At 35.4% G+C, this 72,089-nt stretch overlaps 3 protein-coding genes across 5 annotated transcripts in view; 1 reads left to right on the forward strand and 2 right to left on the reverse strand.

The window, feature by feature from the left end:
• Positions 1-22,293: 22,293 nt before the first annotated feature.
• LOC120354299 (transcription factor HES-4-A-like) lies at positions 22,294-26,138 on the forward strand. The gene is made up of 4 exons (XM_039441211.1): positions 22,294-22,613; positions 23,809-23,901; positions 25,456-26,026; positions 26,131-26,138. The coding sequence occupies exons 1-4, from the start codon at positions 22,560-22,562 to the stop codon at positions 26,136-26,138; spliced, it is 726 nt and encodes a 241-aa protein (XP_039297145.1). The 5' UTR covers positions 22,294-22,559.
• A 7,384-nt stretch (positions 26,139-33,522) lies between these two features.
• On the reverse strand, positions 33,523-57,240 carry LOC120354233 (CTD nuclear envelope phosphatase 1 homolog). 2 transcript variants are annotated; one of them, XM_039441043.1, is made up of 5 exons: positions 56,990-57,240; positions 56,064-56,130; positions 51,370-51,578; positions 44,359-44,590; positions 33,523-36,807 (listed from the first exon to the last, which is right to left on the reverse strand). In XM_039441043.1, the coding sequence occupies exons 1-5, from the start codon at positions 57,077-57,079 to the stop codon at positions 36,662-36,664; spliced, it is 744 nt and encodes a 247-aa protein (XP_039296977.1). In that variant the 5' UTR covers positions 57,080-57,240; the 3' UTR covers positions 33,523-36,661. The 2 variants fall into 2 exon arrangements, with proteins under 2 accessions (XP_039296977.1, XP_039296976.1); XM_039441042.1 differs by having other exon boundaries at positions 56,981-57,231.
• A 1,693-nt stretch (positions 57,241-58,933) lies between these two features.
• Positions 58,934-72,089, reverse strand: part of LOC111052555 (26S proteasome non-ATPase regulatory subunit 1) — a 19,442-nt gene continuing 6,286 nt past the window's right edge. The window contains exons 4-8 of one of the 2 annotated variants that reach the window (XM_039441044.1): positions 69,320-69,485; positions 65,581-65,779; positions 63,594-63,816; positions 61,928-62,409; positions 58,934-59,662 (exon numbers count right to left, since the gene is read on the reverse strand). In XM_039441044.1, the coding sequence (XP_039296978.1) occupies positions 59,441-59,662; positions 61,928-62,409; positions 63,594-63,816; positions 65,581-65,779; positions 69,320-69,485 (1,292 nt within the window). In that variant the 3' untranslated portion in view covers positions 58,934-59,440. Of the gene's footprint in view, positions 59,663-61,927; positions 62,410-63,593; positions 63,817-65,580; positions 65,780-67,860; positions 68,027-69,319; positions 69,486-72,089 lie in introns of both variants that reach the window. The other variant, XM_039441045.1, reaches the window with a different exon arrangement.

Raw genomic sequence — 72,089 nt, forward strand, 5'->3', positions numbered from 1 at the left:
AACTCACTCCTCTTTAAATTATTCAAGAATATTAGCACCCTCATTAGGAACCCCTTAGAAAAGTAGGAAATTTAGATTTGATTTTGCAGTCAGCACACTTTTTAGATTAAGGATAGGGTTCCAGCACATCTTTAGATCTAGCTCAGGTCCCTCAACACACACGGTTTGTTTGAATGCACCAACAGACCTGAAATACATTTTCCAGGACCTTTTTGAGTGAAAGACAGCAATGACATCCACCAATGCAGCCAGACCCTGGGGTGGTTGTTAACTGTCGATCACTTGGAGCTAGGATCTCAATTCAGCAGGCTGAGAATACTGATTTGATGGTCGACTCCGACTCTTCCCAAAAACCAACCTTTTTCCCTATCCCGGTCTGTTGGAGGCATATTTTATTGTTTTTTCTATTGTTTTTTTGTGTACATGTCGAGGATCATCATGGATTCCCTGGCCCTGACCTCATCATTAGTTTGATCATTTAAAAACTAAAGATAAATTTTTAGTAACTCATAGTTTTTGCATGGAAGTCTGACATATTTGAAAAACTATATTCCTGTTAACGTAAAAATGAGTTACCAATTTTGTATTGATGTTTTTGTTATAGATATAGCGTCCCTTATTCTGTCCCTTTGTGATGAGGTATGAAAGACAGTATTGACTCACACTAATACAGCCAGACCCTGTTCTGAGTACCAATTGCTGTCAATCATTGAGCTGGAGGCCTATTTCAGTGGGCTCAGCATGCTGATTATGCATCCAGCTCAGTGAGACAAACTCACTCCTCTTTAAATTATTCAAAAATATTCGCCCCATCCTTAGGAATCCCTTAGAAGTATTAGGAGATTTAGATTTGATTTTGCAGTCAGCACACTTTTTAGATTAAGGATAGGGTTTCAGCACATCTATAGATTAGCTCAGGTCCCTCACCACACACGGTTTGTTTGAATGCACCAATATAGACCTGAAATACCTTTTTCAGGACCTTATTTGAGTGAAAGACAGCAATGACATCCACCAATGCAGCCAGACCCTGGGGTGGTTGTTAACTGTCGATCACTTGGAGCTAGGATCTCAATTCAGTGGGCTGAGCATACTGATTTGATGGTTCACTCTGTCTCTCTCCCCAAAAACCAATCCACCTTTTTCAGGACCTTATTTGAGTGAGAGACAGCAAAGACATCCACCAATGCAGCCAGACCCTGGGGTGGTTGTTAACTGTCGATCACTTGGAGCTAGGATCTCAATTCAGCGGGCTGAGCATACTGATTTGATGGTCCACTCTGTCTCTCTCTCCAAAAACCAATCCACCTTTTTCAGGACCTTATTTTAGTGAAAGACACCAATGACATCCACCAATGCAGCCAGACCCTGGGGTGGTTGTTAACTGTTGATCACTTGGAGCTAGGATCTCAATTCAGAGGGCTGAGCATACTGATTTGATGGTCCACTCTCTCTCTCAAAAAACCAACCTTTTCTTCCTGAAACTTTCCTATCCAGGTCTGTTGGAGGCATATTTTATTGTGTTTTTGTGTACATGTCATGTGAATTAAAGGCTAGGCTCGAGGCTCCAATTGAGCTGGGTAGACACATTTATAGTTTTAAGGATGTATTTTTGTCTTTAACCGTGTGTGGTTATTCTCTGTTAAATTTAAGTATACTAATAAATATTTTCTTCCATTTTTCTAGGTTGTCCCACTTTTTAACCCCAAGTACAAACATTTTCAATTGTAAACTTTGAATACGACGGTATATCCCCAGGTTATTCATCAATGAATTACAATATCATTTACAACAATTTATGATAATTTTACGTTCGGTATTAATGTCCCTATATGTGAATCCCCCAATTATCCCCCATAAAAATATTAGGTACCTACTTTGTGACTGTATTATCCCAGTGTTGATCATTCATATTTTGTAAACTATTCAAAACCAATACCGTATTGTGCATTCTTTTTCAGGAATTTTCTGTTCAACTCATTTTTCCAGGTTTTTAAAATAGTTTACATGTTTAGGTATTTTCCAATAATATATTATTATAGTTAATAGTTAATAGTTAAGTCTTGTAAAATTATGATATAGATGTCATCTAGTAGCCTAATATTGTTAGTATATCATATTGATATCTTGTACCGTTTGCACAAAAGCCTGTTAAATTATAATCGTGGTTAAATTCTACGAGAACCAATCAGAGAGACCTTCCTAGAAAGCCTTCTCTGATTGGTTCTTGTGAGATTTAATCATGATTAAAATTAAACAGACGTTTGTGCAACCGGACCATTATTGTTATAATAATTTTAAGTTATAAGGTATATAATATTATAAATTGTAGTTATTACAATGTATAATATTACCACAGCTCGTCAATTTGTTAGCTAAACCAGATGCTTCAAAATAAATGAAAGTAACGGTTGAAAGATTATGGAAATAATGACAAAATTGCATTAAGTCAAATGATAATTAGAATGAAATATTCAGTTGAATTTAGAGTTACCTTTTCTAGGTTTATCTTTCTCCCAGAATATAGATGAAAATATGAATCTTGGAGAGAAAAATAAAGGGCCTGGTTGTTTTTGAGTTAATGAATGAATAACTTGAATTATATCTGGATTTTTCTGAAATTTGATAGTTGGAAGCATCTGGTATATTTAGGTAGGGTGCACTAATTCCATGTCTAGTCTCAGTTGCAGAAACATCCATTAGCTCTCTCTCTTCAGTATCAATGGCGGAATAATAAGTCTAGTTACACACTCATCAATTTTTGGATTTACAATTTTTTGTCGTCCCTAAGCTGTGTACACATATACGCGCTTCCAAACCGCACCGAGCACGCTCCGCCCTCGTTCCTCCATCGAACCACAGTCGCTCCGCCCACGCACCCATCATGAACGTTACGGAAGATGTTAGATCTTCTCGCGTTCCCCGGTCGAACCACTGTTGCTCCCCGGTCGATCATCAATCGCTCTGCTGGAGTGACGTTCAGTTGCAGAGCAGAGCGAAAGTCTGTACGCACCTTTAGAATTCTACCAGATTAAACGGAGCTTGACAAACTTCTTACTCACCTACTCACCTACTTACTTACTTACTTGATACTTCAGGTCGTTCCCAAGGACTGGGGTTTCCAGATGGGCAGTGTCTGAGTTTTCTGATCACAGAGTAAAATAACCTACATGGGCATTCATGCTGTGGAGGTTCTTGACTCCCAAAAAGAGTTTCCACATAGAAATCCTGCAGTGAGTAGAGTGGCGTTTCTAGGAGTTTATTTTTGACTGTGATATAGAACCAAATTTGTCCAGGAAGGCTGTTGGAAAATCTTGTTGCCTGGGAAGGAAAGCTTTTGTAGGTCCCTGCCAGTTGGCTCCGGGGCACCTCCAATATTGCATATTTTGGCTGTATATATCACACCTTTTTTGTAACTGCTCCAGATTCCTCTTGATATACATCAGCGAGCATAACACATATTGTACACCGTGAGTATCCCAAGATCATTTAAAAGTAGCCTGCAGTGATCCCTGAAGCTGGAAAATGTCACTATCCTCAGAGCCTTCTTTGCAGTTTTCGTGGACAGATGGTGTGTGACCCCACAGGCAACTCCTGCAGCAGATTGTTTTTTGCCACACTAAAAAAGTAATATTGTTGAATTCATCTGGATTGAGAATTGATTCCATTTGAGGTTTCAGGGGGCAGTGGGTATTTATGATGTCCCAGGCTGCGTTGCAGTTGTTATCAGCAGACATGACAATCTCTGAGGTGAACTTTCTTTTCTCTGTTTTAGCTACTGGTTGAACCAGTGGTTTTTATCTTCAGGCATCACTGTTGTCTAGTGCTTATTTATTTATTCATTTATCATTCACAATCAAATTATGATGGAGCAGTAGTAACCACCAGGTTCTTTACCTGGGCTAGAGTTTCATCGAACCATGGTCTATTTGCAGCTTCATTTCTTCCACTGTTCCTTGAATACTTCCTAATTGTCCTTGGGAATACTGTGTTGAAGACATCAACATAACCAGCCAACAGCATATCCAGCATGTATTCTTACTTTGTGAGACCAAAGACCTTTACCAGTTGATGGCCTCAAGCTTCCTGCAAGAATTGGGAATCCTTTCTTCTCTCACTACTAAGGAGTAGCTGATGTAGTTGCCCTTCCACGGTTCCCGTGTTTGGTTTCACTTACTTACTCCTCAGCTCTACAGGTCTTTACAATCCTTGGCCTCCCTGTGTTTGGTCAGTCTTATGTAAACTGGCTTGAACAACAACTGCGATGTGATCAGATATGAAGGGATCGACCACTCTGGCAGTATACTCCCAGGAGTTCAAGTTGGTTATCACAGTGTCCAGACAAGCATCGCCCCTGGTGGGACAGTCCAGACAAGCATCACCCCTGGTGGGACAGTCCAGACAAGCATCACCCCTGGTGGGACAGTCCAGTCAAACATCACCCCTGGTCGGACAGTCCAGACAAGCATCACCCCTGGTGGGACAGTCCAGACAAGCATCACCCCTGGTGGGACAGTCCAGATAAGCATCCCCCTTGGTGGAACTTAAGTCTAAGACTTTCAACCCTTAATAGATTGATGAAGATATCTCTCTCCTTTGATGGAACTTCAAAGTGTACTTTTTGTGTAGTTGAGAAGTTGATATTGTGGTAATTATTCATATTGAATGAAAGAGACTAAGAAATTGTCAAAAACCACAGATTTATTGATACTTAGAAAGACCGGTTTCGGTTATTACACCATTGTCAATCTCTGAAAATCTCTGTTTATCAGAGATTGACAATGGTTTAATAACCAAAACCGGTCTTTCCAAGTATCAATAAATCGGTGGTTTTTGACAATTTCTTAGTCTCTTTCATTCAATTCAAGGTGTACATTGAAGTAGTTACCACCAATAATTTATTATCCTGTCTTGCTGCCGGCTCAAAATGATAATTTTGATAAAAATAGTCTAAATGAGATTATGAAAACATTTTATAAAGGTTTTTTGTCAATAGGTCTTCTTTGTTAGTTTCAACTGCAAATCCTTTCTTCTCTCACTACTAAGGAGTAGCTGATGTAGTTGCTCTTCCACAGATTCTGTGTTTGGTCTGGGATTGTCCCAATCAGTATATTTTTGTCAATAGGTCTTTAATGTTAGTTTTAACTGCATTGGCAAAGTTCAATTTATTTCCTTTATCATCAAGCTGAGTAGGCCTATTTGCTTTTTTCGTTACCATATTCCAGGTGGCTTCGTCAAGTTTGGTGAGTTTCTAAGGCTCAGTTGTTTGACATAATCCGTTTAATCTAATAGAATTCATGAGGACTGTAGAAAGTCGTAGGTCCAAAAATCGATGTGTGTGTAGCAGCTAGACTGAGTGCCGGTTGCACAAAAGCTGGGTTAAATTTTAATCGTGATTTATCCTATGAGAAACAATCAGAAAAGCCACCTACTCTGATTGGTTCTCGTGAAAGTTAATCACAATTAAAATTTAACCAACTGCTGTGCAACCGGGCCTGAGGTGTCAACGCATAGCAGTGGTGCAGACAACTTGCAACAGAAAACTTTGAAAGGTGAGGATAATCTATATACAGTTGTAAACGTTTAACACCTTTATACAATGAATTCAATAAATTCTGAACTAACTGATGTTTTCCGTAATTGATGTAGTTGTTTTAGTTTTTTGGGAAAATGAACATTTTTTTATTATTCATTTAATAAAAAACCTGTGTGTACTCCGGTTGTTAGGCAGGCTCGCTTCGCTCGCTGTGTTCATTGCCGTTTTTATTTGGGAAGGGTGAGGGAGAAGCGTACCAGACCTCCAAAATAGCCTTGATAAAAAATAAACCAAACCTGTATATTACATTATTGACTACATACTTTCAAAAATTCAAAAATTTAAGAATAATTTATTTATTATTTATCTATTCAAAAATTTACATATTTGAGGGCACCAGGAACTGAATCCCATTATTGCCCTCATAACGCACATTGAGCATACAATTTGAAAAACAATACATCAAAATGAAAATAAAATAACTTAACTAATATACTATTGAGTTTTAGAAAGAAACTGGAAACAAGATACAAACAAAATAGTAATATAATCTCTATTATACAGTAAAAGTACGCATCTTTATACAGTAGATAACCTGTGTGTACTCAGGTCGTTAGGCAGGCTCACTTCGCTCGGCCGTGTTCATTGTTTTCAATCATCATAATGGTGGGAGGTGTCTGTTAGTTCATTCGTTCGATTTTATAACGGAAAATGAAGATAAGGTGCAAGCGACAATGAAAACTAAAAAGGAGAAGAAGAAGTGGAAGAAGAAGAAGAAGAAGAAGAAGAAGAAGAAGAAGAAGAAGAAGAAGAAGAAGAAGAAGTGGAAGAAGAAGTGGAAGAAGAAGTAACATGAGAAGAAGTAGAGTGTGTTATATTATTATAAAGAACAGGAAACAAGGGATGTAGGTACCGGTGTGTCACACACTTGTCATTGCAGAAAGGATGATGGGAAAGGATGATCTCATTTTTTTCTTTGTTGAAAAACTTCGATTGAAAGATTCTAACCGTTTTCTTACTCAATCACATCCTTTTCCATCTCCTTCTCCTCGTCCTTTTTTTTTTTCTTCTTCATCTTCTTCTTCTTCGTCCCATTTTCTATTATAATCTGCTACTACTCCACCTCCTTTAGATTGAGAGCCGTGTTTGTTGAATTGTGTATTATATTATACCCTATTAGGTACCTGAGAAACCATAATATTTCGTAAGATGTGCTCTAACCGTTACTGAGAGGCACCTGATCTCCAAAATCTTTATTCATTCATACAACAAGTACATCATCAAAATGATAGGGAGAGGAAAAATAAGGTAAGCTTGTGCTATTCCTCTCCCAAATTTAGATAACACATAGTCCGAATATAGGTTAAAGCTCCGTTTACACCAAAGTTATCAACAAAATGTTTATTTTTTCGTCCTTATAGATTCTATCAGATTGAACGGAGCTTGACGAACTCTTAGGGCCGGTTTCCGAGCTCGGGATTATTTAGCTAAGTCCTAGACTTTAAACAGCTGGAGTCAGAGAATTGTTTTCCCAAAACGGGGCGTAGTCGCAGCTTTTATAACAGTAGTCGTAGTTTTTAATTTCTCATTTCTATAATTGGAAACGTTTTTCCTTGACGAGATTAGACATTCCTAAATAATTGAAAATAGCTGAAACTTTACACTATTTTCTCTTTATTTTATTTTATGTTCAATTTTCTAGTTTTTCGAAATTTAATTCAAACGTGACTATAACAATGACTGCGACTACGCCCCGTTTTGGGAATAGTTATTTGTGCAACTAGTGCGCAAAGTGACAGTTTGCTGCACCAAAAGAAACGTTTACGCCCGAGCCGTAGGCGAATGGCTTCTTGAGTGCAGCAGAGGAACTTTGCGCACGTATTTCACATTTAATTTTTCCTACAGTTACCATTGAATTTGAAAAGTGGGTAATTATGGGTGAAATTCCCTGAAATGCATCAAATGTTTTTCTGTGTAATTTTATTATTAATAAATAGAATTGAATAATATTGTAGTAGTGTTTTAAGAATGGCTGTCACTGATGTGGTGGCTGTCCTCCAACTCGGTGTCCTTCATATTATTATAACAACACTATACCACAGTCACAGTTACCAACTTAATTTTGTTTTCGTGCACTAATCCTCCATATAACCCACCAACTATTTTGCGTTGTCATGTTGCAAATCTGGAGTGCAGGAAAATTTTTTGCCGCACTAGAGCGGAAAAGTGATTCTTTGCGTTCTGTAATCAGTGCAGCAATGGCCACTTTCCAAGGTAACTGTAGGAAAAACAATTTTCTGACTCCAGCTGATTAAGGTCTAGGACTTAGCTAAATCCCGAGCTCGGAAACCGGCCCTTCCTTAATGCTCATCATGTGTAATAGCTTTGGTGTAAACGCAGCTCTAGTCTTGTAGTTCTTCAATTCACAAAATTTTCAGTCCTCAAGTATTTTCACAAAGTGGATTTTCAAATGTAGATGCTTCAAAACTAAACATAGAAGAAATATTTCACATTATTAAAACTAAAATAGGGAATATTCACATGAAAAATATCATTTTGAAGAATTACCGAAAAACAAACTTGATTCTAAAATAACAGCTGATCGTCCCACTAATTATAATATAGGGTGGCATTCATCTACAACTTTCAGTATTCCTAATATTACTAGTAGTTCTATGAACAGTAGACCTCGCGCTCAGTACGTTACACTGACCTGTTGTGTTATATTTCTCAAAAATTAATAAATAAATTTAAATTTATCAATTTAAAAGTCTAGAAAAATCCTAAATAAACATAGAGCTTTCTGTCTGTCCTATCGTACCGTGACGTGTCGTCCCGGAATGTGAGTGTGAGCGCTGTTATCAGGTCTGGCTGCAACTGTCTACAAAGTTGATGGAAAGATACATTTTCAAGATGGCGATGTTTTTGAACGGGTAGTATTATGTCAACTGTCTACTAACGTTAATGGAAAGATACATTTTCAAGATGTTCGATGTTTGTTGAACGGGTAGTATTATAGTCAACTGTCCACTAACGTTAATGGAAAGATACATTTTCAAGATGTTCGATGTTTTTGAACGGGTAGTATTATAGTCCACTAGACAGCTGATTTATGATGAATAATAATTCATTAGTTTGATTTTTACGGTAATATTGGCGTATGAAGGAGGCTCCTTTTTATTATCATTGAAATTCAAAATTTCCAAAAACCTGTATATACGTCGACGCGCAATTCAAAAAGGAACATACCTGTCAAATTTCATGAAAATCTATTCCCGCGTTCGCCGTAAATGCGCAACTATAAACATATAAACATTTAAACATTCAAACATTTAAACATAAGAGAAAGCCAAACCGTCGACTTGAATCTTAGACCTCACTTCGCTCGGTCAATAATAAATAAGATTCTTCCACTTCTTATTTTTCTATTTTTTTTTCTTTTCTTCTTCTTTTTCTGTTTTCATCTTCACCTGTCCTTTTAGTCCTCTTGCTGGCTTCATATTTTCCTATCATATATTTACTGTTTACAACAAAATTCTTTTCTTTTACGTCTTCTTCTTCTTCTTCTTCTTCTTTTCTTCTTCTTCTTCTTCTTCTTCTTCTTCATCCATCTGCTGATTCCTCTCTTTATCCTTCACTTTTCCTACTCCTTCATACGCTTTTTCTTCTTTCTATTTTCTTCTTCTTCATCCATCTGCTGATTCCTCTCTTTTCATCCCTTCTCATCCTCCTTCATACGCTTTCTCTTATCTTCTCTTTCTTTTTATTTCTTTTCTTCCCATCTCTTTATCCTTCTCTTCTCCTCCTCCTTCATACGCTTTTTCTTCTTTCTTCCTTCTATTTTTCTTCTTTTCTTCCCATCCTTCCTCTCATTCGCCTTTTGGTGTAAAATATTTTCCACCTCCCATCTCTTCAAAGATTTCTTCAGATAGATCAAAGATTATGTTTTTCGTCGCCGAAAGTAAGCGCCAAAGTATAAGCGGTGTTGAAGATGACACTCCTACTATAATAGAGTCTAACACTTCATTGAATTTCCACTAAAAAAACTTGCAAAAAACCCCCACTGTATACCAGCTTCTCCAGAATGCATCAGTAGCTACATCATTAACCACAGTTTAACACCCCTCCCCCCCCTCACACTGAATACCTGCACATAAACCACGGATTAAAGTTTAAACCCGGTTCAAAAACTAGTGAAGGATCGTTTGAATTAATATATACGCTTCAATCGTTTTGTGAGATAAGCTCACGCATCCTCTATATTTACTGTTTACAACACAAATCTTTTCTTTTACGTCTTCTTTTCTCCTCCTGTTTCTTCTTCTTCTTCTTCTTCTTCTCTTCTCTTCTCTTCTTCTTCTTCTTCTCCTTCTTCATCCATCTGCTGATCCTCTCTTTATCCTCCAACGCCTTTTCCACATCGGCTCGCGTTTCATCAAAATTTCTTTGTATAGTAACCGGTGGAGTATTTTAACCTCCACCACACTGACATCATTTCTGTAACCGGTGACATATTGTCTCTATTAGTTTAATCTTCCAAAATATTAATATATAAGAATACATGTGATTCGATAGTCATTCTTGCAGACTATACCCCGCTGGCCACCAATGTAAACGGAGGGGGGTTGTTTCTTCTTTCCTATAATATTGGCTAAATATTATGCTAAAGTTTACTGCTATCAAATCATCTACCGGTATTTGAATCCTTGATTGGTTGGGAGCTCTTAGTGGATTCGTTCATTCAAATGCACAGATTACCATCATTGTAACCTATTCTAGCAACTATAGTAACTACGAGCCAGGAACTTCAATGAAAAATACTTTTAAAATTTAACCTCAGGTTTATGGAAATCATAACGAATCAATAGAAATCCTGTCAAAATTTTCAACAGAGTTACTCAGTAACTGATTCAGAAAAAAGAAGGTATATTCAATTTATACATTTTGGGAACCTGCTAACTTGCTGCAACTAAATTCGGGCCTCGGTCATTCTATGTACTAAATTCCGAGCTAAATAAAAACAATAGTTGGCACTCACCATTTCAACAATATTTAAACTTTACTTTTGAGAACACTTAATCCAAAACTCAATAAACTCACTATACTTGAACCACACGCACAAATAATATCCTGATTCTACTCCTACTAACTCTATAAAATTTGGTTCCTATTCAACTAGATAAAAAATTACTGATAACTGAAAACATAACAATTTGTCCCTCTGAATGGGAAACGGGCCCATTCAGAGGACCGAGGCTCGCAACCGTTACATGTTTTCCAGTTACGTCTCAATTCGAACTGTGGCCTTTTCACTGAAAATTATTCCCTCCACGAGCGTTGAGATAACTTCCAGTGAAAAGCCAAAGCTGCAAAAAGGTCAAGCCTCGTACAATTTTCAAATACAGTGGCTTTTTCGACATGAAATTGAACTGCACTGGAAAATGCACGAAAATTGCTTAATTTTGACAACTGAGCAACAAGTTAGCAAATTCAAACAAGACAGAGTCAATTCTCACACTAAAAACGCAGGGTTCAACAAACGGTTAAAATCAAAGTTCATTCAGTTCAAAACCTGAAAAATAATATAAGATACACAAAAACAACTACAATACTACCCTCTCAATATTCACACTATTACATATAAATTTGTTAGAAGAAGAACACGATCTCTCCTCTTCTTCTTCTTCTTCTTCTTCTTCTTCTTCTCCTTTCCCATCTTCATCTTCTCTTATACGTGAACGCCTTTTCTACAACAATAACCTTGCCAGCCTCTAGATAATAGCAGTTTTGCTTACATGCACTTACTTTCACAATAATTATGATATTTGCTACCCTTCAATAACAATAGGACGGACTCCAAGAGAAAGAGACAGGGAAAGAGAGATTGGTTGATTGATTGAGTACTTTATTATGTAGATTCAATATTAACTGGCATACACTTATAACAATAGCTTACAATACAGCAACATTATAGATGAATTACATAATATAGGCTAAGAAAATAATTATTGACTGTATATGATATGGAAAAAGTAATTTGTAATAACTATAGATAATATTGTAATGCATCTACATAAATTGGCGGAGCTTTGGACATAATCAATGTCCATTCTTCGGAAGAATATTAAAAATATCCTCCCCACTAACTCTCTACAAAAACTATTGGAGAGAGAGATTGGTTGATTGATTGAGTACTTTATTTATGTAGATTACAATATATACTGGCTTATACACTATATACATATAGCTTACAATACAGCAACATTATAGATGAATTTACATAATATAGGCTAAGAAAATTATATATTAACTGTATATGATATGAAAAAGCAATTTGTAATAACTATAGATAATATTATAATGCATGTACATAAATTGGCGGAGCTTTGGACATATCATGTCCATTCTCGGAAAACAATATTTAAAATATCCTTCCCACTAACTCTCTACCAATAATAGGAGAGAGAGAGAGAAGAGAGAGAGAGAGAGAGAAGGAGAGAGAGAGAGAGACGAGAGGAGAGAGAGAGAGAGGGGGGGGGAGAGAAAGAAAGAGAGAGAGGAAGAGAAGAGAAAGAGAGAGATTGGATACCAAAGAGTGTGAGAGAAAGAAAGTAAGAGATACTGTGGTGATCCACAGAAAAGAGAAAGGAAAGACTCCAGGCAGTCTAGTGAAGATCTACTGTTTTGAATGGATGTATAGAAATAGAGAAAGACAGGAATAAGAAAGGATGGAAGATACAATGGAGTATTCAAGTATTTTGTAGAATTCCTAGATTTTGTAGTAAAATATAAACCCGCCATTCATAGGCTGTTGGGTTCATGAATGAACAGTGGGACCCAGTCCATTCATTCTTCATTCACAATTCATTCTGAGAGTCATTCATCCATTTACAACACTCAATTCATTCTGTGAGTCATCCATTCATTCTTCAAGAGAGCTACACACTTGTGTAGAATGTGGAACTGATCGGCCTCCCTGATGCGAAGCTCTAATAGGGGATATCCAATAGTTTGTAGAATTCATTCAGTTTGGAAGTTAGTATTGTATCATATGAGGATGATACACAATAATTTGATTCAAAACTATGATGAAACACAAATAATTGATACTAAATGATGATGATAAACAGATAATTTGATACCAAACTGTGATGATACACACTAATTTGATACGAAACTGTGATGATAAACAAATAATTTGATACAAAACTATGATGAAACACAAATAATTTGATACTAAACAATGATGAAACACAAATATTTGATACTAAACGATGATGAAACACAAATAATTTGATACTAAACGATGATGTAACACAAATAATTGATACTAAACAATGATGAAACACAAATAATTTGATACTAAATGATGATGATAAACAGATAATTGATACTAAACGATGATGAAACACAAATAATTTGATACTAAATGATGATGAAACACAAATAATTTGATATTAAACGATGATGAAACAAAAATAATTTGATACTAACGATGATGAAAGACAAATAATTTGATACTAAACTATTATGAAACACAAATAATTTGATACAAAACTATGATGATAATCAATAATTTGATACAAAACGATGATGAAACACAAATAATTGATACAAAACTGTGATGATACACACTAATTTGATACGAAACTGTGATGATAAACAAATAATTTGATACAAAACTATGATGAAACACAAATAATTTGATACTAAACAATGATGAAACACAAATAATTTGATACTAAACGATGATGAAACACAAATAATTTGATACTAAACGATGATGTAACACAAATAATTTGATACTAAACAATGATGAAACACAAATAATTTGATACTAAATGATGATGATAAACAGATAATTGATACTAAACGATGATGAAACACAAATAATTTGATACTAAATGATGATGAAACACAAATAATTTGATATTAAACGATGATGAAACAAAAATAATTTGATACTAAACGATGATGAAAGACAAATAATTTGATACTAAACTATTATGAAACACAAATAATTTGATACAAAACTATGATGATAATCAATAATTTGATACAAAACGATGATGAAACACAAATAATTTGATACAAAACTGTGATGAAACACAAATAATTGATACTAAACGATGTTGAAACACAAATAATTGATACAAAACGATGATGAAACACAAATAATTTGATACTAAACGATGATGAAACACAAATAATTTGATACTAAACAATGATGAAACACAAATAATTTGATACTAAACAATGATAAAACACAAATAATTTGATACAAGACGATAATGAAACACAAATAATAGATAAAAATATGATTATAAACAACTAATTTGATACAAAACTATGATGATAAACAGATAATTTGATACCAAACTGTGATGATAATCAATATTTTGATACAAAGCTATGAAGATAAAAAACGCTAATTTGATACAAAACGATGATGACACAAATAATTTGATACAAAGCTATGATGACACAAATAATTTGATACGAAGCTATGAAGATAAACAACTAATTTGATACAAAAATGTGATGATAATCAATCATTTGATACGAAACTTTGATGATAAACAATGCTAATTTGATACAAAACGATGATGATACAAAGCTATGATGAACAAATAATGTGATACAAAACGATAATGAAACACAATTAATTTGATACAATACCATGATGATAAACAACTAATTTGATACCAAACTGTGATGATACACAAATAATTTGTCTTTTTTCTTTAGGTCTAGATTTGAATATAAATAAAAATATAAATCTGATTACTACCCTTTTTCAAATTATTTAGTCAGGACATGGTTCGGCTATATAATGCCATTATCAAGTCTTGACTTGGCATTCTTTATTCAGATTTATATTTACAAATTTGATTCGAAATGATGATGGTACACAAATAATTAAATACAAAACTGTGATGATACACAACTAATTTGATACGAAACTATGATGAAACACAAATAATTTGATACAATACTATGATGACACAAATAATTTGATACAAAACAATGATGACACAAAAATATTTATACAAAACTATGAAGATAAACAACTAATTGATACAAAACGATGATGATACACAAATAATTTGTCTTTTTCAAAGAGTACTACTACCCTTTTTAAAATTATTTAGTCACAATATGTTTCGGCTATATAATGCCAATATCAAGTCTTGACTTGACATTCTTTTCTCAGATTTATGATTTTATTTATATTTACAAATAATTTGTTACAAAACTATGATGATAAACAACTAATTTGATACAAAACTATGATGTTAAACAACTAAGTTGATACAAAACTATGATGTTAAACAACTAATTTGATACAAAACTGTGATGATATATAAATAATATTGATACCAAACTATGATGTTAAACAACTAATTTGATACAAAACTATGATGTTAAACAACTAATTGATACAAAACTATGATGTTAAACAACTAATTTGATACAAAACTGTGATGATATATAAATAATATTGATACAAAACTATGAGTTAAACAACTAATTTGATACAAAACTATGATGTTAAACAACTAATTTGATACAAAACTATGATGTAAACAACTAATTTGATACAAAACTGTGATGATATATAAATAATATTGATACCAAACTATGATGTTAAACAACTAATTTTATACAAAACTATGATGTTAAACAACTAATTTGATACAAAACTATGATGTTAAACAACTAATTTGATACCAAACTGTGATGATAATCAATAATTGATACAAAACAATGATGACACAAAAATATTTATACAAAACTATGAAGATAAACAACTAATTTGATACAAAACGATGATGATACACAAATAATTTGTCTTTTTCAAAGAGTACTACTACCCTTTTTAAAATTATTTAGTCACAATATGTTTCGGCTATATAATGCCAATATCAAGTCTGACTTGACATTCTTTTCTCAGATTTATGATTTTATTTATATTTACAAATAATTTGTTACAAAACTATGATGATAAACAACTAATTTGATACAAAACTATGATGTTAAACAACTAAGTTGATACAAAACTATGATGTTAAACAACTAATTTGATACAAAACTGTGATGATATATAATAATATTGATACCAAACTATGATGTTAAACAACTAATTTGATACAAAATGATGATGATACACAAATCATTTGTTCCAAAACTATGATGATAAACAAATAATTTTATACAAAACTATGATGATAAACAAATAATTTTATACAAAACTATGATGTTAAACAACTAATTGATACAAAACTATGATGTTAAACAACTAATTTGATACAAAACTATGATGTTAAACAACTAATTTGATACAAAACTGTGATGATATATAAATAATATTGATACCAAACTATGATGTTAAACAACTAATTTTATACAAAACTATGATGTTAAACAACTAATTGATACAAAACTATGAGTTAAACAACTAATTGATACAAAACTGTGATGATACATAAATAATATTGATACAAAACTATGATGATAAACAACTAATTTGATACAAAACGATGATGACACAAAAATTTGATACAAAGCTATGATGACACAAATAATTTGATACAAAGCTATAAAGTAAAGTGAATTCGTATGGCTTTTGTGGTGGGGAGTCCCTTGAGGGAAGGTCCCACCGCCTGAATATATCATTTAAGCCTCAATGGGCCTTACAACTGTCATACTTCAGCCGGGACCGACAGCTACAAAGCTATGAAGATAAACAACCAATTTGATACAAAATGATGATGATACACAAATCATTTGTTCAAAACTATGATGATAAACAAATAATTTTATACAAAACTAAGATGATAAACAGCTAATTTGATACAAAACGATGATGATACACAAATAATTTGTCTTTTTCAAAGAGTACTACCCTTTTTAAAATTATTTAGTCACGACATGTTTCAGCTATATATGATGCCATTATCAAGTCTTGACTTGGCATTCTTTTCTCAGATTTATGATTTTATTTATATTTACAAATAATTTGATACCAATCTATGATTATAAACAACTAATTGATACAGAACCATGATGTTAAACAACTAATTTGATACAAAACCATGATGATTAACAAATAATTTGATACAAAATTATGACAATGAAATACACAATTAACCTGATACCAAACTATGATGATAAACAACTAATTTGATACAAAACTGTGATGATACATAAATAATATTGATACAAAACTATGACGATGAACAACTAATTTGATACAAAACTATATGTTGATACACAACTAATGATACAGAGCTATATTTTTCTAACGTTCTGATAAATGATTCGTTTACCCTTCTTTACACTATGAAAGGATAGCACTATCTGCTTTGTGGAATGATAGACAAGGATATCAACACACATTGTTAATCAAAAACTGCCATTATAACGTGGACCTCACTATAGAACAAGAACAACCACAATATGATACAGTATCAACACAATATGATACAGTATCATCTCAACTTGATACACAACACTATGATTTGATACATTCGCTATCTGCTTTGTGGAATGATAGACAAGGATAGCAACACCAATGTCAATCAAATACTGCCATTATAACGTGGACCTCACTATAGAACAAGAACAACCACAATATGATACAGTATCAACACAATATGATACAGTATCATCTCAACTTTATACACAACACTATGATTTGATACATTCGCTATCTGCTTTGTGGAATGATAGACAAGGATAGCAACACCAATGTCAATCAAATACTGCCATTATAACGTAGACCTCACTATAGAACAAGAACAACCACAACATGATACAGTATCAACACAATATGATACAGTATCATCTCAACTTGTTACACTACACTATGATTTGATACATTCGCTATCTACTTTGTGGAATGATAGACAAGGATAGCAACACCAATGTCAATCAAATACTGCCATTATAACGTGGACCTCACTATAGAACAAGAACAACTACAATATGATACAGTATCAACACAATATGATACAGTATCATCTCAACTTTATACACAACACTATGATTTGATACATTCGCTATCTGCTTTGTGGAATGATAGACAAGGATAGCAACACTAATGTTAATCAAATACTGTCATAACGTGGACCTCACTGTAGAACAAGAACAACCACAACATGATACAGTATCAACGCAATATGATACAGTATCATCTCAACTTTATACACAACACTATGATTTGATACATTCGCTATCTACTTTGTGGAATGATAGACAAGGATAGCAACACTAATGTCAATCAAATACTGCCATTATAACGTGGACCTCACTATAGAACAAGAACAACTACAATATGATACAGTATCATCTCAACTTTATACACCACACTATGATTTGATACATTCGCTATCTGCTTTGTGGAATGATAGACAAGGATAGCAACACCATGTTAATCAGATACTGCCATTATAACGTGGAAATCACTGAAGAGGTAAAGAGACTATTTCAGCCACTTCTGCAGAATGCTCGGTCATGTGCGAAATTCATGGCAGATACTTTAGAGACACAATAAAAGTCAGTCGGTCAGAAAACGATTGGGGGAAGAAGAAGAAGAAATGAAGAAGAAGAAGAAGAAGAAGAAGAGAAGAAGAAGAAGAAGAAGAAGAAGAAGAAGAAGACAGGAGGAAGAAGAAGAAGAAGAAGAAGAAGACAGAAGAAGAAGAAGAAGAAGAAGAAGAAGAAGAAGAAGAAGAAGAAGAAGAAGGAAGAAGAAGAAGAAGAAGAAGAAGAAGAATGAGGAGGGGAAGAAAAAGTTGGAGAGAAGAAAGAAATTACAGTCACACAGTTAATTCGTTGCTATTCTATTCTACTATTTGTCAATGTGTTTGACTCTTTTCAAATTTGATTTTGAGTGTGTGCCCTTTGAAGTTAAACTGAGACCAGGTGTTCTATTATTCTCTTTTTCTCCATCTTCTTCTTCTTCTTCTTCTCCATCTTCCCTTCTTCTCCATATATTATCCTCCTTTTTCGGAGAAGTGCTTGTAAAGAGAAGCGTGTCAGTGTGAAGAATTTGTTGCAATTAAATGAGTAGTAGGTCCTTCTTCTCTTTTTCAAATATCAACTTCTACTTCTTTTTCTTCTTCACACTTGACAGATGATTCTACTCTTTTCATTCCCTGACTTTTATCACCGTCGATCTGCACTTCTTCTCTTTCTTCTTTTCTTCTTCTTATTCTTCTTCTCCTTCTTCTTCTTCTTCTTTTCTGTATCTTCTTCTTCTACTTCCACCATTCAGATTTCGGGTGCTTTGAAATAGATTTGCTGTGTAGCCTGTTCACTTATACTGAACAGAATACAATAATATAGAAGAGAATATATTATTTCTTTGGAATCAGCCAAGCGTGTCTATTTTCTGGCACTAAATCTCGTCGATAATAATAGAAAATAGTATAATAGAGTGCCCCAAACTGAATAATAGTATAGTGTGTCGTTTATCGCGTATTTTGTGCCTGTTATATACTAGACTAATCGAACATTTCGAGACACTTTATCGACTCTAATAGGTAATCGAACAACAGTTCGAGACACTTTATCGACTCTAATAGGTTTGCCATAAATTTTGAAGAAAAGATGGTGAAGAATTGTTGATATTTGAATTGGGATAATTATTATAATACTGTGATGTAATTTCATGAATTGGTGATGTTTCAACAGATATTGAATGAAAAAAGACTAAGAAATTGTCAAAAACCACTGATTTATTGATAATTAGAAAGAAATTCTAACGTCTTTCTAATTAGGCTATCAATAAATAAGTGGTTTTTTGACAATTTCTTAGTCTTTTTTCATTCAATATGAATAATTACCACAATATCAACTTCTCAACTACACAAAAAGTTTCAACAGATAGTTGTCGACTCTCTGAAAAGGATAGAAAATAATTGACCGAACGTAGTGAGGTCTATGTTTCAACTCGATTTGCTTTTGTCTGTCTGTATGTAACGCGATTACGGCCAAACACGTTGATAGAATTCTATGAGATTCGGCAGGAATATTTCTTTTTCAACTGCGCGTCGATGTATACACAAGGTTTTTTGAAACTTTGCATTTTAAGGATAATATGAGAATAAAAGGAATTCCTCCATACTCTGATTTCACTCTATATATATAATCTACTTTGAAGATAGGATCAATCTGACTACAGATCTATATTCATAATCAATCAGCTGACAATGGATTATTCGTCATCGCATGCATTACACAAATATCTATTTCTAATATCGGGGACCGAGCTTCGCTCTGGAGTACAAAAACATAAAATCTGGTGTGGCGCACTCACACAACTTTCCTTGCCGTTATGAAAATTGATCACCTGACGCTAGTGTTCCCGCGCATCTCAAGTCTTCTATTCAAAGATTTAAGCCAGCTGGTGACAGGGCAATAACGCTGGAGACACACATGAGGTCTGCTATCTCTTCATAGTGAATGATTTAATAGAATCAACAATAATTTGCAATTGAATAATCACATTTCCTCGAATTTAAAGCTTATTTTCAATTTTAGGTGAAAATGTTACTGAACATTAATTGTAGAGATTTTCATGCTCAATCTACTCCACTTGATTTTCTTTGTTTCAATTGTATCTGAAGCCTGATAATTGGGAATCTATCTGCATTGCTGGGGCGGAGCTCCTGAAATTTTTACAGATATGGGACTTGTGGCAGTTGATAGAGCTTACCGATTACTATTCCAGGTATGAATTTGATCAAAATCGTTGGAGCCGTTTCCGAGAAAATCACGAAAAACCCTGTTTTTGACAACATTTTCGCCATTTTAGCCGCCATCTTGAATTGCATTTGATCGAAATTGTTCGTGTCGGATCCTTATAGTGAAAAGACCTTAAGTTCCAAATTTCAAGTCATTCCGTTAAATGAGAGATGAGATATCGTGTACACACACACACACACACACACATACAGACCAATACCCAAAAACCACTTTCTTGGACTCAGGGGACCTTGAAACGTATAGAAATTTAGAAATTGGGGTACCTTAATGTTTTTCGGAAAGCAATACTTTCCTTACCTATGGTAATAGGGCAAGGAAAGTAAAAAATGTATTACGAAAGAAGAAATTATAATAACATTCATACAGAAATGTTCCATCTAATAACAGTAAATTGAGATTAATTCCCAGAGAAATGCAAAAATTTCCCTCACAAAGGCCCGGTTGCACAAAAGCCGGTTAAATTTTAATCTTGATTAACTTTACATGAACCAAATCAGAGAAGACCATTTCAAAAAGATGGATCTACTGGAATTAATCAGGATTAAAAATAACCCTGCTTTATTGCAACCGGCACTAAGTACCTGATTGAATGATTACAAAAGTTCAACAGCTGAGTCATAATTTTGACACAGTCCCACACACATGAACTCGCTCACTCACTTCCATCACAACAGACGACGAAATAATTATTATCAGCTGTTTTTCCAAGGATGAATAATAATTGTACTTTTAATGTCCTTCAGCGAGTTTTCTCAGGGATGAGACCTAGTGCAATCGAATCTTTATAAAACCTACTATGTCCTGGATTTCGTGAGAATCGTTAGAGCCGTTTTCGAGATCCGGCGAAATACAAACATACAAACATATAAACAGAAGTTGCTCGTTTGATAGTATAGGATAGGTCTATTCAAGATGATGAGATGAGATGTCCGTAAAACGGTATGGTGAAGGAATAGGTGTAGAAGAAGAATGAGAAGAAGAAGTAGTAGTAGAAGAAGAAGAAGAAGAATCGTGTATCTGCACCGGTCCCATGAATGAAGAGATGTTGAATGGAGTGCGAAAAACGACATTGTATGGGCCTAGTTTATCTGTAGAAGAGAGAGAGATACCATTCTCTATACATAGCTATAAAGAGAGAGAATCATCCTATAGATTTCTAATTCTACCCTCACCACTAACCACCCTTGAACCTTCCCTAAAACCCTCGAAGGGCACACTTGCCACGCGACCTTAGGGCTGGTCACATGTCATCTCTGGGGGCTTCGAAATTTTGGATTTTATATGGTTTTCTATTTATTGTACTCTGTATTCTGAAATTTTACTAATAGTGGAAAACAGTGATTAAATTATCAAGTGTGCCACAGCTATTTTCTTATAGAAACCAAATTTTAGTTACTATTTCAAGTAACAATTTACTAGTGAATTATACTTTATTAAACTATAGTTGATACAGTTTCTGGTAAACTATAGTGACTATCTGTTAAAAGACTGTATTCTCTAAAGTGAGACTGTAAAAGACTTCAGTTAGACTGTTAAAGACTCCAGTTAGACTGTTAAAGACTTCAGTTAGACTGTTAAAGACTTCAGTTAGACTGTAAAAGACTTCAGTTAGACTGTAAAAGACTTCAGTTAGACTGTAAAAGACTTCAGTTAGACTGTTAAAGACTTCAGTTAGACTGTAAAAGACTTCAGTTAGACTGTAATAGACTTCAGTTAGACTGTTAAAGACTTTAGTTAGACTCCAGTTAGACTGTAAAAGACTTCAGCTAGACTGTAATAGACTTCAGTTAGACTGTTAAAGACTTCAGTTAGACTGTAAAACACTACAGCTACACTGTAATACACCACAGTTAAAAGACTGTAATCTAAGAAATAATTATCAAATCTCAATTGGAATAGATTAGTATTACTTCTTGAGTATACTAAGCTCAGTTTAATTACAGTGGCAATTAAATTTCAGTGGTTTATTATCACAGTGGGGTAAACCATCATTTGAAACCAGTTATTTTATTGGAATTCAGTTGTAAATTTGTTGGTAACAGAAATAGTTTTGAAGGGATTTTCTTGTGAATGAAGTATTAGTTGATTGGTTATTAATTTATTAGTTTGATGAGTGTTAACCCTGAAGTGCTACGGATATTTTCTGTGATGAGGAGATGAATCTGTGACGAAAACTTGGGAAGTTTCAAATATTTTTGTGCGGATGATTTTGTAAAAACTTTTGTCAAGTTTGGAGAAGTTCTTCGGGAATATGTCGTCCAGTATGGAGGTGACGTCATCATCTAGCAGCCGAGAAATTCGAAAAGTAAGTAGAATTTTTGTGAGAAATTAATTTAAAATTGATTAAATTACTTAACTAGTTGGAAATTGAATTATTTTTTGACGAGTATTATAGTCAGAAACTTTTAGTTTAGACTACCAGGTAACCTGTGCTCCACTAGGGTCTGACCTACTGGGATCTTGAAGAGTTTGAAATAGTCCTATAACCATCCTCGGTTAATCAAGAATCTATATACAAAATTTCAAGTTAATGAGTTGAGTAGTTGAGACGTGATGATGCGTCAAACATAATTTTCCCATCACGTACTTGTATAAGTCAGGTTCTTCCCTTTATTATATTATAGATGACATATGTATAATGATTATTCAATAGCTTGTCGATTCGCTTAATCAATTCTGTGTTTATAATTATTATCAAAGGAAAATCCCAATTAAATGCTGTAAATCGCCCCGAAGACTTCTGCTACTGCAAATATTGACAACAGGGTAAACAGCTAGATGGAAATTCGATGAGCGCTACTATTCAAAAATTACTGATTTAATTTGAATTTCTGTTTAATAATAATATTATCAATTCATTAGCATCTGAATAATTGCAATATCTCAGTAATTTCCATCTGTAGAATTCTGTGTTTATTATTTTGAATACTAAACACTTTTGTGAAAAATCTCATTTAATTCTACTTAGTTGTTTAGAGTACGTCATACATTTTTGTTATAAATTAATAATTTTATTCTAGAACTACAAGTTCTGTTATTATAATTGATTTATAGTTTACACTAGAGGTTTCTAGCGTTTGTATGTTCGTAGATAGCTCTCGAACGCATTGAGTATTCAACTTCAAATTTTATCGTATACTGGTAGGTAACCCATTCACCGCAAGGGCCTAATTGATAACTTTACAAACTGAAAACTTGACGTGATGGAATCTTGAAGAGTTAAAAATAGGCCTATAACCATCCTCGGTGAATTGAGAATCTGTAGGCAAAATGTGAAGTTAATGAGTTGAGTAGTTGAGACGTGATGATGCGTCATTCGTGAATTTCCTATCTCCTACGTGTGTAGGGGTGTATAATATTCAAGATGTGTATAATTTCCTGTAGGCTATAATTAATTCAAGATTCGTGTATAATTTCCTATCCCCTACGTGACCTACATTTGTATTATATAGTTTATTATTATAATATTGTTAATGAATATTTTCCTCAATTATTTTCAGATTCGGAAGCCACTAATGGAGAGAAAACGGAGAGCTCGAATTAATGATAGCTTGGATGCTTTACAAAGACTTCTAACAGAGGCTGAGGGAAAAGTAAGTTTCAAATTAAGGCCCGGTTGCACAAAGGCCGGTTAAATTTTAATCCTGATTGATATTTCACGGGAACCGCTTTTATTTTATTTATTTATTCATAGACAATAGATACAATGCAGGTAAAAACAACAGGCATTCGCCCAAAACTGCTTTAAACCTTAATTTGGAATACACGGTCTAAAATTTTTCGTAAAATCTTCTCCGATTTGATCTTGTGAAATTAATCAAGATTAAAATTCAATTGGCTTTTGTGCAACCGGTTTTAAGTAAGTTTAATAAGTTTCTGAGTAGTTTTGAAGGTGATATTGTGATGATATCCATATTAAATGAAACGATTAGATGTTGTCTAACCCTAACCACAGATCTATTGAAAACGAGATACCATAGAGAAACAATAGCATAAGTAGATATCCCAAGGTATAGGGCGTTTGTGTCGCAACTTTTACTGTTATCTCAAGCCCATAGTTCATATAATATTCTTTCCCGTGAAGCTGTGTGACAGTGGTAGTCTCTCATATGGTGCCGTTCATACACTCTCACCCCAACAAAACAGTAAAATTCGACAATAATCAACAGTAATCGGCTTGAGATAACAGTAAAATTTGCGACATAAACGCCCTATACCATGGGATATCTACTTATGCTATTGTTTCTCTATGATTATACTCTGGTAGTCAGGTAGTACACTCCAGCAATAAGCATAAGTAGATAACTCATAAAATTATGAAACTATGGTGTTGTGTAACAAGTTGTGATGATACTGTATCATATTGTGTTGATACTGTATCATCTCTGGTGATATGCCATGGTAAAGGACCGTTATGTTGCAAATGTGAGTGTTAACTGAAGCCGATAGTCCTAGTAGTTGTTTTTGGTGAAGCTATGTGACGCTGGTAGTCTCTCATACTGTGCCCTTCTTACACTCTTACACTCCCAACAACACACTAATCATAGACAGTGTATAGGGTGTCTATGTTGCAAATGTGAGTGTTAACTGAATCCGATAGTCCTAGTAGTTGTTTTTGGTGAAGCTATGTGACGCTGGTAGTCTCTCATACTGTGCCCTTCTTACACTCTTACACTCCCAACAACACACTAATAATAGACAGTGTATAGGGTGTCTATGTTGCAAATGTGAGTGTTAACTGAAGCCGATAGTCCTAGTAGTTGTTTTTGGTGAAGCTATGTGACGCTGGTAGTCTCTCATACTGTGCCCTTCTTACACTCTCCCATCTCCCCAATGGTCCATGTTGCAAAATTCCCCCCCAAAATTCTCAAAATTTGGTATCCATTTAGGTACTTAAAAACTGTATATTGAAAAATTCCCCCATTTTCCCTAGTTTTTTTTCAAAAATCCCCCCCAAAATTCAGCCTCATGTTGCAACTTGCGACATCAAAACATGCTGTGGACACCCCTGATTGGGTTAGTCTGAACCGCTAATTGGGGAGGGGCTTGTCTAGGCCAATGACAGACCTTGACAGTAAGGTAGTGTAGTATTGTATTGTGGAAATTTTAAAGATGTTCCACTAAAAACCTGATTGTTTTGCTTGCAGGATCTTTTACAAAACCGGCAGACAAAACTGGAAAAGGCAGACATTTTGGAGATGACTGTACGCCATCTGCAGAATTTGAATCGTCAGCAAAAATCGTCTCAGTGTCGTTGCCTGACAACCAAACATACAAACAACTCTGGCAATAATTACTGTATAACAACATCTGCAACAAGAGGAATAAGTAGAATCAACAATTTTTCGAAGAAATCTACAGACAGATGTTCCACAACTTCAGATACTAATGAATTGGCATCAAGCTTAGGTAGTCTTAGTGGTTGTATTCCAAGAGACGATCTTGAATGTGTGGATTTTCCTGGTGGAAAATCCTTGGAAAACTCGCGATTTCCCAACAAATGTAGGTTTGGTGGTGTGGGAAAATCGAAATTTTCCAACAAGCATAGCTTGGGTGGTGTGGAAAATTCACAAATTTCCAACATACGTTGTAGTAATGAAAATTATGGTGTGGAAAATTCAGACTCAACCGTCAAATGTAGTTTGGATAGTGTGGAAAACTCGCAATTCTCCAACAAATGTGGTAGTAGGGATGGAAACTTGAAATTTATCAACAAAGGTCCGATTTCTGATAGGGAAAACCTCCAATTTTTCCAGAGTTCTCCAACTAGTGATAAGGAAAATTCAAAAATTTCTGGGAAATATGTGGGGAATATTTCGCAGGTTTCTGAAGATTCACGGATTTCTAAAGAATATTTCGAAGAATTCAGGGACTTTTCAGGGGTCAACAGTGATGATAACAACTTTGAAAATATAGATCCCTCTCCTCCAAGGGGTCTGACATTAAAACATTTTTGTACTACCCATTCAAAACCCACAGAAAATTCGTTCAAATACTGTGAATTTCGTGGTTCTAGCTTGAAAAATTGTACTACCCATTCAAATTACATAGGAAACTCGTTGAAAAACGTTGAATATCGTGAATGTACAAGTTCTCTTGAGAATTCAATTGAAAATCAGTCAAGTAAATTAGAATCAAGCAGTTACTTGCTGATGAAAAATAGGAATTGGGTTGAAAATAATGAAATTTATCTGGGAAATCCTCGAGGTGACAATGGGTTTTTGATGAGAAATTCTGTGGAAAATAGAGAACCAGTTGAAACTAGTTGGGGAAGTTCTGGGAAGAATTATGTTTTTGAGGAAATGGGAAATTCAGATTTGTCCCCTAGGAGCAATAGTTTGAATTTAGTTCCTGTAAAACTTGACAATGGTTCCCTTGCGTTTATAGTTCCTAGGAGTAAGGAGAGGCATTTCTTTGAGCAAAATAGCTTTGACAATGTAGATAGTAGAGTGGTCAATGGCAATGATTTGTCAATGTACACTGGGCGAAATGAGGATAGCTATGACAAACTAGATAATAGAGTGGTCAATGGCAATGATTTGTCAATGTACACTGGGCAAAATCAGGACAGCTTCGACAAACTAGATAGTAGAGTGCTCAACAGTAACGAAAATTTGTCACTGTACAATGATTCTAGACATAGTAATAATAATATTGCACAGAATGTCTGGAGACCTTGGTTTTAAAGAATGTCTGGAGACCTTGGTTTTAAAGTTTCTAGAATATAATAGAAAGTTCAGTTACCGGTACCCTCCTTATTGTCTCTAAAATATTATTGCTGCATTTACCATCTAAAGTTGTCAACAAAATATTGTCTAGAAATAGTAGGCCTATGCGAATTGTAAATAGTAATTTTGTTGAAAACTCAGCCGACCACTCTGGTGTCTTCTCCTTATTCTTCTTTTTCTCCTTTTCCTTCTTCTTCCTCTTTATTTTCTCCTTCTTCTTCTTCTTCTTCTTGATGTACCATATTTCAAGAGTCAACATTTAATTGATATAAATGTGGGGGCTAAAAGCAAAAGCTGCAAAATCCACTTTTTTCCGGAATTGAGTTATTGGTACCACTGTGAGCTGTTCTGTGTCTAGTTTCAGAATATGTAACTCTTGAAGGCAAAAACTGCTCGGAAATATGTTATTGTAATATATGAAATATAGCCTTGTTTGCAAAGTCTGCAATATCCAAGTTCAAAGTTTGACGTCTGAGAAGCATAACCAACAAAATCCAATTCCACCAATCAGAGTTCTTGATTTGGTCATGTGACCAACATGGCCGCTTTTAGTTGTGATGGGCTGTATGTTGTTGACTTCCAATGAGGATTGGTTTGTAGTGAATACGGTAAATGCTAACGAATTATTAATATTCATATTATTAAATTATTTCAATAAACTTAAAGTGTAATGGAACCTGATGAAGAAAATGGTATTTCACCGGTGTCACCCAGTAAAGCAAGGAAAAGGCAGCAATAAAAAAGTTACCTTCTTATTCCTGTGTACATCATTATTTCCTCAAATTCTAAGTAGTATTATGGTAAAGGCAACGCTAACATGATGGTTTAACAATGCTAAAATTTAATATATTATGTTAAAATAGGCAATGCTAGATTTAAATGCCCAATATTCATTAACATCTGGAGCCATAAAATATAAAGTTGGAAGCAAATCAGCAATATCCAAAACTGAGAAGCAAAACCTGCAAAGTCACAACTAAAAACAGCTGTAACTACTCAACAAATGAATTTGAAGCCTTAATACTTGGGAAAATTCATCATTAATATATTCGAATTCATAGAAAAAATTTCATCCCTGTACATTTGGTTTCACCACCTCAACTTTTCTTTTTGCTCTCCTGTAAAATTTTACAAAGTGGATTTTGCAGCTTTTGCTTTTAGGCCCCACAAATAATGTATTCATATTTCCTTGATTTACTATATAATTATTTTGTAGGAAATATAAAAAAATCCAAGTACCCTTTTTAAAAATGTTTCAACATAAATGACATTTTTCTACAACCGCTCGTGAAGTTCTTATTTATGAAATGAAAACTCATCATGAAACAGCTGTTTTGTGAGAATCTATTTTATGCTCGCCAGCTGTTTACTTTACGCAACGCAGCGCATGCGCAGTAGGCTACATTTTTGGTATAGACTAGATTTGAAGGTTATCATAATCTCTACTCAACAATGAATTCAGCAATGGACATGAGCGATGACAAATTAACTGGAATTAATTAATTGATGAATTGTATTGGAATCCAATACTGCAGTTGTAGAAAAAAATGTGTATGTAGCCTAATTCGAGCAGAAAGCTTCTTTATCACACTTGTCAAAACTATCATGCTCTGCTACATGTCACATGGTAACTGTTTTGGCTCAAGCTATAGTCACGTTTTACACTCGTAATACATAAATAACTAATTCAAGTACGGTAAGTTTACATTTGAAAAAGACATAATGTTTAAACATTTGTGAGTAAAAAAATTAAAAAAAAAGTATACTTGGATTTTTTATTTTCTATTTCTTGATAATAATTAAGAGTAGCAGTCCTAACCCAAAGTAAATTATACTGTACCCTATTATCAATTTTTACTCTAATAATATATTATTATGTTTTGTTCCTAATATTGTATACATGTGCTGTGATTGATAAAAATATACTAGTTATTATTAAAGTTATGTCTTTATTCCTAGAGATCCTTCTTATTGTTCGTCCAAAATCTGCATAATATTCTTGCCTTTCTTGGTACAAATTTTCTATATATGGTAAGATTCATTTCAGTCTGTGAGCATTGGTACATTTATTTGGTATGGAAACACTCATTTTAAAATTACTTCGAACCAGCAGGCATCCCATGCTTCACAAGGGTTGAAAACAAACAAAGGTGACAAACTGAAAACCTGACCTACTGAAATCTTGAAGAATAATATAAAATAGATCTATAACCATCCTCAGTAAATTAAGAATCAATTTGCAAGATTTCAAGTTGATCAGTTGAGACGTGATGATGCATCATTTGTGAATTTTCTATTCCCTACATATATAAGCCAACTCTTTTTGACTATAGGGCAGTGGAAACAGAAGAGTGGCAACTTTGTGTTCCTATCATTTCCACTGACCAAAGTGAATCACACTATAAGTTTTCTCTTACAATAAATTGGTGGTAGTGACTATTTTAAGTCGATTCTATCCAATACTTCTGTGGAAAATTTCAATAAAATAAAATCTATCTTGGACAAACAGGGAGGTATCTCATTATAGTTTTGAATCTCATTATAGTTTTTTTCTTACAATAAATTGGTGGTAATGACTATTTCAAGTTGATTCTATCCAATACTTCTGCAGAAAATTTCAATAAAATAAAATCTATTTTGGACAAACAGGAAGGCACAATAATTTTAAAACCCATTTTCAACATTTACAACTGACTTTATTTGTGTTCATTATTTTTCCCAAAACGAAAAATAATCAATCATTACAAAAAGACAATAATCTCCAATAACTACTTTTACAGTAGAAACAATACAGAACAAATTTTATTAACTAATAAATTTCAAGGACCAAAAAAGTCTACAACGAAATTCCAATAAGTTTAGAAAATACATCTAGTTCGAAATATTTTGGATGAACATTCATTTTTACATTTTTCTAAAATAGTGTGCCTATACTGAAATAGTTGGAACACAATTTCAAACAAAAATCGACTCTATTTTCAAAGACCCTATCAACAAAATGATGAGATACAGAAATTGTGGTATGAGATACAGGGATACTATTTGTATTACAATATTTAATATCAACATATATCAACTCAGAAATATTAATTTATAGTGTGAATTTAGTTCAAACTGTTGAAAGTCCCTGTGTCGGTTGCACAAAAGCCAGTTCAAATTTTAACTGTGATTAATTCCACGAGAACCAATCAGAGAAGCCATCTTTTCAAGAATGCCTTCTCTGATTGGTTGTTGTGGAATTAATCACAGTTGAAATTTAACTGGCTTTTGTGCAACCAGGCCCTTGTATGAATAACACAGTTTGAAATAAACCTCTATATTTATTTATTTACTCCATAGAGGTTACGATTCGGCATCACTTTCAACACACAAATATTTTTGGCAATAGAATAATATTACAAAAGAAATGTTTAATCAATAAATATCCATCATCATGCAATTTACACAAATATTCTGCACACAAAAGATAAAATACAGTTTAATTTGTCATCAAATTTTATAATCAAAGTTGTCTATCGTTCAAAATAATAAATATACCAATATATTTATTAATAATCAGCATTTTATGTTTTCTTCAACAATCGAGCGAATTACGAGAATAATATTACAATAGTAATTGGAATAATATATAATAATAATATTTACACAGTGTTCTCTAGATAGTGAGATTTATTTCAAACTGTGGGCATCAGCAGAATAGGAAGCATTTTATGTTTTAATAAGGAACTAGCAGGTAACCCGTGCTTCACAAGGGTCTAATCAAAAACTTGACAAACTGAAATCTTGGTGAATTTAAAGTAGGCCTATAACCATCCTCGGTGAATTAAGAATCTATACGCAGAGTTTCAAGTTAATGAGTTGAGTAGTTGAGACGTGATGATACGTCATTCGTGAATTTCCTATCCCCAACGTGTATAAGCCAGTTCCATTATTATATTATAGATGTAGATGTAGATGTTCACAGTTTAGTAGCAGATTCATTTTAATCTGTCAGAGCTTTCCTTATTAATGACATCAATGCTCTAAATTCAACTGATGCAGACACAGTTGATCTCTCTCACAATACAATCGAAAACATTTTAAAACTACATCAAAATTCTTGATCAATCAAAAAAACTATTTACAATGACTTTTTTACAATTTCACATGTTTTTTTTTTGTCTCACATATATAATAACGGTCAAAATTAAAGTATTTTTGTACTTCTTTGGCCCGGTTGCACAAAAGTCGGTCAAATTTTAAGCGTGATTAATTTCACAAGAACTAATCAGAGAAGGTTTTTTTTGGAAAGACGGCTTCTCTGATTGGTTCTCGTGGAATTAATCATGATTAAAATTTAACCGACATACGTGCAACCGGCACTTTGAGTACACAGTATATTTGTACACATATCATAATGAGTTTATCTATTATCTAAAATTAAAGCCTACTATTTTCATTTAATTTTTTTTCTTGTTCTTGTGTGTGAGTGTATATTATTCTGCTTTAATTTTGTGTCTTTCTTATTCACTTCAAACTGTCCACATTCCTTAGTGAGGTCCACGTTATAATGGCAGTGTAGAAAGATAGGAGAGCTGCATTGCCGATTCTATAGAGTATAACTGATACCGGTATATCTGATGTAATATCAACTGTACATTCTTGTTGAGAATAATAAATTCCATTTTATTTGCCAAGAAATTATATTTTTTCCAATGAATCTTCATTGAGATTGAATATTTTGTAGAATTGTCTACATTGTTGTAGTATGATCTGGGAACAGTGGGGAGTTGGTAAAGGATACAGCTATCTGCTGTGGCGAATGATAGACAAGGATAGCAACACCAATGTTCATCAGGAGCTGACTTTATAACGTGGACCTCACTATAGCTTCCAATTCAACCAATGGAAACCGTTCAAAGTGAATTTCACTAAAGTTTTCCAAAATTTACGAAGAACTAGTTTACACAAAAACAATATCCCACCTAAAAAACTGTCCAACTTTATATTAAATACTAAAACGTACCTATTATACAATAATAATAATTTGTAATAATGTAAAACACCTGTAGTAGAAGACTGTATGTTGTTGTTTTAATATTTACACAATTGATTTATCAATTATCGTAATTTAATATTACAATTTTAATCACCGCAAATTATTTATTAACGTAATCACCATAAATTATTTATATAATTTATTATTCACTTTAAATTGTTGGCTTTCCTCATCAATGACAACCAAAACTAACAATCTAGAATAAATACAGTGTGAAATAATATTATTATAAATAATAAAACTAGAATTAAAAACTAAATAAAATCAAGATAGATTGAAATTATCACTTAATAATAATCACAAATCACCGAGTCTAGAAGATATAATAAATAACTCAATCATGTTGATTCAATTTTGGCTGAGGGTGAGAATTTTTCATGAATTTTCAGTATATTTAGCATAGATTTGAACTTAACCTTTTTTGTTAAGACATGAAACTAAACGATGGCCGCTTCAGAAGTGATATGAGTGACCTTAGGTTAACCTGTTTCATATTCCATTTAAAAATAAAATCAAGATTAATTGATTAATAATAATAATCACAAATCACCGAGTCTAGAAGATATAATAAATAAATAATTAAAACACAATCAATTCAACAGAATAATGTTGATTAAATTTTCACTTTTTGTGTAGTTGAGAAGTTGATATTGTGGTAATTATTCATATTAAATGAAAAAGACTATGAAATTGTCAAAAAACCACAGATTTATTGATACTTAGAAAGACCGGTTTCTGTTATTACACCATTGTCAATCTGATTAAATTTTCACTTTTTGTGTAGTTGAGAAGTTGGTATTGAGGTAATTATTCATATTAAATGATAAAGACTATGAAATTGTCAAAAAACCACAGATTTATTGATACTTAGAAAGACCGGTAGAAGTATCAGTTTATCAGAGATTGATGACAATGGTGTAATAACCGAAACCGGTCTTTCTAAGTATCAATAAATCTGTGGTTTTTTGACAATTTCATAGTCTTTATCATTTAAAGTGATCAAATTTTGGTTTAGGGTCGGAGCTCTTCATGAATTTTATCAAGAGATCTTATTGAATGAATTTTACTAGAAACGTTTTAGCAGAGATTTGAACTCAACCTGTTTTATATCTTATTTCGACAGAAGTTGGGGGTAATTTAATAACAAGTTTTGCTTCAGAACACCTTTTTTCACGATCTCTAGATATGTACCAATAAACCCAGCAAAAAATTTGAACAGAAAATGTTAGATTTCTGTAAAAATGAGTCACATTTTGACAAAAACCGGGGAAAGAAAAATTGTGATACCACAGATGTTAAGTAGTTTTAGTAAGTAGATGGCTGTCAGCATTAGTTAAATAAGAAACTATGTTGTTGTTTGAAGGGAAATATTGACAATTTGAGGTGAATCCCACTCTCAAACACAACAAAATTGTTAAAATTTACTTAAATTTGAAGAAAAACGTAAACTTGAAGTCTTCATACACCTCCCACTCTCAAATTGTAGGGGATTCCTACAAAAAATTGTAGAGAAATTGCACCAAATTTTGTAAGATACCAACAAAGTTAGTCAATTTCAAGGAAAATTTTGTACAATGCCTTCAAAATTAGTCAAATTTCAATAGTGCACTAAATTTACATAAGTAATTCGTGAAACGACCACAAAAATTGTCGAAATATTACTCCGAAAAAATCGGATACCTACCACAAACCATTTACTAGGAAACAATAATTCAAATTTCTCATTTAATTCTACTAGGACAAAAACAGAATTCAAATTTTTCATCACTTCAATCTCTACTTGTATTAACTATTATACTAACAATATTCAACACTAAGGCCTGGCTGCACAAAAGCCGGTTAAATTTTAACCGTGATTAATTTCACAAGAACCAATCAGAGAAGGTCTTTTTGATAAGACTGTTTCTCAGATGGAATTAATCAAGATTAAAATTTAATCGGCGTTTGTGCAACCTGCACTATACATTTTATTAACAATGTTTCGAATTGCTGAAAAGAACATTACAAATTTAACTATACCAAACTATTTCTCTATCATTACTGTATATATACAGAGTCAACAACCACATATCGACTATAATTTATAATATATAGTGAGTGTATATTCACTTGAAACTGTGAGCAATTCTTCAATTGTAAGCTGGTTAATGTTATTCATAAGGAACGCTTACACAGTTTGAAGTATATCTCACTGTAGCTGTTGCGCTAGAATTGATAATTCTTTTAAAAATTCGCCGCAAAATTGTCCCAACTATTTTTTCACTTTTAAAAATTACACTTCCATCATCAGTTATTGTGGCTTGTTTGAAATGGAAAGTTTTGAAAAATAAAAGAAACTTGTTAAATGCAACATCGTCATCAAGTGAGGTTGGTTGAGAATAGAAGATAGAGAGAAAGAAAGAGAAAAAGAGGAGGAGGAAGAAGAAGAAGAAGAGCGGAAGCACGAACAGTGCACTCTATCCCCATGACCTTCAACAAGTATTCCCTAAAATTTTCTACAAGTCTTAGTGCTGATTGCACAACAGCCGGTTAAATTTTAACCGTGATCAATTCCAAGAGAACCAATCAGAGAAGCCGTACTTTCAAAAGCGCCTTCTCTGATTTGTTCTCGTGGAATTAATCAGGCTTGAAATTTAACCGGCTGTTGTGCAACTGGGCCTCAGATTATTGGATATAAACTTTCAATAAACATGTCTACTATTATCGTATTAATTTGGTTTTTTTTTCAATTATTTGTGGTAGTCAGATAAATTTGAAGCCTACTACTTATTAGTAGACAAAAAAGATTCCCATATTACGCCAAAAGATCCACTACATTTCCGCAAAAAATTCCCTGTCGAACGGTCAAATTGAAAAATTAGAGATTTAGTAAATTACAAAAAAGTGGTAGTCAGATAAATTTGAAGCCTACTACTTATTAGTAGACAAAAAAGATTCCCATATTACGCCGAAACATCCACTACATTTCCGCAAAAAATTCCCTGTTGATGAAATTGAAAAATTAGAGATTTAGTAAATTACAAAAAAGTGGTAGTCAGATAAATTTGAAGCCTACTACTTATTAGTAGACAAAAAAGATTCCCATATTACGCCAAAAGATCCACTACATTTCCGCAAAAAAATTCCCTGTCGAACGGTCAAATTGAAAAATTAGAGATTTAGTAAATTACAAAAAAGTGGTAGTCAGATAAATTTGAAGCCTACTACTTATTAGTAGACAAAAAAGATTCCCATATTACGCCAAAAAATCCACTACATTTCCGCAAAAAAATTCCCTGTCGAACGGTCAAATTGAAAAATGAGAGATTTAGTAAATTACAGAAAATGATAGAAAACCAGCCATTAATTTGAGTCAATCTGCTATATTTTCAACTGTCATTTCCAATATTCTCAATCACTTACTGTAAAGTAACACCTATTCCTCAGTTCCACAAATTTTCCATTGTAAAGGAAAGTGTTAATTGTAAAGGAATACTTTATGTTCTTCTACTGTGAAATGTAGTGTAAAGGATCACTTTCTGTCCTCAATTCCAAACTTCCTCATTCAAATTCTTTCCCCGGATGTTGTTCCTTATTCCGTTCCGTTCCTCCAATTTCCATCTGCTGCGTTCCACAGTTCAACAGCAGCAGTGCATTCAAAGAGTAGAACCGTTCCCCACACTTTGTACGTTTGAGGTTATGTTTTTGTTCGAAATTTAGGTTATGTCGCTCAAGATTGAGGTTATGTTTGTTCTCGAAATTTAAGTTATGTTGTTCCAGATTTTGGTTACGACTGTTTTCCTGATCAAAGTTATCTTCCCCTACATCCTGAATTTCAAGATTATTCTCTTGAAACTTTTTTATATGTTTCTCCTGACACTTATGTTTGTGAAACCTACACACATGTTTCGAGCAATTCGTTTCCTGACGTTTGAGGTTATGCAACCCAAGTTTCACACTGGGTTTGAGGTTAAATTGCTCCCTAAATTCAAGGTTATGTTTGTGGAGTTCAAGGTTGTAACATTCACAATCAGAACAAGTTTTTATCGGCATTGGATTCTGCTTTGGAATTAAATCTGACTTGAAACATTTGCACTGAATATGTTTGGGATCAAAACAGCTTTGCATTGGAAGTATCAGATCGCCCTTCAGAAATTTGTATAAGTTGAATTTTTTGTTGAATCTGTCATCAAGGTCACATCTACAACTAGTATTTACAGATAGTGGATCGCTACCAAAATCACTGGGTATTGGGTTAGGATTCGACTTGTGTTGAGGATCGCTACCAAAATCACGGTGTATTGGGTTAGGATTCCCCTTCAAAAATTTGTATAGGTTGAATTTGTTGTTGAATCTGTCATCAAGGTCACATCTACAACTGGTATTTAAAGATAGTGGATCGCTACCAAAATCACTGGGTATTGGGTTAGGATTCGGCTTGTGTTGAGGATTGCTACCAAAATCACGGTGTATTGGGTTAGGATCCAGTTTGTGTTGTGTATCTCTACCAGACCCACTCTGTATCCTGTTGGGAGTCCGTTTGCGGTGCCGACGGCGGATGAGGTGTCTATGAAGATGTGGCGACGAGGGTGATGATGCAGCCCTGACTCACCAGAGCCGGTGCAGGTGCAGGTTTCGGCTGAGCACACTGCGCACATCCTGGGCGAACCTGAGGGCGTCCAACACAGGCAGCAGGTTGAGTAGAGCCGTGTCCATCGGGTCGTTGAACCACGACTTGATTGGAATTGCGTTGTCTGTCCACAACAAAACAAACATTCAATTAATTAATAATTATTATTAAACGAGAATCCAAATTAAATGAAATAAAAACACACATTCTTTATTCTTCATTGATTCATACAATAAGTACATGATTGACCAAACGAAGTGAGGTCTAAGATTCAAGTCGACGGTTGAATGTTTAAATGTTTTTATGTTGCGCATTTACGGCGAAACGTGGTAATAGATTTTCATGAAATTTGACAGGTATGTTCCTTTTATAATTGCGCGTCGACGTATATACAAGGTTTTTAGAAATTTTGCATTTCAAGGATAATATAAAAGGAAAAAGGAGCCTCCTTCATAAGCCAATATTAGAGTAAAAATCAGACTTTAGAATTATTCATCATAAATCAGCTGACAAGTGATTACACAGATGCGTGGAGAAGCCAGTCTATTGCTGTGTTTCCATAAGGTCTATAGTTTCAATCAGGTACTTGTGGATGAGAATACTGCGTAAGGTCTACTGTTCACAGAACTACTAGTTCTTTATTGATTCATACAATAAGTACATGATAAGGGAGAGAAAAATAAGGTAAACTTGTGCTATTCCTCTCCCAAATTTAGATAAGGTTACACATAGTCCCAAATAGGTTAACTCTTGTAGTTGTGTTCACTTCACAAAATTTTCAGTCCTTAGGTAATTTTCATAAATGGATTAATTAATTTAGATGTTTTAAAACCAAATAACTACTAGGACTATCGGCTTTAGTTAACACTCACATTTGCAACATAACGGTCCTTTACCATGGCATATCACCAATAATGATAAAGTATCATCTCAACACCATAATTTGATACAAAGCTTCGAATGAATTGTACAAACATATCATTAAAATTTTTAGTTTAGTCATTAGTTTTGAAGTGGAAATTGGACTTTTTGAAGTGAAAAGGAAATCTTAACCTCATTCTTTTTTGAAACTTTTATTTGTAACACAAAACTGTCTTCTCCCAATCATACTAGTAGTTCTGTGAACAGTAGAGCTCACGCAGTATTCTCATCCACAAGTACCTGAGTGAAACTATAGACCTTATGGAAATACAGCAATAGACTGGCTTCTCCACGCATCTGTGTAATCACTTGTCAGCTGATATATGATGAATAATCCTATAGTCTGATTTTTACTCTAATATTGGCGTATGAAGGAGGCTCATTTTTCCTTTCATATTATCCTTGAAATGCAAAATTTCCAAAAACCTTGTATATACGTCCACGTCGACGCGCAATTGAAAAAGGAACATACCTGTCAAATTTCATGACAATCTATTACCGCGTTTCGCCGTAAATGCGCAACATTTAAACATTCAACCATTTAAACATTAAGAGAAATGCTAAACCGTCGACTTGAATATTAGACATCACTTCGCTCGGTCAATCAGCTGTCGAGCGGACTATTGCATGCCTCATTGAATGCAATTTGTATGCACTATTAAATGAACTATTGATTGCAAGAAATAACGCATGAAATAGCTAAAATATCATAGTTATTGTCTCTCGCCCTTTCTCTGCTTTGAACTCGGGCTGACCTGTTGCCAGTATGTCTTGAAGGAGATTAGCTTTTGATGTTAGCATTGATGTTGATACACCAATCCAAACAGCCATCAGCCGTTTTCACACCGATATTTTGCCGACACGAAATCATACAGGATTTGAATTTCATGACAATCTATTACCGCGTTTCGCCGTAAATGCGCAACATTTAAACATTTAAACATACGGAAGATGATATTATGATACCAAATTCATACAGTGTGTGCTGTGTAGCAATTAGGTATAAATAACATGGTATAAATATAAGCATGGTGAATGGTAAGCATGTGAAAGTAGAGATTGATTAAAATAAAAATAACTAATAATAATACAAAAATTGAATTATGTTAAATGTAATTTAAAGCTACGGATAAATAAATTGGAAAACATTATTATGAAGCAAAGAAGAGAAAATATTGAGGTTAACAAGTCAAGCCATACTAAATAAAATATAAGTGTTACATACATAATCATGTAAATTTGAAAAAATTAGAATAATGTGAGACTAATCTAAGAATTACTAGTTTGAAAGAGAGACAAGTATTATTGAACAACAGATTCATTTGCAAAAATAATTTACAATGCATGCTTCAGAGAGAAAAAACAAAAGAAAATGTAAGTGAGTTATACTATAGTAACTATATATCTATAATAATAGGCTTGGTTAATAATAGGCATGGGGGAATTTACCTTCTTTACCTATAATACGGGGGGAAATAATGGGAAAATATATTTCCAAAAATAAGAGAGAGCATCAGAGCAACTGACTTTATCCCAAAGACTGAGATTGATGTATTCAGTGAACAATAGCGTCAATGATTCGCCTTCTAGCCTCACTGGCAGGACCATGTACATCAACTCCATCACAAAAATCATTGAAAAGCCTCAGTGCTCTGTTTAATGGAGAGCAATAATTATGCAAAGTTCTTGACCTTGGGACATGAAAGGTCCTAACTCTTCTTACATTGAAGGAGGGCACCTGAAAACCAATCCTTGTGAGGAGACTAGGTGAATCGACAGTACCCCTTAACAGTGACAAAACAAAAAGCAACGAGAACCTGTCACGCCTAGTTCCCAAAGAGTCTAAATTGAAAAGGCACCTCAAACGTCCAGAGGGAAAACCCAGAGGACATGCTCTTCCGAATTTCATGTAGAAAAGGAAGCGGAGAAGCTTATTCTGCACCCGCTCGATTCTCAATGCATCCAGATGAGTGGAAGGACTCCAAACAATGGATGCATACTCGAGAGCACTCCTGACCAGAGATTGATACAGGGTTATCACAGTATTAACATTATTAAAACTAGCAGAGTTTCTCAGGACAAAGCCCAAGAGCCTGTTTGCCCTGCTTATGACGTGGTCAACATGTGCTGAGAAGGACAGTGCACTACTGAAAACAACGCCCAGATCCCTGCACACTGTAACCCTTTCCAAGCAAACACCCTCAATCAAGTAGGAATGACAAATTGGATTAGCTTTCCTAGAGATGGTCATACATTTGCACTTTTTAACATTCATTTCAAGTTTATTCTCATGGCACCACAATGCAACCCTGTCAATGTCAGCCTGCAAGGAATAACAATCGTCCAAGCCTCTCACCTCTCTGAAGATTTTCATATCATCTGCAAAAATCAAACATCTGGAGTTGGGTATCTGGAGGGGTAGCTCATTAATCAGTAGCAGAAACAAAAGGGGTCCCAAATTGCTGCCCTGAGGAACACCAGATGTACTGAAGTAAGCACAAGAAATGCTTCCCTGCACAGATACAAAATTCTCTCTTTGAAACAGATAACTTCTGAAGAATTCAATTAATGCAGTGCTGAAGCCTAGCTGAGATAGTCTCTTCAATAATACACCGTGATTGACACGATCAAAGGCTTTACTAAAGTCTGTATAGATAACATCAACCTCCCCACCAGCATCCAGCACATTAGAGACAGATACTGTGAACTCCAACAAATTTGTTACAACTGATCTTCCAGGAAGAAAACCGTGCTGATTTTCAGACATTATAGGGCGTGAATACCAAAGAATCCTATCATAAAGTGATCTTTCAAAAACTTTGGCAAAGACTGACAATATACTTATTGGTCTATAGTTCATGATCTCATCTCTCCTACCGGATTTGAATATAGGGACTATCTTCGAGATCTTCCATCTGCTCGGAAATACTCCAGTTTTCAGTGACAAGTCAAAGATGAACTTCAAAGGCCCAATTAGTAGCTCCCAACAACCCTTGACAATGAAGGCAGGAACACCATCAGGCCCAGGAGCCACCCTCGGCTTCAATCTATCAATTGCTGACTTGATTCTATCCTCTGATATTGACGATATTTCCAAGGTACCACTTGTAATATTATGAACAAAATCAAGCGATTCACCCTTATCATAGCAGGACGTGACCGGTGAAAAAACAGAACCAAAGTATTTAGCGAATCCTGAAGGAATATCATCCCCAACAAAATTTTCATCATGCAGTGACATCCTCTCACAAAAGCCATTAGACTTGTGTTTATTATTAACAAACTTCCAAAAATTTTTTGAATTGTATCCTAGATCCGATTCTACCTTGATAACATAATTCCGATAGGCCTCTGAAATAAGAGATTTCAGCTCTCTTCTCAGTCTTAGAAATTCATCCATGTAACCAACTGAAGACCGTTTTTTACGCGCACATTTGTTCTTCCTCTTCACCATTTCAATGATTTGGCGAGTGAACCAAGGCGGGTACTTGGACCGTTCACGTGGAATTGATTTAAGAGGAATCGTGGCATTAAAACATTCATAGATTACACTGTAGAAGCAGTCAACAGCCGCATCAACTTCATCAATTCCGTACAAGCCACTCCAGTCGTAATCTTTAAGCATGTTATATAAAGCAAAATAATCTGCTCTACGGAAATCAAAGACGGGAGGAGCATTATTGAGTGATCGTCTTTTCACGGCAATATCACTCAGCAAGTTTATATTAAGAGCTGGATGATGTTCAATATCCTCTGGTACCAGCGGATTGGGTTCGTGCTCTAGGGTTACGACGGGTAAACTACAGAGGACTAAATCAAGTGTACGAAAATTAGAGTTTTGAATACTATTTATAGATTTCAAATCATAAAAATTTAGAAAATTCCCTAACCTTTTAGCGGTCACAGAACCATTAAGAAGATCATAATTACAGTCTATCACTTCAGGTAAATTAAAGTCACCTGCAACAAGCAATCTATCACCTATCACATTGACATAACCCTCAATACAATCGAAATACCTATTATAATGATCAGAATTGGCGGAGTTGAGAAAATAAACAACATTAACATATAGAGGACCATCCCTATCAAATACTTTTATCATTAAACTCTCAAAACTACGACAATCAAAAGATGAATTAATCAAAACACACTCCTCAGATTGGATCTGCCTACGCACCGCTATTAAGACACCCCCTCCGCGACAGGAGTCACTTCCGGGTCGATCCCGGCGATAGACGACATATCTTTCATCAAAGATCTCATTGTCAGAAAAACCGGAATTTAGCCATGTCTCAGTCAGCAAGATCACGTCATACTCAGAAGCAAGTAAAGAATTCAATAATACATGGGTTTTGGTTCTTAAACCTCTCACATTCTGATAATACACACTCAATTCCCTAGAAGCCATCATAATCGACCACCAGCAGCCTACACAAATAAAAGAGAGAAAAAAAATATATATATATATTTATATAACTCAATATAAACAAGCAATATTCAAATAACTCTTAAACAGAATTTTAAAGAAATTAAGATGAGTGAAGAGACAAAAAAGCAGGTAGAACAAATAAAAAGTGTAAACTCCCAGTAATGATTAAAAAGGTGGGTCTATCTTTATATAATACTGTTATCGATAAGCATGAGATACAGAAAGAGATTGAAATTCTCAGAGTGAGAATGAAGATTTTAAGATAAAAAAGAATATATTCATATTCACGCCACGCCTCTGGCAGAAAACAAACTGATGGATCAATATCTGTGATAATAAGAACAAAATAAGTTATGCATTCTTTAAGTCATATTAGTATTTTAATAAATAATTGCAGATCGTACTATAGCAGGAACTTAGTCATGAAAAAGAGTTTATAAAAAAAAAAAAAAATTACTACTCTCAAATTAAAATCATAAAAATTAATCTGAATTGAAATTCAGGCCAATAATCATGAACCAATAATTTTAAGAGGATATTTAAGAGAAAAAAAAACAAAGGAGAAAATCAAGAGAGAAACCGGTTGATTGAGAGGGGAGATGGCAGCAAAACAGCCAAAATATAGCCGACGAGATAGAAGTATAGTGACATACTTCATACCGAAGCGTGATGCCAAGTAGTAATAGAAATCAATAATGCGCACCAAATGACAAAAACAAGAGAGAAAGATAACAATGATAATGGAAGACTATGGTGAGCAGAATCAGCTTGCAAAAAGCTCAACACAGTTACAACTTTGAGCTTACTATAAAATTAAAATTTTCAACAGATAGTATCTGCTGTTCCCGTTACCACTGATAAAATAATCATTTCTCGATAATCATCTTCACTGAATCATTTAGAATAGTCAGCATAAGGCCAATTAGACTTAGAGTGAAGAAGAAAAACGCTAATACGTTAAGTTAATGCTGAACACTCTCTCCTCCCTCAATCAGAGAAAAACAAAATTATTTCCCTTTAAATAGTGAAGCTAAGGTGAGTACAAAACAAGTGAAATACATCTTTGAAATATAACAAGATAAATATTACTGTGTAAAAAAGAAAAACAATAATTAAGCGAAAAATGAGCACTTGATAAAAAGAAATAACAAAGAACAAAACTTATATGATATGAAACTTGATTTGATTTGACTTATACTAATAAAAAGGAAAAAAAAACACTCGATTGCAATCAATGAATCTTATTTATCTCATCCATTTATGAAGTTCTCAAGTTCCTTTTCAGTATTAATAACAAAAACCTGCCCATTATGTACAGGGCGAATCCTCACACTCCCTGTTCGGTCAACCCATACATACTTGAAGTCGCGTTCCCTTTGATGTTTTTTAGCCATATTCAGAATTCTCCTTCGCTTAGCGGTCAATGATACGTTGACGTAAACAGGCTGATCATCACACGGTAACCCCACATGACGAGTAGAAAGTTTCTTAACTGATTTTTTGCCGGTGATCACCCTATCCGCAACGTCACGACGAACAAACTTCGCAACTATACCAGGAGTCGGTTGACCAGATCCCATCTTCAATCTGTGACAACAGTCAATTGCCTCGGCGCCTATATTTACTCCGACGGCCTTACACGTTGCTATCACTAGATCTGTAACGTTCTCATCACGCGACACCGGCACACCATGAATCTCCAAAGTGTTTCTTCGGCCATATTGTTCAAGTGAGTCGAATTTATCAGACAAGAAATCAACACTCTCCCTTAGAATCAGATTCTCCTTTCGCAAAGATAAAATAATGTTTTCTTGATTCTTAATTATTTCACTCTGTTTAGCAAGAATCTCAGAGTTTGACATTAGTTTATCAAGACAAGACTGAAGCGACGTCTCAAGCTTTGACTGACTATCGAGGATATCATTTTTAAAATCTAACAACGACTTTTCAAAAATTTCTGCTGTAATAGGTTGCTGCGAAGCTGCAGAATAATTATTATTACTACTTTTAACAGGTGTAGTGTCAGATTCACTATTTCTTTGTGAACGTAGTTTAAAAACACAGACAGTTCAAACAGAATAAAAATCAGAGGCACAGCATGAAAACTCGACTATTCCATCGCACTGATAATAATTACGATAAGAGAGCTACAACAAAACGTCTTACTTCTGCGAAAGCTTCGGAGCTACTGTGATACAGTATCGGAGCTAATATGATACAGTATCATCTCAACTTGATACTCAACACCATAGTTTGATACAAAACTTCGAATGAATTGTACAAGCATATCATTAAAATTTATAGTTTAGAATATCTACTGACCTGGGTAAGACCTGTAGGCGCCGGGCGAGTTGTCGAGTATGAATACACTGGTGAGGTCGGGCGTGACGGCGGACAGGTCCTTGGTGTAGGAGCCGAGGTCGTCGGGGGTGCAGTGTTGACGGTAGTAGCGACGTCGCAACACGCCGCGACCGGCGTCCAGTCGGTCGGCCACGGCCGCGCCGTAGATCTCCATCGAGGCGGTGAACACGACCAGGTCGTACCACTGCGATACCTGGGTGCCGAAACATATATTCAAGCTCCAAAACCTAGTGGGGTGTTTACATTGTTCAAGTTTTCTTGAATTCAAGAGAACTTGGAACTAGAAAAACAGAATCATGAATCCACTATATAAAAATCTGGTGTGGCGCACTCACACAACTTTCCTTGCCGTTATGAAAATTGATCACCTGACGCTAGTGTTCCCGCGCATCACAAGTCTACTATTCAAAGATTTGAGCCAGCTGGTGACAGGGCAATAACGCTGGAGACACACATGAGGTCTGCTATCTCTTCATAGTGAATAATTTAATAGAATCAACAATAATTTGCAATTGAATAATCACATTTTCTAGAATTTAAAGCTTATTTTCAATTTTAGGTGAAAATGTTACTGAACATTAATTGTAGAGATTCTCATGCTCAATCTACTCCACTTGATTTTTTTTGTTTCAATTGTATCTGAAGCCTGATAATTGGGAATCTATCTGCATTGATGGGGCGGAGCTCCTGAAATTTTTACAGATATGGGACTTGTGGCAGTTGATAGAGCTTATCGATGACTATTTTAGGTATGAATTTGATCAAAATCGTTGGAGCCGTTTCCGAGAAAATCACGAAAAACCCTGTTTTTGACAACATTTTCGCAATTTTAGCCGCCATCTTGAATTGCATTTGATCGAAATTGTTCGTGTCGGATCCTTATAGTGGAAGGACCTTAAGTTCCAAATTTCAATTCATTCCGTTGATTGGGAGACGAGATATCGTGTACACAGACGCACATACACTCATACACACACACACACACACACACACACACACACACACACACACACACACACACACACACACACATACAGACCAATTCCCAAAAACCAGTTTTTTGGACTCAGGGGACCTTGAAACGTATAGAAATTTGGAAACTGGGGTACCTTGATTTTTTTCGGTAAGGAAATGTAAAAAGTAATATATTGGGAGATGTAATGCATCATTTTTTAAATGGGGACTTGTAGACTCCCCACTAAGTGACTGTGGGGCGATGGAGCAGACAGTGCACCACATCATATTTGAATGTGAGAGACGTGCCTACCTGGGCGAGGCTAACGCCTTCACTGTAGACAGTCCCCAGGCAATACAGTACATTTCAACCTTTGACACGTGCACTTATTGTGTGAAACTTTCTTAATTTCGACAAAAATACCATATGCTTAATAAATATGAATATTATACAAAAAGTAGACCCTTCTTCAAGTTTTGTAGATGTTTAGTATCATAAGCATTATAATGTCTACATTGTACAATACTCTTATTCTTATCAAGTGTGATTGGCAACAAAGTATTAGCATAGAGAAACAATAGCGTAAGTAGATATGCCATGGTATAGGGCGTTTATGTCGCAACTTTTACTGTTATCTCAAGAAGATAGTCCACGTAGTTCTTTCCTGTGAAGCTTTATGACGCTCGTAGTCTCTCATATTGTGCCGTTCATACACTCTTACCCGGTCACAACAGTAAAATTCGACAATAATCGGCTTGAGATAACAGTAAAAGCTGCGACATAAACGCCCTATACCATGGGATATCTACTTACGCTATTGTTTCTCTATGGTATTAGTGTGCATGTTGATTTATTCGAAATTGAACTAATTGTGATATACAGGGTGATTCTCAATCATTGTAAAATAATTTAATACGTGATAGTAGAGGTAAAAATAAGAAAAAAAGTTCTTATAAACATACATCCATAAACGCTTCATTAGCGAGCTATACAGGGTGAAAGATTTTGCCCGGAATTCAGTTCCTCTGGTGAAATACACCATGCTGAATTGTTTGGGGACTAGTTTTTGAAAAACTTATGCTGGATTCTTATGGAAAAATATCTGAAAAATTGAATAAAACTAGTCTGGAAGCTGTAGTGTGAGTAAGTAGTTTTTGAGAAAAAAGTTGAAATATGCAAAAAATCTATGAGTTATTAGTTCTCTACTCAAATTTTTGTGGTGTAATGTACTACATAAGAATACATTTTATTTAAATTTTATTCAAATTTAGTTACACAGCTTACATAATTATTTCAGAATTAAATTTTCTACAATTTTTATTGCGAAAAATGATTTGTTCAAAGGTCATTAAAGACGGTTATTGGGGGTCACAGTTGAGAAGTTGATATTGTGGTAATTATTCATATTGAATGAAAAAGACTAAGAAATTGTCAAAAAACCACTGATTTATTGATAATTATAAAAGCTAGTTTATCAGAGATTGACAATGATGTAATAACCGAAACCGGTCTTTCTAATTATCAATAAATCAGTGTTTTTTTGACAATTTCTTAGTCTTTTTCATTCAATATGAATAATTACCACAATATCAACTTCTCAACTACCCAATAACCTTCTTTAATGACCAGTAAACAAATAATTTTTCGCAATAAAAATTGTAGAAAATTTAATTCTGAAATAATTATGTAAGCTGTGTAAACTAAATTTGAATAAAATTTAAATAAAATGTATTCTTATGTAGTACACAACACCACAAAAATTTGAGGAGAGAACTAATTACTCATAGATTTTTTGCATATTTCAACTTTTTTCTCAAAAACTACTCACACTACAGCTTCCAGACTAGTTTTATTCAATTTTCCATATGAATCCAGAATAAGTTTTTCAAAAACTAGTCCCCAAACAATTCAGCATCGGTGTATTTCAGCAGAGGAACTGAATTCCGGGCGAAATCTTTCATCCTGTATAGCTCGCTAATGAACCGTTTATATGTTATAAGAACTTTTTCTCTTATTTTTACCTCTACTATCACGTATTAAATTATTTTACCATAATTTAGAATCACCCTGTATATTTCAGTTATTAGTGATGATTTAGTGGAGTATTCTTTTTTTAATTTGGTTTTCAACTTTCCTAAATTCTAAATTCCTAGTTTATAAATATTTTGGACTCAAAATTGGACAAAAATCAAGAAGTGAAATCGTAACCTATTTTTGGACAATTTCTATCTAAATTTGGGAAAGGAACAGTTTTGGGCTTTAAGCCTGTTGTTCCATCCCCAATCATTCATAGTTGAGAATTATATTGTATCTATCAATGTAGAAATAAATAAATATTGAACTGTGTATTAATTTTATGAAATAAGATAAATTTGAATTTGATTTTCTATAGTCGACATTGTAAAGACTACAATAATATACAGTAATAGAATACAGACGTTGCTTGGGAATAATAATTATTGACCTTTGAAGAAGAAAATTATAAAATAATAATATTAGTGATATAAATTCAAAAAAATGAAACTATCTATATATATAAAAGCGAAATGGCACTCACTCACTGACTGACTCACTCACTCACTCGCAGAACTAAAAATCTACCGGACCAAAAACGTTCAAATTTGGTAGGTATGTTCAATTGGCCCTTTAGAGGCGCACTAAGAAATCTTTTGGCAATATTTCAACTCTAAGGGTGGTTTTTAAGGGTTTAAAGTTCTTCTTTTAGCATGTATATTCTTCTTATTCTCTTAATTATAATTGAAAAATGTCCATACCATATGTTAATATAGAACTACAGTATAATCTAGAAAGAGTACCTCTTCGAAACAGTTGTTAACTGGTAACTAAATTAATAATTTTGTCAGGTTGGCATTAAGTTGAGTTGACTTTGTTAGGTTGGCACCAAGTTGAAGATTGAAATGCATTTATCGCGGAAAAATTGATTGGGCACTGCTACTTCAATCAGAGCTATCCCTGGGAATATTATATTACTAGCCGTCAGGCTCGCTTCGCTCGCCATATCCGTTTAGCCAGACGTTTAGTCTGGACCCCCGACTGGATCGTCCTAACATGATAAAAATGCTCAAATGAAAAATGCAGGCGAGCCTGCTAATCTCATTCTTGGACGAACCAGTCGGGGGTCCAGGGGGCGGAGCCCCCTGGTTAGACGGATATGGCGAGCGAAGCGAGCCTGACGGCTAGTTGAATTATAAAAATGGAGTTTTCTAATTAGTATTCGTCATTTTTATTATGTCCATACAGGGATTCCTGGCCATTTCGACCTGGGAGTTCTCTATCCAAGATCTCGAAGTGATTCTGACACGAATAATTTATGAGGTAAGTAAATAGGCACTCTACATGATGTACAAATTGTTGACGAGTGAAGCGAGCCTTACATGTTTGGGGGTGACACACTTTGTGAGGTCCACGTTATAATGTGTGCAGTATTTGATCAACATTGGTGTTGCTATCCTTGTCTATCATTACACAAAGCAGATAGCGAATGCATCAAATCATAGTGTTGTGTAACAATTTGAGATGATACTGTATCATGTTGTGTTGATATTGTATCATGTTGTGGTTGTTCTTGTTCTATAGTGAGGTCCACGTTATAATGGCAGTATTTGATTAACATTGGTGTTGCTATCTTTGACTATCATTCCACAAAGCAGATAGCGAATGTATCAAATCATAGTGTTGTGTATCAAGTTGAGATGACTCAGTATCATATTGTGTTGATACTGTATCATGTTGTGGTTGTTCTTGTTCTATAGTGAGGTCCACGTTATAATGTGTGCAGTATTTGATTCACATTGGTGTTGCTATCCTTGTCTATCATTCCACAAAGCAGATAGCGAATGTATCAAATCATAGTGTTGTGTATCAAGTTGAGATGACTCTGTATCATATTGTGTTGATACTGTATCATGTTGTGGTTGTTCTTGTTCTATAGTGAGGTCCACGTTATAATGTGTGCAGTATTTGATCAATATTGGTGTTGCTATCCTTGTCTATCATTGCACAAAGCAGGGGCCTATTTCACAAAGGTACAAGTATTGTTACCAACCATGGTTACGGACAAGTACTTGTAGTTACAAGTTTACAAGTACTCACGTTTCACAAACATTTATGATCTACAAGTTTACAATTTTACATGTCTACAATTACTTCAATAGTAAACATAACCTATTTTCATGATAATTCATCCTTTATAAAGGTTACTTTACTTTCTGGAATTTGGAGTTATGACAGTCAGACAGCTATATATTAAAAATCTAATTAAATATATTAGCTATCATACAGATATCTTTACACTGCATCAAACTAATTATATTTTCAGATCTGCAAACAGATATATTGTTCCTCGAACTGACTTAACTAGGCCTATATGCAGAAGACAATTCAACTACATAGTAAATAAACTAATAAATATTATTCCAGAACATTTTATAAAAATAAAACTCTCTAAAGCACTTAAAACAAAAATTGAGAACTGGATCAAGACCGAAAAATGTTGTAGTCAAACTATTTCAACTCTAGGCATTCATCAACTCTTTATTATCATGTTTTATTCAAATTATTTCACCCTTTACTATCTGAAAGTTTTCTATCAACCGAAATTCAATTTATATAATGTTATCCTGCACTGATTCAAATTAATTATTTCCCCCTTTACTATTGGAAGTTGTCTCTCAAACTGAACCCAAAATTAATATAATGTTGTCCTGCACTAATTTCAAACTCTTGATAATTATATCAAAATGAATATTTGTTCAACGAATTATATTTTGTTTACGTTTATGTTTATACTATGAACTACTCCACTATCATGTTTTTTCTTTTTTGAAAGTGTATGCTAATTTTTTGTTTGAAGTGTTTGCTAAATTTTTTTTTTGTTTCTACAGTTACTTTTTTTCTGGTTTTCTCAAATCGGAGTGCTTACTGAATGCTCGTTGCTAGCGCACAAACTTTGTTTTTCTTGCAACGCCAATATTATATATTTTATTATTATTTAGTTTCAATAAAAGCTTTTGTATTTTTGTTAGTAAATTTCTAATGTATGAAACTGAATTTTGTTTTCATGTTTTGTGAATTATTTATATGATTTTGGCAATAAATTTGATTTGATTTGGCAATACTTATACTTTTCATTAATACTTTGAAAATATTTAAAAACAATATAATGTTTTTTGTACAGTCTACTTCATTGATTGCTGAATTTGTAACCTACACAGTATATGTACTCTGTATATATATTATAGTATATGTACTATATATAATGTATACTATATATTATACTGTAACACATTATTAACTATTTAGGAAATTTATTAAATTCAATTTCCTAACGCATATATTTCCAAAATAATGAATTATAGAGGAATATAGGTCATTTTTGATTATTAGAAATATTTATTGAATATTTAAAATCATTTTAATGATCACTTGTGAATCCTTTACATAGCTTTCCACTTCGTTAGAAATTTCATAGTTACGAACAAGTAATTTCGACAAAAATTGTTGACTACAATGAAAATCTTTGTGAAACACTTGTTCGTAACAAGCAAATCACTTGTAAACTTGTAGAAATTCATTGTAACTACAAGTTTACAATTCTGCTTGTGTGAAACGCTTGTAATCAGCTGTTCTCCAAAACCATGGTTGGCAACAAGACTTGTAACCTACTTGTACCTTTGTGAAACAGGCTCCAGAGAGCGCAATCCTTTCCTAACCTCGCAACGTTTCCTTATCCTATAATATTAAGCGAGCAATCTTGTGTTGGGTTTATACTCACAATGTCGAGGAAGAAGTCGACATGCGGTCGTTTGTGAACGAAGAATCTGACCGGGTGCCGGTCAATAATGTGTTATAATGTGTGCAGTATTTGATTAACATTGGTGTTGCTATCCTTGTCTATCATTCCACAAAGCAGATAGCGCAATCCTTTCCTAACCTCGCAACGTTTCCTTATCCTATAATATTAAGCGAACAATTTTATGTGTTGGTATTATACTCACAATATCGAGGAAGAAGTCGACATGCGGTCGTTTGTGAACGAAGAAACGGACCGGGTGCCGGTCGATGGTGACCTTGAGCACAAAATCGGCGGGCGGCTGCGGTGGCCGAGTGGAGAGGGGCGATGCGCTCTGACGCATTATGCCCTCATTGGTCGAATGGATCAGCGTCTCGTCCAGGTCCAGAACAAGCACTTTGCGACGTACTATGTCTGTGAAACAGATAACAAATATTGATCATACTGCATCAGTGAACGACATCATAGAGAAAAGATAGCATAAGAAGATGGGCCATGATTTTTAGCATTAATTATTATTATCAAACGAAAATCCAAATTGAATGCTGTAATTCACCCCGAAGACTTCTGCTACTGCAAATATTAACAACAGGGTAAACAGCTAGATGGAAATTCGATGAGCGCTACTATTCAAAAATTATTTGTCAGCCCGGGAATATTATCAGTGTTACCCGTGCTTTGCAGGGGTCTGTTGAAAGTCTGTTGAGGTAGTTGCTCAACGGAATTCAACACATTGTTTTATGTGGGAGTATTCACATATCAGCGATAGTTGCTCTAATATGAAACGTGTAGGATTATATGAGAGAGTTCACCTATCAGAAATAGTGGCTCTGATATGAAACGTATAGGATTATATAGAAGTCTACAGATTGAAGTAAATTGGAAGTTGCATTTGATCAAATGCTAATTGATGAATAATTATTATTAAACGAAAATCCCAATTAAATGCTGTAATTCACCCCGAAGACTTCTGCTACTGCAAATATTGACAACAGGGTAAACAGCTAGATGGAAATTCGATGAGCTATTCAAAAATTATTTTCATAATAATTATTATTAAACGAAAATCCCAATCAAATGCTGTAAATCACCCCGAAGACCTCTGCTACTGCAATATTGACAACAGGGTGAACAGCTAGATGGAAATTCGATGAGCGCTACTATTCAAAAATTATTTTCATAATAATTATTATTAAACGAAAATCCCAATCAAATGCTGTAAATCACCCCGAAGACTTCTGCTACTGCAAATATTGACAACAGGGTGAACAGCTAGATGGAAATTCGATGAGCTATTCAAAAATTATTTTCATAATAATTATTATTAAACGAAAATCCCAATTAAATGCTGTAATTCACCCCGAAGACTTCTGCTACTGCAAATATTGACAACAGGTAAACAGCTAGATGGAAATTCGATGAGCTATTCAAAAATTATTTTCATAATAATTATTATTAAACGAAAATCCCAATCAAATGCTGTAAATCACCCCGAAGACCTCTGCTACTGCAAATATTGACAACAGGGTGAACAGCTAGATGGAAATTCGATGAGCGCTACTATTCAAAAATTATTTTCATAATAATTATTATTAAACGAAAATCCCAATCAAATGCTGTAAATCACCCCGAAGACTTCTGCTACTGCAATATTGACAACAGGGTGAACAGCTAGATGGAAATTCGATGAGCTATTCAAAAATTATTTTCATAATAATTATTATTAAACGAAAATCCCATTAAATGCTGTAAATCACCCCGAAGACTTCTGCTACTGCAAATATTGACAACAGGGTGAACAGCTAGATGGAAATTCGATGAGCTATTCAAAAATTATTTTCATAATAATTATTATTAAACGAAAATCCCAATCAAATGCTGTAAATCACCCCGAAGACTTCTGCTACTGCAAATATTGACAACAGGGTGAACAGCTAGATGGAAATTCGATGAGCTATTCAAAAATTATTTTCATAATAATTATTATTAAACGAAAATCCCAATTAAATGCTGTAAATCACCCCGAAGACTTCTGCTACTGCAAATATTGACAACAGGGTAAACAGCTAGATGGAAATTCGATGAGCTATTCAAAAATTATTTTCATAATAATTATTATTAAACGAAAATCCCAATTAAATGCTGTAAATCACCCCGAAGACCTCTGCTACTGCAAATATTGACAACAGGGTAAACAGCTAGATGGAAATTCGATGAGCGCTAAAATTTGAGGGCAAAAATTATTTGTCAGCCCGGGAATCGAACCCAGTACCTCCTAATTGCCGTCAGGGATGTTGACCCTTACACCAAACTCACAATCTCTGGATAGCAGCGCTCATTTTATACAAAGCCATAGCGGCCAGCCAGTCTATAGATGAAAATCACTGAGATAATCAGTAATCAGTACTGAAATCTCAGTAATTTCCACCTGTAGTTTCTAGAATTCATTCGAAGTTTTGTATCAAATTATGGTATTGTGTATCAAGTTGAGATGATACTGTATCATTTGTGGTGATAGTGTATCATTTACGGTGATACCATAGAGTAAAGATAGCATTAGAAGATATACCATGGTTTGTAGAATTCATTCAAATTTTGGAAGTTTTATATCAAATTATGGTGTTGTGTATCAAGTTGTGATAGTACTGTATCATATTGTGTTGATACTGAGTCTCGTGTGGTGTTAGAGAAGATAGCATAAGGAGATATGCTATGGTTTGTAGAATTCGTTCAAAGTTTGGAAGTGTTGTATCAAATTATGGTGTTGTGTATCAAGTTGAGATGATACTTTAACATAATTATTGTGGTGGTACTATATTATTTACGGTGATATGACATGGTAAAGGACCGTTATGTTGCAAATGTGAGTGTTAACTGAAGCCGATAGTCCTAGTAGATGTTTTTGGTGAAGCTATGTGACGCTGGTAGTCTCTCATACTGTGCCCTTCTTACACTCTTACACTCCCAACAACACACTAATAATAGACAGTGTATAGGGTGTCTATGTTGCAAATGTGAGTGTTAACTGAAGCCGATAGTCCTAGTAGTTGTTTTTGGTGAAGCTATGTGACGCTGGTAGTCTCTCAAAATGTGCCCTTCTTACACTCTTACACTCCCAACAACACACTAATAATAGACAGTGTATAGGGTGTCTATGTTGCAAATGTGAGTGTTAACTGAAGCCGATAGTCCTAGTAGTTGTTTTTGGTGAAGCTATGTGACGCTGGTAGTCTCTCATACTGTGCCCTTCTTACACTCTCACACTCCCAACAACACACTAATCATAGACAGTGTATAGGGTGTCTATGTTGCAAATGTGAGTGTTAACTGAAGCCGATAGTCCTAGTAGTTGTTTTTGGTGAAGCTATGTGACGCTGGTAGTCTCTCATACTGTGCCCTTCTTACACTCTTACACTCCCAACAACACACTAATAATAGACAGTGTATAGGGTGTCTATGTTGCAAATGTGAGTGTTACTGAAGCCGATAGTCCTAGTAGTTGTTTTTGGTGAAGCTATGTGACGCTGGTAGTCTCTCATACTGTGCCCTTCTTACACTCTTACACTCCCAACAACACCTAATAATAGACAGTGTATAGGGTGTCTATGTTGCAAATGTGAGTGTTAACTGAAGCCGATAGTCCTAGTAGTTGTTTTTGGTGAAGCTATGTGACTCTGGTAGTCTCTCATACTGTGCCCTTCTTACACCCTTACACTCCCAACAACACACTAATAATAGACAGTGTATAGGGTGTCTATGTTGCAAATGTGAGTGTTAACTGAAGCCGATAGTCCTAGTAGTTGTTTTTGGTGAAGCTATGTGACGCTGGTAGTCTCTCATACTGTGCCTTCTTACACTCTCACACTCCCAACAACACACTAATATAGACAGTGTATAGGGTGTCTATGTTGCAAATGTGAGTGTTAACTGAAGCCGATAGTCCTAGTAGTTGTTTTTGGTGAAGCTATGTGACGCTGGTAGTCTCTCATACTGTGCCCTTCTTACACTCTTACACTCCCAACAACACACTAATATAGACAGTGTATAGGGTGTCTATGTTGCAAATGTGAGTGTTAACTGAAGCCGATAGTCCTAGTAGTTGTTTTTGGTGAAGCTATGTGACGCTGGTAGTCTCTCATACTGTGCCCTTCTTACACTCTTACACTCCCAACAACACACTAATAATAGACAGTGTATAGGGTGTCTATGTTGCAAATGTGAGTGTTAACTGAAGCCGATAGTCCTAGTAGTTGTTTTTGGTGAAGCTATGTGACGCTGGTAGTCTCTCATACTGTGCCCTTCTTACACTCTTACACTCCCAACAACACACTAATAATAGACAGTAGTCGACAGTAATCAGAGAAAAAATTTGGAACATAAACGTCCTATAGCAACGGATATCATATTCTTCTGCTATCTTATGAAACTGTATAATATTGTGTTGATAATGTATTGTATTTTAGTGATACAGTCTATAGTGAGATCCAAGTTATAATGACAGTGGATTAAGATAAGAAAACAGCATTGCCGATTTTCTGCTTGATTAATTATCTTTCTATCTCGCAAAAACAGATTTGGCATCGTTGTGGAGCAAGAAAAGGATAGTACTACCTGCTTTGTCGAATAATAGACAAGGATAGTAACACCAAAGTTGATCAAATACTGTCATTATAACGTGGACCTCACTATAGTGTCTTCATTGTATAGTATTAATTTTGTGTTGATACTGTATCATATTGTGGTGATACTGTATCATATTGTGGTGATACTGTATCATATTGTGGTGATACTGTAACTGAACGGCATTATCAATGTAATCAATTACGTATGAGAATGATATTGAGATGTGTACTTAGGTGAAGTCCAATTCAATAGAAATAATAGAATTTGAATACTCACTTAGTCTATGCCTTGAGAGAGGAGACAATGGATACAACTCATATTTGACAGGCTCATGTTGAACGATCTGCAACCGAAACAAAACACAAAATTAATAACAATTATTACATAATTATTTAAATATACTCCTCCATTTTTCCCTTCAACTTGTGACCACTGGTGGAGTGGTCATCATTGATGTTAGAATAGAACGGAAAGATGATTTATTTAAACCTTTATACCTAAATCTGCATCCTTTACTCAGAATATGGGATCGATGGCGTCAAATACATAACAAATCAAATACATAATAATGCAAAAAACAGTTCACATTAATGTTATTCACGACTAAACCTAACCTCAAAACATTTTTGGGAGCCTTTCACTGATGAAACGACATGAATGACAAACTTGTCCTATTTGAATGGCCAGCCTCAAGTCAAACATAACCTAAAAACTATAAAACTCCTAACCTTCCATCAACTAGATTATTAGGTATCCAAAATGTCATGTAGATTAAGCAAAATTGAATATTATAATTTGACCAACAGCTATTATTCAATATTAAACCAGTGGTCAATCCTGGATGCAAAGCCGATCTAACAACCTAACATTTCAACCAGGATTTTTGGGTTAATTTTAAATTAAATCAAGTTTTTAGAAACAAAATTGGTAGATTTTGAGAAGATATTACTGATGGTATCGTTAAAAATTCTGGAGAATGGTACAGGATTAGTAATAAAGTTTTAAAATGGGGTTTAGTTTTGGTTTGAGTGAGATCTGAGATGCCCCCTGCCGAAATTTCAACTGTAGATTTAATTTTAGGTGCTAAATGCTTGGGAAACTGGTAGTAGAGGGTGGATTAGTTAGTAAATGTGCAAAATTCGTGAATTTTGTAGTGGAAATTTGCATAAAATTACCGAAATCTATCAACTTACAGTTCTAACCTGCTTTTTGAGTAGAAAACAAACACACGTCCAGACTCTAGAGGCGAGCAACAGAAAAGCCCGGAGACCCATTTGCAATTGTTTGAGCATTTGTAGCCGTTTTTCTACACTTTCCAATGCAACTTTTACTAAAATTAAGCACGCCAAATTGATAAAATTAACAAATTTTCTGTTCACATCCTCGCATCAAAATTTACAAGCCTTCCTTCAGCCATGATCGAGCATCGACCCATACAAGGGTGACGACATTCGTTCTGTCCAGATTTCAATTGTGGTAGAAACAGCTGTTCAGATAACTTTGGGTTATCTGAGTTTATTGTCTAAAATTATTTAGAAATTCGAATTAAATTAACATTTTGCCATTTTCAAGCGGAAACTTAGCCTCTCCAACCTTCTCTTTCACTTTGAATCCATATTTACACCAAACCTTCTATGTTATATACATAAGATTTTATAGGCAGTATAAATTGAAATTTAGGAGATCTGAGATCCACCCCATTCAATATTTTCACAGTGTAGGCATGCGCTGTATTCAACGGGAAAAATCATTATAAATATCAAAGTTAATAAATAAATTTTAAATAAAAATATAAAAACTTGTTTTTGTTGATTTAGAACGATTTTTCATTCCATTGAACTCTACTTTATTCCTGAAACCTGCCATTTGTTCACCTCTGGATCTAGATGGCGGTAAATTTGAATGGACCAATCAGAGGTCTGATACAGAACAAATCAATTTGATACGGAACCGGTTTTCAAAATGATACGCTAGAAGGAGCGTTGCATACCTCTGCCAGAAATTTAAATTTCGTTGGTTTCCAGTCAACAGTCATAATTTTTAGGCCCTATTACAATGGGACACCAGTGGTGTCCCGAGTGTGAAGCAAACTGGGACACTAGTGGGACATCACTGCACAGGTGTCCCAATAACAAAGCAATAAAGTTGATTTCAATATTACAGCCTCAAATATTTTAAAGATTTTTTTATGCAGGAAAAAATAATCAACACCCATCTAATTAAATAATAAACAAATTTATTCAATAAATATTATCAGGTTTGGAGTGATCCGTGGTCTACTGGATAGAGTGCTTGCGTAGCAGCATAGAGATCCCGGGTTCAAACTCTCTCAATACCAAAAGTTTTTTAACCAGATCACTCCCGTGTTATCGGATGGGCACGTTAAACTTTCGGTCCCGACTGAAGTATGACAGTCATAAGGCCCATTGTTAGTATGGGGTAATTCATCTCAACAAAATATGGACAGAGTGTTTAAGATTCAAAAGAAGGCACTCAGATGTATAGAGAAAGTGAATAGGTTAGACTCTTGTAGGCCTTTATTTAAAAAGCTTGGTCTATTAACTGTGCCATCTTTGTATGTATATGAAGTTGTAATGCAAGTGAAAACGAGTGGTGTGATCCAGAATTCAGATGTTCATGAGTATAATACGCGAAACAGAGCAGATTATCATATAATGGGTCACAATAGTAGGTTATTTGAACAAAAACCAGATTATATTGGTAGGAAATTTTATAACAAGCTACCTCAAATCTTGAAAAGTAATGATGATTTGAAGATTTTCAAAAAACAAATGAAAAAATATTTAGTTGATAGAGCTTTTTAGTTTTTATAGTGTACAAGAATTCCTTTCAAACCTAAACTAGGTTGAACTACTTAGTGTTAGAATTATTATGTAATAACATGACTTGTCTTATACTCCATGACTGGAGTCTTTAGGACGTAATCTAAAAAAAAAAAAAAAAATTGATGGCTTAAATTGTATATTTAGGCAGTGGGACCTTCCCGCAAAGGACTCGCCACCAACAAAAGCCATACGAATTTACTTTTTTTATCAGGTTATGTATGAAATAGTACATCTGAAAATTGTTGCAGCCTCAAATTTTATAAATAATTTCTTGATGCAGGAAAAAAATCAACACCCTTCTAATTAAATAATAAACGAATTTATTCAATAAATATTATCAGGTTAATTATGAAACAGTACATCTGAAAATTGTTCTCAAATAAGAAGATTATCTTCTAACACATAAACATCGGTATTAGAAACAATAATTGAAAAAATAATGATTTCTAGTACCATAAAAACAAAGAAAACTTCAGTTCATAGATTATTAAGATGCGTATTAGGATGGTGGGAGGAGGGTCTATACGTATGTTGACAGATCTAGGGCCGTTTGCACATGCGCACATGCCAGTTCAAACTAAATTTCATCTTAAACTGGATTAAATCTATATCAAGTATAATTTGTTATAATGTGATTTATTTTGAGTTTAAGCCAACAGCTGATTGAATTCAGTCTAAGCTATCACTGTGCAAACGGCCCTTTAATTACCATTTTTTTTTTTACAAAATACAGTGAAATATATTTCCATTTTTTGACAAAATGATAACCCTCCACAAATTTCAGAGTTATCTCTTTGCACCACCCTCCTAATCCTCGGTGTATTCAAACGGTTCGGGCGGTTCCGGTTCCCGGTCATCTTCGGGTTTCGGTCCAAAGGCAGCCACCGGCTCCACCAGCTCCTCCTCCTCCTCCTCATCCTGCTCCATGGCGGCCGCCGCCCCTCCTCGCCTCCTCATCATCACTATGCCCCCTCCTCCCACCTCCTTCAGTGGCACGTAGCGACCGTTCGGCTCTAGCAGTGAAATTACCTGTCAAAAACACACAACAAAGACAAACTTATTAAACTGAACATTGTTATAAATTAGATATACTAGCGGGTAATCCGGGCTCCACAAGGGTCTAGTTAAAAACTTGACTTTACTGAAATCTTCAAGGGCCGGTTTCCGAGCTTGTGATTTACCTAAGTTTTAGACTTTAGGCCCGCCGCAAAAGTAGACCCACGTTAAGGCTGTGCAAAGGCTAAAAATAAACTTTTTACTCGTGATAGTTTTTAAAGTTTTTTGATTTGTATATCATCAAGCTATCAAAATGAAAAAGTTTTCTCGGGAAAACATTTTTTTCTGATAATTACTTTTTGAGATATGAACGACTGAAGTTTGAATTTTTGGGACAGAACATTTCGAATTCGGTAAGAGATAAATCCATGAGATTTAGAGGATGGATTCTTCATGGTATTGTTGATCTAGTAAAACAAAAATTTTCTGAAAATATAAATTTTTGGAAAAAGTTATTCAATTTACCAAAAATAACTCAACTAAAAGTTATTTCTGGTTATTTTTAGTAAATCGAATAGCTATCTTGAAAATTGATATTTTTAGGAAATTCTTGTTTTACTAGATCAACAATACCATGAAGAATTCATCCTCTAAATCTCATGGATTTATCTCTTACCGAATTTGAAATGTTCTGTCCCAAAAATTCAAACTTCAGTCGTTCATATCTCAAAAAGTAATGTTTTCCTAAGATACAAATCGAAAAACTTAGAAAAATATCACGAGTAGAAAGTTTGTTATTAGCCTTTGCACAGCCTTAATCCACGAAAAGCAACCCATGCCGTGGGATTTATTGTAAACCATTGCTAGGCTTCTCTAGACATCTGTGTAATAAATGCAATGAATAATCCACTTGTCAGCTGATTGATTCTATAGCAATGGTTTACAATACATCCCACGGCGTAGGAATCGGCCCTAATTAAGACGGCCAATATTATATCCTCAACTTGAAAACTGCACTTTTAAATCTACCACAGACCAAACATTCAAGACATCACTGCACTTATACTCTGAATTAGTGTTGAGACTAGGACAAAATATCTGCAATGCGAAATTTCAATCTCTTGATGCAAGCCCATATTTATTTAATTCGACAACACAGTCGTTGCAGAGTTGTCAATTTGAATACATCCAGTCATGTTGGCTTGCATGAGAATAGAGAAAGTTTGCACAATTTGGCAACACTGATACTTTACTTTACACAATCGTCATATGAAACTGCATTAAGGGAACAATGCTCCCGCAGAATATGACACGTCAATGTGTAATCTAAAAATATCTATTACTAATATCCTTCATCTATCAACACAACAGTCAAAAGAACACAACAGATTTCAAAAATTCGACTGAGTCATTGTCATTATTGAAGAACCGTTCCATCTATCTATATATATAAAAGCGAAATGGCACTCACTCACTGACTGACTCACTCACTCACACGCAGAACTAAAAATCTACCGGACCAAAAACGTTCAAATTTGGTAGGTATGTTCAGTTGGCCCTTTAGAGGCGCACTAAGAAATCTTTTGGCAATATTTTAACTAAAATCTCATTCTTGGACGACCCAGTCGGGGGTCCAGGGGGCGGAGCCCCCTGCTAGACGGATATTGCGAGCGAAGCGAGTGTGGAGAGTGGAGAGAGTTTCAAACAGTGTAGAATTTGACAACATATTTATGTTTTATTCAACAACAGATTTCACATAACATACATTGAGCAAAAATTAACCATCAAAGAAGTTTGCTAATCTATAAGGACACAATTCAATACGAAATTCCCCGAGTGTTTTTTGAACTCCTTCAAGCCCTCAATTCCTCTTATGCGAGATGAAGTGAATTGAATATTTTCATTCCCATATAGAACGGTCCACACTCCAGCAGATCAAGTCTATGAGGTGGGTAAACAAAACCTCAACTGACACTTGGGCGACTCAGGTGGAGAAGAGACTGGACTCTAGTGGAGAGCATGTCTATTCAAATGGTGACACTCAGACCAGTCGATTCTAGTCTCCGCGACGTCACCATTTGGAAACACATGCTCTCCACTAGAGTCTAGTCTCTTCTCGACTGAGTCGCCTAAGTGTCAGTTGAGCCTAAATCTTGTATTATACTTTACCCAAGTCTCAAATTATTTTATGCAGAGTATAATTCAACGTTTTCACTTCAAATTACCACCAAACTTTCATAAATACTTGGAAAATGACAGGTCATTCTACATAAATTCCATCAAAACTCCCAAACTCACCTTCAACTGCTGCTTCATCACGCGCGCCGGATTCGACAACACCTCAAAATTGGGCTCTGGCTTCGACTTCTCCTCCTTCTTCCCCTTCTTCTCCTTTTCCTCTTTCTCCTCCTTCTTAGTTTCCTTCTCGTCGGCACCCTTCTTCTCCTTTTCGGCCGTCACCTCCTCCTTCGACTCGTCCACCTCCATCTTCTCCTCTTTACCGGAAGTAGCCGCCACACCGGAACCGGAAGTAGCTGCCGAACCGGAAGTAGTAGTAGCTGAACCGGAAGTAGTGGCAGAATCAGCTGCCGCTTGTTTGCTGCTGCTGCTTCCACCTCCACCGCGCCTGCGCTGTCTGGCGGCGATACTGAGCACTGCAGTTGTCACCTTTTCTCGCTCCTCCTGTTTCTTCTCCTCGAGCGGTGGAGGGTAGGCATAGGTGGATGGACGCGCTGCACTGCGGAATTCCACCTTTGGCATCTTCAGTTGTGCGTTCAGACCTGCAAACACAGAAAAAAAGGGATTAAAATACACCTTCAAGAGTCAAACAAGAGTCATCTTATGCCAGTGGTTTTTCACTTAGGCTCAACTCACACACGCGACTCAGGTGGAGAAGAGACTCAACTCTAGTGGCGAGCATGTGTTTCCAAATGGTGACGTCGCAGAGACTAGAATCGACTGGTCTGAGTGTCACCATTTGGAAACACATGCTCTCCACTAGAGTTGAGTCTCTTCTCCACCTGAGTCGGCTAAGTGAGAGTTGGGCCTTATTGTGAATTATTAATTTTTGTAAACATATGTAGACTGTTGCTCGGTTGCAAAAAATCCGGTTAAATTTTAACCATGATTAACTTCACGAGAACCAATCAGAGGCGTTTTTGAAAAGATGGCTTCTCTGATTGGTTCTCGTGGAATCAATCATGGTTACAATTTAACCTGTTGTTGTGCAACCAGCATTTGAAGATTTCAGCGTTTTTGAAAAGACAGCTTCACCGTTAGGATTGAATGAAAATGTACTCACCGATTACTATTTATTATTACTGTTTTGTTGGGAGTGTAAGGGTGTAAGAACGGCACAGTATGAGAGACTACCAGCGTCACATAGCTTCACCAAAAACAACTACTAGGACTATCGGCTTCAGTTAACACTCACATTTGCAACATAACGGTCCTTCTCCATGGCATATCACCATATAAATGATACAGTATCAACACAATATCATCTCAACTTGATACACAACACCATAATTTGATACAAAGCTTACAAACTTTGAATGAATTCTTCAAAGCATGACATATCTTCTTATGCTATCTTTTCTCTATGGTTGACAGCATTACCTGACATTATAGCTCTCGGCAAGCAGTGATACAGTATCACCACAATATGATACAGTACCAACACAATATGATACACAGTATCATCTCAACTTAATACACATAATTTGATACAAAACTTCACTTAGGCGACTCAGGTGGAGAAGAGACTGGAGAGCATGTGTTTTGAAATGGTGACGTCGCGGAGACTAGAATCCACTGGTCTGAGTGTCACCATTCGAAAACAACATGCTCTCCAGTCTCTTCTCCACCTGAGTCGCCTAAGTGTCAGTTGAGCCTTACACCACAATATGATACAGTATCATGTCAACTTGATACACAACCCCATAATTTGATACGCAACACTCACCAATGAGACAGGTGGGCGTGAAGGCGAGTGCCAGGCAGTGCGAGAGCGGGAACCAATACCAGTACTGGGTGAAGACGAGGGTGCCGACCACCGCCAACATGTCCGTGTGGCCTGTCCTAGATTGCAGCGTCAGCGTCACGTTGCGACCGCCCGCGTCAATTATGCCCTGCGCCAAAATGGCGCCAAACTTTGCCATCACGTCCTCGTGTTTGTCAACTATCACCTGCACAAAATAGAAACAAATCGAATCAATCTATTGCACACCAAAAGCAAGTTGAATAAACGACAACCAAAGTGAAATTCATCTATAATTTGAGACTAGTTAGGAGGAGAACATATCAAAAGCCCTCATTCTCAACTCATGTACTAAGTGGTTATGTCTGTCTGTCTGTAGTTTTCTGCTCGTAAGCAAGTCCTTCTATATGGCAGCAGCCCTCCACTCTCTTCTATTCTCTGCCAGTCGCTTCGTTGCATAGTAGCTCATCCCCTCCTTCATGTCCTCCAACATTTTGTATCTTCTTCTCCCTCTTCCTCTCCTTCCCTGAATGGTCCCCTCCTCGGCATCCACCAACAGGCATTGCCGTCTCATCCAATGTCCCAGCCATCTCCTCTTTCTTCCCTTTATCACATCAAGCAGACTCCTGCCCTCCCCAACCCTCCTCAACACCTCCTCGTTTGTAACTTTATCCCTCCAACTGATTCCCTCCATCCTTCTCCATATCCACATGTGGTTATACATTAAAATAAATATAACTAGTAGTTCTGTGAACAGTAGACCTCACGCAGTATTCTCATCCACAAGTACCTGATTGAAACTATAGACCTTATGGAAATACAACAATAGACTGGCTTCTCCACACATCTGTGTAATCACTTGTCAGCTGATCTATGATGAATAATATTCTATAGTCTGATTTTTACTGTAATATTAGCGTACGAAGGAGGCTCCTTTTTCCTTTCATATTATCCTTGAAATGCAAAATTTCCAAAATCCTTGTATATACGTCGACGCGCAATTAATCAATTATTAATTCTACATTGTTAAAAGACGCAAAGAGAGAAAGAGATAGTGCTATCCGCTCTGTTGAATGCTAGGCAAGGATAGCCATACCATTGCTAATGAAACACTGTCATTATAACGTGAACCTCACTATATATCGACTGTCTAACGCTGGTCACACTAGTGGATTAGTCAAGACAAGACTAGTGACGTTTAGTCACAATACTATGACGCAACTCATACTGATTATAGTCATTGCAATTAGACATGTCTTCATAAGCAACTATGTGAAGTATTGTGACTAAACGTGTCTGATCATGTCTTGTCTTGACTAATCGGTGTGTGGCCAGCCTTGTTATTATTTCAAATAATTTATTGTCACAGGTAACACTCAACAGTATAACGTGGACCTCACTATAGAACAAGAACAACCACAACATGATACAGTATCAACACAATATGATACAGTATCATCACAACTTGATACACAACACTATGATTTGATACATTCGCTATATGCTTTGTCGAATCATAGACAAGGATAGCAACACCAATATTAATCAAATACTTCCATTATAACGTGGACTTCACTATAGAACAAGAACAACTACAACATACAGTATCAACACAATATGATACAGTATCATCTCAACTTGATACACAACACTATGATCTGATACATTCGCTATCTGCTTTGTCGAATCATAGACAAGGATAGCAACACCAATATTAATCAAATACTGTCATTATAACGTGGACCTCACTATAAAACAAGAACAACCACAACATGATACAGTATCAACACAATATGATACAGTATCATCTCAACTTGATACACAACACTATGATTTGATACATTCGCTATCTGCTTTGTGGAATGGCAGATAAGGATATCAACATCAATGTTAATCAGGTGCTGCCATTATAACGTGGACATCACTATGGGAAAATACTACAAGAAATAAATTGCTTATTCTAGAGACTGACCTTGGAGTAGAGTGTGCGGAAGTCCTTGACCTTGGGACAGGTCTGCTCGGTTTGCTGTATGAGTATCATGGCCGACGCTATGAGAGCGCCTTGCCTCACGAAATTCACCGGGTCATTTGTCATGGGGTCCAGCAGGGCGATGGCCTCCTTCAACCCAGTCCCCGCGCAAGCTATGCCCAGCGCCATTGCTGCTCCGTACCTAAACAAGAAAAATCGACAATCAAATTAGTATTAGTAGTCTATTATTTCATCCACTGACCACCTGTAAAAGGGGTATAAGGATATGTCAATTTGTCATTAATCAAACAGTAACATGTTTTCTATCTTCTCAAACCTCCCTATAGATAAATTAAATAAAAAATTCTGAAATTAAATAAATTCCAGTTTTTTAGTATGAAATACATTAGTTTATACGCAGGTTTTCACACTGGCAATAGTTGCTAAACGAAATAAAACACATTGTGTTGTATGGAGGTTATCATATAGACAATAGTTGCTCAATTAAATGAAAAACATTGTATTGAATGAAGGTTTTCACACCGGTGATAGTTGCTCAATGAGATAAAACACATTGTGTTGTATGGGGGTTGTCACATAGACAATAGTTGCTCAATGAAATGAAAAACATTGTATTGAATGGAGGTTTTCACACCGGCGATGTCATGTTTTTGAAGGGACGGATTCAAGGATCCAAAGGTTCAAAGAATCTCACATGTCAACCAAAGCTTATTGTGTGACACCGGCGATAGTTGCTTAACGAAATCAAATATATTATGTTCAATGAGTGTGGTCACATCGGCGATAAAAATCATATTGAAATCATACAAATTGTGTTTCATGGAGGTTTTCACATCAGCGATAGTTTCGAAACAAAATCAAACATATTGTGTTGAATGAGAGTGGTCAAATCAACGATAGTTGCTCAAGAAAATCAAACATATTGTGTAATATGTTGCAAATTTCACATTGTTGCTTATGACGCAACTCACACTGATTAGTCATTGTAATTAGACATGTCTTCATAAGCAACTATGTGAAGTATTGTGACTAAACGTGTCTTGAATTGATTGACTAACTGGTGTGCGCCTAGCCTAAGAGTGTAAGAAGGGCACAGTATGAGAGACTACCAGCGTCACATAGCTTCACCAAAAACAACTACTAGGACTATCGGCTTCAGTTAACACTCACATTTGCAACATAGACACCCTATACACTGTCTATTATTAGTGTGTTGTTGGGAGTGTAAGAGTGTAAGAAGGGCACAGTATGAGAGACTACCAGCGTCACATAGCTTCACCAAAAACAACTACTAGGACTATCGGCTTCAGTTAACACTCACATTTGCAACATAGACACCCTATACACTGTCTATTATTAGTGTGTTGTTGGGAGTGTAAGAGTGTAAGAAGGGCACAGTATGAGAGACTACCAGCGTCACATAGCTTCACCAAATACAACTACTAGGACTATCGGCTTCAGTTAACACTCACATTTGCAACATAACCGGTCCAACACCATGGCATATCGCCAAAACTGATTCAGTATCAGCACAATATGATATATAGTATCATCTCAATTCCATGCACAACACCATAATTTGATACAAAACTTGCAAATTGTGTTTCATGGAGGTTTTCACATCAGCGATAGTTTCGAAACAAAATCAAACATATTGTGTTGAATGAGAGTGGTCAAATCAACGATAGTTGCTCAAGAAAATCAAACATATTGTGAAATATGTTGCAAATTTCTTCTCTGATTACTGTCGACAACAAGATTCTATTATTAGTGTGTTGTTGGGAGTTCAAGGCTAGGGGCACACCAGTTAGTCAATTCAGACACGTTTAGTCACAATACTTCACATTGATGCTTATGACGCAACTCACACTGATTAGTCATTGCAACTAGACATGTCTTCATGAGCAACTATGTGAAGTATTGTGACTAAACGTGTCTTGAATTGATTGACTAACTGGTGTGCGCCTAGCCTGAGAGTGTAAGAAGGGCACAGTATGAGAGACTACTAGCGTCAAATAGCTTCACCAAAAACATCTACTAGGACTATCGGCTTCAGTTAACACTCACATTTGCAGCATAACGGTCCTTTACCATGGCATATCACCACAAATGATACAGTATCAACACAATATGATACACAATATCATCTCAACTTGATACACAACACCATAATTTGATACAAAACTTGCAAACTTTGAATGAATTCTACAAAGCATGGCATATCTTCTAATGCTATGTGTTGTGTATGGTTGGCTGCGTTACCTGACATGTGGATTATAGCTCTCGGCGAGCAGTGAGACGACACTAGGACACTGCTCCGGGGTTCGGAAGAGCAGGAAACCCAGCCCCGTGACGGCCGCCCGACGGACATCGTCGTTCACATCAGACACTGCCACGTGCAGCAGACGTCTGATCGCCTGGTTTGAACCTGAAACCAACGCCAAACCACCGTTTAAACGAGTCAACCAACATCTAAACCACGGTCCATCTACTTATTCTTCTAAACAAGAAAACCAAAATTTAAACAAAACCACGGTTATTCATTCATTTATTTGTCTAAACCTTAGACCAGTTATAGAATAGACACGCTGGGAAGTCTAGCCTCTGAAGCCAACATCTACTGCCATATCGCCCCATCGTGATGTCAGCATCGGATAGAAACTTTTCTGCAGAGTTTGTTAACATTGTTTTCTATGGAGGTTATCACATAGACAATAGTTGCTCAATTAAATGAAAAACATTGTATTGAATGAAGGTTTTCACACCGGTGATAGTTGCTCAATGAGATAAAACACATTGTGTTGTATGGGGGTTGTCACATAGACAATAGTTGCTCAATGAAATGAAAAACATTGTATTGAATGGAGGTTTTCACACCAGCGATGTCATGTTTTTGAAGGGACGGATTCAAGGATCCAAAGGTTCAAAGAACCTCACACGTCAACCAAAGCTTATTGTGTGACACCGGCGATAGTTACTTAACGAAATCAAACATAAATTATGTTCAATGAGTGTGGTCACATCGGCGATAAAAATCATATTGAAATCATACAAATTGTGTTTCATGGAGGTTTTCACATCAGCGATAGTTTCGAAACAAAATCAAACATATTGTGTTGAATGAGAGTGGTCAAATCAACGATAGTTGCTCAAGAAAATCAAACATATTGTGAAATATGTTGCAAATTTCTTCTCTGATTACTGTCGACAACAAGATTTCTATTATTAGTGTGTTGTTGGGAGTTCAAGGCTAGGGGCACACCAGTTAGTCAATTCAAGACACGTTTAGTCACAATACTTCACATTGATGCTTATGACGCAACTCACACTGATTAGTCATTGCAACTAGACATGTCTTCATGAGCAACTATGTGAAGTATTGTGACTAAACGTGTCTTGAATTGATTGACTAACTGGTGTGCGCCTAGCCTGAGAGTGTAAGAAGGGCACAGTATGAGAGACTACTAGCGTCAAATAGCTTCACCAAAAACAACTACTAGGACTATCGGCTTCAGTTAACACTCACATTTGCAACATAACGGTCCTTTACCATGGCATATCACCATAAATGATACAGTATCAACACAATATGATACACAGTATCATCTCAACTTGATACACAACACCATAATTTGATACAAAACTTGCAAACTTTGAATGAATTCTACAAAGCATGGCATATCTTCTAATGCTATGTGTTGTGTATGATTGGCTGCGTTACCTGACATGTGGATTATAGCTCTCGGCGAGCAGTGAGACGACACTAGGACACTGCTCCGGGGTTCGGAAGAGCAGGAAACCCAGCCCCGTGACGGCCGCCCGACGAACGTCGTCGTTCACATCTGACACTGCCACGTGCAGCAGACGTCTGATCGCCTGGTTTGAACCTGAAACCAACGCCAAACCACCGTTTAAACGAGTCAACCAACATCTAAACCACGGTCCATCTACTTATTCGTCTAAACAAGAAAACAAAAATTTAAACAAAACCACGGTTTATTCATTTATTTATTTGTCTAAACCTTAGACCAGTTATAGAATAGACACGCTGGGAAGTCTAGCCTCTGAAGCCAACATCTACTGCCATATCACCATATCGTGACGTCAGCATCGGATAGAATACTTTTCTGCAGAGTTTGTTTACATTGTTTTCTATCCAATGCTGACGTCACGATATATAGTGATATGGCAATAGATGTTGGCTTCATCGACTTTCAGTATGAATATACAATGGGCCGTGTCTACTCTATAACTGGTCTAAGGTCTAAACAGGTGAATCAAAATTTAAACAAAACCATGGTTTATTCATCTATCTATTTGTCGAAACAAGTGAACGAAAATTTAAACAAAACCACGGTTCACATTGGAACAAATCCTGAAAGTTCAGTGGATATTGACACAGTTATACCATAGAGAAACGATAGCATAAGTAGATATCCCAAGGTATAGGGCGTTTATGTCGCAACTTTTACTGTTATCCCAAGCCGATAGTTCACGTAGTTCTTTCCTATGCAGCTGTATGACGCTGGTAGTCTCTCAAATTGTGCCGTTCATACACTATCACCCAACAAAACAGTAAAAATTGACAATAATCGACAGTAATCGGCTTGCGATAACAGTAAAAGTTGCGACATTAATTCCCTATACCATGGGATATATACTTACACTATTGTTTCTCTATGGTTATACTAAAAGGAAATTCCCTCCAAACTACAGTGAGATTTACGTTATAAAGTCAGTGGAAATGATAGGACTACAGAGTTGCCGATTCTCTATTACCACCGCCTTCTATAGTATAGTCCGGGTCCTGTCGCTTTGCCTATTGGCGGAGGGCCACTAGACTACAATACTACCCGTTCAAAAAACATCCAACATTTTTAAAAATGTATTTTACCATAAGCAACAGATACCCTTTTGTTTCTACTCAAAACCAACGTGTTGCATCCGAAAATATACACAAGGAGCTATTTAGAGTTGCGTCATTTCAGCACAACACAGCCTATCAGCTGACATTCGTTCAACATGCTCTTTCCATTGTTGGTGGTGATACGTTGCAACTCTCTCATTCATGAAGAATCTCTGTACCTAGCGCCGCAGTGCAGGATGGTTTCTCACAGCTTGGCGTTGTTGTCATTTGAGATGGGTGTCTGGCTTGGAAGTGTTTCGGCCGCATTGCAGGATGACTGTTAACGGTTGCCGGAAGATCAACAGCTGGGTTTTTTTTCGTGATAGAGAAATTCTGATTGCAGATTCGTTCTCAGCGACCCCAAGTTTAGCCTGAAGGCTCAGAATGTCAACAATGTTTTTAAATAATTAAAAATCATCATGAAAAGTCATTAATATGGTAGTAAACCACGTTTCTGGAAACTTTTTACTGGTGACTGGAGTTATTATTGATTATAGGTAGAACAAAAATCAAAATAATCGTGAGAAAGAAAACTGCTGATGAACGCGAATAAGACCGCCACTCCATTGTTCTATTGTCTCGGCTGCTTGGCTGAGCCTGGCTGGAGGGATCAAATAACCGACTGGATTGATCTCTCGTCTGTCCGCTAGGCGGAACTACGCCGACCATTGCTGGGTGGAAGAGCTTACTGCGGCCGCTCGCATTCCCACCAACGCTGCTATTATTCGCTGTCTCAGCGCCTAGTCCGAGTCAGACAAGCATCCAGCCTGCACTGCGGAGCTAGGTTAAGTGTAGGGAGCTTCCTCCATCTAGGGATCTATTAGGGTCTCTGAAGCCTCATGTTTTTGCAAAGCCGTGAATATTACCCCGTGAACCATACCTTGCCGATATGCCATTTCAAAGTCACGGTGGCAAAGCTACAGAATGCACAGATTGCGAAGTGTTCTAACTTGGTACATAAATTGTTACAAATATAGACCACAGATTCATGAGTGTTCTCACTTGGTACATAAATAGCCACAACTTTAGACCACAGATTGACGAGTGTGCCTACTCACCGGTGCCACAGTAGGCCATAGTGATGGTGTTCTCACTTGGTTCATGAATTGCTACAAGTATAGACCACAGATTCAAGAGTGTTCTCAACCTTGTTATAAATTGCTACAAGTATAGACCACAGATTCATGAGTGTTCTCAACCTTGGTATAAATTGCTACAACTATAGACCACAGATTCATGAGTGTTCTCACTTGGTACATAAATTGCTGCAACTATAGACCACAGATTCATGAGTGTTCTCACTTGGTACATGAATAGGCACAACTTTAGACCACATATTCATGAGTGTTCTCACTTGGTACATGAATAGGCACAACTTTAGACCACAGATTGACGAGTGTGCCTACTCACCGGTGCCACAGTAGGCCATAGTGATGGTGTTCTCACTTGGTACATAAATTGCTACAAGTATAGACCACAGATTCATCAGTGTTCTCACTTGGTACATAAATTTCTACAACTATAGACCACAGATTAATGAGTGTTCTCACTTGGTACATAAATAGCCACAACTTTAGACCACAGA

This window comes from Nilaparvata lugens, chromosome 14 (genome assembly GCF_014356525.2).
Source record: "Nilaparvata lugens isolate BPH chromosome 14, ASM1435652v1, whole genome shotgun sequence".
In the NCBI taxonomy this organism is placed as follows: Eukaryota; Metazoa; Arthropoda; class Insecta; order Hemiptera; family Delphacidae; genus Nilaparvata; species Nilaparvata lugens.

Excerpts from the sequence above, each read along its gene's own strand:
- LOC120354299 (XM_039441211.1), top strand. The coding sequence starts at position 22,560 with ATGTCGTCCAGTATGGAGGTGACGTCATCATCTAGCAGCCGAGAAATT. Across the intron at positions 22,614-23,808 it reads GCAGCCGAGAAATTCGAAAA|ATTCGGAAGCCACTAATGGA; the intron begins GTAAGTAGAATT and ends AATTATTTTCAG. Across the intron at positions 23,902-25,455 it reads TAACAGAGGCTGAGGGAAAA|GATCTTTTACAAAACCGGCA; the intron begins GTAAGTTTCAAA and ends TTTTGCTTGCAG.
- LOC120354233 (XM_039441042.1), bottom strand. The coding sequence starts at position 57,079 with ATGCTCAAACAATTGCAAATGGGTCTCCGGGCTTTTCTGTTGCTCGCC. Across the intron at positions 51,579-56,063 it reads TCTCTCAAGGCATAGACTAA|ACATAGTACGTCGCAAAGTG; the intron begins GTGAGTATTCAA and ends TCTGTTTCACAG. Across the intron at positions 36,808-44,358 it reads CGCCTACAGGTCTTACCCAG|ACAACGCAATTCCAATCAAG; the intron begins GTCAGTAGATAT and ends TGTTGTGGACAG.